Here is a 55,745-nt window from a genome sequence, read left to right on the forward strand (position 1 = left end):
CAAGAATGTCAAGGCGGATGCGCTCTCTCGGATGTATTCTGGTATTGCTCTTGCTCTGAAACCCCTACTAACATCCTGGCCCCATCCCTTGTGGTACCACCAGTTCGTTGAAATATCTTTAATAACATTTCTCAAGTTCAGCAGGCTGACCCCACCCCTCCCACTTGCCCAGAAGGACGTATTTATGTTCCTCAAGTTCTTCGCAACAGAGTCGTGCAGTGGATACATACTTCGCTTAGCTCTGGTCATCGAGAAGAGAGTCGCACTATCCAGCTGGTGAGAAACAAGTTTTGGTGGCCCTCCTTTGCATCTGATGTGACAACCTTTGTAAAGAACTGTGCCATATGTGCTCAAGTAAAGACTTCTTGTCTGCGTCAGGCAGGCTTACTTCATCCGTTACCCATTCCCCATCGTCCCTGGTCTCATTTGGGTGTGGACTTCCTCACTGATCTCCTTCCATCTCAGGGGAACACCACAATACTTATTGTCTGTCGATTTTCGAAAGCCTGTCGTCTAGTGCCTCTCAAAAAGCAACCCTCAGCCCTTGAGACTTCAGAGGCACTGTCTGCCTGAGGACATTGTTTCGGATCGGGGACCTCAGTTTACCTCTGTGGAGGTGTGGAGAGCCTACTGTCAGTTACTAAACATTAATGTGAGTCTCACTTCGGACTATCACCCGCAGGCCAATGTGGAGCGCCTCACCTTGGTTCCAACCACCTATCTTTCCTTGGTCTGGTGAGCCTTCTGAACTTCCGGCTGTCGACCATCATCGTCGTCCATTTCCCACCCTCCGCCCTGGACAGCAGGTCTGGCTGTCTACCCGAGACCTCCAACTCCGACTCCCATGCCGAAAGCTGAGTCCCAGTTATGTCGGCCCTTTCAAAATTGTCAAACAAGTTAATGCTGTTACTTATAAGCTATTGCTGCCATCTCATTATCGTATTTCACCCACCTTCCATGTTTCCTTGTTGAAACCGGTGGGAGGGCTTGGTTGACGGCCGTTGGAGGATCCTGTTCCTCCACCTCCTCTTGAGCTAGATGGCCAGACAGCATATCAGGTCCACTCTCTGCTGGATTCACGTTTAAGGAACTGACACATGTACTGCCTGGGAGACTGAGAGGGTTACGGACTAGAGGAGTGTTCTTGGGTAGCAGTCAATGACATCCTGGACCCTGCCCTCATCGCTGATTTCCACGCCTGCCATCCGGATCGCCCACGTCCCAGACCTCACAGCCGTCCATGACACAACTCTGAGCGTTTTACCATGTATTGGATTTCTCTGTGTTTTAAACTGTGTTTTCTGTGATTTAAACACTGGAACATGGATCCGCATGAGCTTTCTGAGTCTTCATCATTATGTGATGAAGGTTAAAGTCAGTTATGAAATGGTGTCTTGAGTAACACCCTCATTATTCTGATGAATAGCAAATAAAGGTGTCTTTTGTGTTTATGTTTATTGGGTTAAATGTGTGTTTTAAATGGAGCACAACCTCCCGTATCTCTGAAAAGAGACATAATGGTGCACAGATGCAGAGATAACTGTTGTCTGGCATAGTCCATTCATGAAAACAAGATACACTCTTAAAAATAAAAGTTCTAAAAATTGTTTTTTGCAGTGTAGAACCATTTTGGGTTCCCCCCCCAAAAAAGCAAAAAAGCGTAAACGTTTCTTAAAAGAATTACCCTTTTTTTTTCTCAACCTTTGTCCACTATAAAGAACCTTTTGTCCAATGAAAATTTTCTATAGATGTAAAAGATTCTTGGAAACATCAATGCCAAAAAAAGAAACTTTATATTTAAGGGAGTAGCTTAAAACTCACTCAAACTGCAAAATGTACAATTAGAGAAATATAGACAAAATAAGTAACTCTATAGCTCTAATGGATGCAGTTGATAAATGATTGAAACATTCATCAAGAATGTCAAGAACTAACATGGTAACTGAATGAGTTTATTAAAGATGCTATTCAGTAGCATTATTCAAGACATATAGGCAGAGAGAGGGATGCTTGCCATTAATTATCTGACTCAGTATCAGAGTAAGAGTAATTTATCACTTTTTTGAAAATGCTTTAAACTACAACAGTGTGAGATCAGATTCGATAAGAAACCTGTCTCAACGAATGCAGATCTAATGGGAAAAAAAACTTGTTCAGTTAAAAGATTAAACTGTCACTCTTAGAGAGAAAAGGTTCTATAAGAGTTCTTTCAGGTGCTTCATAGAACATTCTAGGGGACCTTTTTTTTTCATTAAACAGCTCGTAAACATACTTTATCACAAACAAACATAAACCCCATTAAACATCAAAGTATTTTGCCATCATTTAAGACATTTCTCCTTATAGAACCTTTTTTGGTATAAGGGTTCATTAAAATTGAGCATATGTGTGCGTGTGTGTGTGTGTGTGTGTGTGTGTGTGTGTGTGTGTGTGTGTGTGTGTGTTCATGTATGTCTGTGTCTTATGACAACATGTCAACCCACATCACACTTCACAATGGCACAAAGGTAAAGGAATGCTCAGCTGCCTGGGAAAATGTGTAGAAGCATGAAATTACCTTGATCCAAAGATTCCTGTTGCATGCCGGTTCTGCTGCCAGTAGACCACAGAGAGAGACAGACTGTTTGTCTCTTGTCTGAGACAGGTTAAATGTAATGTAGATCTTACTTTTATTATGGTCTTATTGCATCAGCAGTTGGCAAATTCGGACTGATGTGCTGTAAGTTGATGTTTTAAATGAAGATAAAGACAGAAACAATGCAGCAGCAGCCAGAAACAGTGAAATACACAGTTCAGTGAAGACATCTAGCTATTCTATTAACCTAATTCAATAGGCTGCAGTACTGATTGCAGTGTTGGGTATATTACTCTAAAAAAGTTATTAATTACTACTAATTACATCTTCAACAGTGTAATTACTAATTACTCTCTCTAAAAAGTGTTACTTATTACTAGTTACTTTCTAAATCTCATATCAACCTCGACCAGTTGAACAATACAAGGATAGACATGAAACTTTTAATTATTTCAAATAAATCATATAAAATTGCATAAATTATTCTTAAACTGACCAAAGTACTTAAAGGGAGAAGGTTACATTAAAACTTTAGACGTTAAATCCACTATTGTTTTATATAGAATCGTTCTATAGTCTTCTATATAGTATTCTATATGCTCTTAATGCAATTAAATGAGAAGTAACTGTATTAAATTACAGAAAAAAATAAAAGTAATCCCTTTCTTTAAGATTTCAAGGGAAAAGTAATGAAATTACAGTAGCTAATTAATTACTTAGTAATGCATTACAGGTACTGATTGATTGTGTATCGGGTTAAGTTATTAATCTTTTACATAAAACTCACCCTTCATTCAGATGTAGACCAGGCTTCCTACAAGAATATCTCAAACATGACATGACATGTAGCTGTGCAAAGCATGGACTGAATGCATTTTTATGCAATGCAACTGTAAGTATTTTTTATTTTTATTTTATTTAACCGATTATTTCAAATGCACAATCAGGTTCGAGACATGTGACTGCGGTTATGAGTGAGTGAGTCATTGAATAATTCACTCAACACGATTCGTTTAAAGACACTGATTAAATCAAGTTAGACTGTTATTTATACATCGTTCATGGTATGTTTTGTCAGAAACGTTTTAGTTGGACGTTCGTCTAATGTTATTTTTAAATGTTACTACTCGTACTACATTTTAACTTAATGGGAACGTTAGCAAAACGTTCTTAGAACATGTTTTTGTTTGCTGGGTAGCCTATCTTTTATTTAACATTATTTATTTTTGATTTGCAAAATAAAAATATAACCATAATATAAATACATTTTATTGACATTTGGTCTAAATGTGATATTGTGAAAATATTGTTACATCTGGTGTATGAATAAAATTATTAGTTTTAGGTGAACAATGAAAGCAATATACGCCTCTATTGGTTTCTCCTTCTTGATAAGAGAGAGAGAGAGAGAGAGAGAGAAAGAGAGAACAACAGGGTGGGGTGTCCATACAGTATAAAGGGAAGCCTGGCTTCAGTCATAAGCAAAGAGTCACATAGGCTGGATTTCTGGAGAATGAGATCACATCCTGAATCTCCAAACAGAGGAAGATCAGTAGAAACTCACACGTGTTTTGAGGAAACACTACAATGTGAACTAGATCGCACTTGTGTGTGTGTATTTTAACAGTTTGGCTTAAGCCTAGTCCCAGACTAAAATGCATGTTTGAGCTGTCTTAACTGAAAGTAACTTGCACTGACATATCTTAAAATATCTTAAAATATGTCAGTGCTTTTGTTTTGTCTCAAGATGCACACCAGTAATGTTTTCTTCTAAGGCACATTTATAAAAGCTACTTAAATGTCCTAATTGAACTAAGGCCTAATCCTAATAAGCCTTGTCTATGAAACTGGGCCATTATGTCTTTTAGACAATACAATAAGCGTTCAATCTCCATCCAGACCAAACCAATTTAAACCGAAGTAAACTAGAGTGTCTGGTTTGCACTCATGTAAAGTTCACTTTCTAAGCAGAGGCCCCACTCGTGTCTGGAACATGAAGGATACAGTACAGCTGGAAAGATTTGATTAGTCACAGACTTCTTTGTGGGTGTGGTCCCATTGTAGCAAGCAAGCTGATTGGTTATAAACACCACTTTGGAATTTAGTCTCACAATAAACAGCACTTGACTCAAGGACAAAAAGGAAATGACCAGGAAGAGACTGACATTCAAACACCAAGACAAAAATCACCAGTTGTTTTCTAAACTGCGCTCAGATCAAAGCAAACCTCTGATTAGTCACAGATATCTCAATGCAAAACAGCAGAGGTTGATACAGAGGGTACATGTTTCTCAGCCCAGCGCTGTGTGTGATGGTGAGGAGGTCCTCCAGCCTTCCTCCACATAAAGGGCCCTCTGTGAGCCCGCTAGAGCTTTAGCTTCTAATTCTCCTGATTGGCTTATTGCTTTATTGAATTCTACTGCAGAATCCTTGAACTTTGCTGACGGCATGCGGCCACAAACCAAGAGGCCTGTCACCACTCCCGGATTCAAGAGAGCATTTTACATGAAGGCATAGCAGAGCGAATTCTGACTTATGTGCTGTTTCATCCAAATAAGGAAGAAGACAGTGTTACTTTTGAACATCTCCACATTGACACTGACTGTATACACTCTTACAAATAAAGGCTTTTTATTGGCATTGATGGTGAACCATATGAAGAACCTTTAGAATCCATAGAAATTTTCCATTACACAAAAGGCTCTTTATACACTAGTGGGAAAAGGTTCTTTAGATCAACTTTTTAGACAATTATTTGTATTCATTTTTGTTATACAAAGAAACAACACAAATTAAAATTTTCTCCAATCAAACATATTTAATAAAGTTAAAATATTTACAATAGTACATTTATATACAGTATATATATATACAAAAAATATATTTTTGGGGTCTATTTTGCAGTATTTTTCCTTTAAAAAATGAGAGATAAATTGGGAAATTTGATGTGGGATTTGTCTTTCTTATGGATTGAGAACACTCACAATCACCTTTTGTTTATTTATAATACCTGTCCACATTCCAATTCATATCTCTGTATTGGGGTTTGTCATGATGATTACATAATCTCTCATTCTATTTAAACATTCCAGCGTTATCAGCAGGAAATGGCATTACAAGACCAAGATCAAGATATGAGAAGTTGATGACCATATCCTCAGCCTGTGATCTTCACAGGGAATTGATCTTTGTAAATGGCTGGAGGATTCATGTTTTTCCATGGTGAAGATTAAAAATGGACACGTATACACTAGTCCAGCCTGCAAGTCAAAACTAGAAAGTAAGTTTGTTGGGACAAACTTTTATGTTGGCTTGACAATTCCTTTTCTGAATGTTGTATAAGCTTCCTAGCATATTTTATCATGTTGTTAACAAATTTTAGCATTATTTTGCCTTTTGCTAACATGTTTGTAGCATGTTTTACTACATTGCTAGCATGAATTAACATGTTGCAAGCATTTTTATTGTGTTGCTAGCAAGAATTAGAATGCTAACATGTCTTACCAATTGTTAATGTGTTACTAGCATGTTTTAACACATTGTATGCTTTAACTGTTGCTGTTTTAACATGTTGGTAACATGATTTAGCATGTTTTAGCACATTACTAGCATGAATTAGCACATTGCTCTCATGATTTTGCATGTTTCTATAGCATGTTTTAGGACAAAAGTGTTGACCCCCTCAATGAAAGTCAATGGGATTCTTCGTGTTTTTGATCGTTTGTTTAACGAAAACCTTAAGTCCGATCCATTAGAAAAGATATAAGCTAGCAACTCGAGTCAGACCAGTCTGAAGGTCTGATCCAAGTTTGGTGGTTGTAGATTTAAAACTCTAGGATACTGACTAAATATTGTCTCATCAGAAGAAGAAAAAGAAGCTTAAATAGTAGGTCAGTATTTTGGCTTTGTAGAAAGCCAACATAAGAAATGAAAACAAGAAATCTTGTCCTTTAGTTAACTATAATAACCCTGTCTGGAACAAGGTCTCTGAGTGTGTGCAAAAACATCCAAAAGTCTCACTTCAAAAACTCATAAAACCAGAAAAATAATGTTATGTTCAAATTGGGTTCCACAGTGCCCATCCTACTCTCCAAGAATAGAATTCCCATTCCAGCATGGGCAGATCTGATTTTCCCATGATTCAGTGAAAATATACTGCAGTGTTTTTGGCATAGAGCTATGAGTTATTCTGCATGTGTCATTCCTCCACAACATATTCATATTACAGCACCACTCTCAGCAATTAATGGAGAGCTGATGAGAATGACTGTTTCCTAAGACTCAAATAATTCATTCCCACATAGATCGCTTGAGTTTATCTTCACAGATAGTCTAATAATAACTGATGCCCCTTGGAAAATCTCTTTTGACCTTCTCCGCAGGGTCAAGTCAGAGGAGGTTCTTGACCCTTCCCAGCAGCGACTGATTTTGTGAGGAGCAGCAGAGATGTTCTTCCATTGTTAATACTTGAATGTCTGTGAAAACTGGCCTGCATTGACCTACTCATACTGTATATGAGAGGGAGAGAGGGAAGAATAGCAAAGAAGAGAGATTTCCCTGATCTTGAGACGGCTCTTCCCAGGACTGTGGTGACCTCTCCTGGGATCAAATTCTCCAGCCGGTTCCGGACACAAGTTCCATATCTGGAAATATATAATTGCTTCCTCAACAGATATATTCATCGCTTTCTATAGTGATGATGCCACTTTGTAAAGAAACGCACCTATAGGCTGAACACATAATACGCATGACGTCACCATTTTCACAAATTTGCGTTTTTGTAGTTGAAACGGATAAGATAACGGTGTTGTTTTAAAAAAACGTGCTCTTTGAAACCTGTTTTAAAAAATTTGCATTTTCAGGCCCTCAAAACGCCATTTTCGTGTAAATGAGCGGTTAAACCACATTTTTAGTTCAAAACGGTGTAAACGGCCCCTTAGCTTCTGTTGTCTGGATTATCTTGTTCTTTGCCTGGATTTACTTCTGTTATTTTGTTTATATAAACTTTATTAAGCCCCGAGCACCGATGGTGTGAGGACCCTATTGGAATTGCTTAGTTTATACTGCATTTGGATCCCAAGTCCTGTATTTACTAAAACAGCCACGTCACTGTACAAAATCCTTTTTTGAAAGTAGAAGGTAATGTGTTTCATTATATTTGTTATGAAGAAGAGATGGAATTTTATTTCAGTAGTTTAAAAAATATTTAAACAAATTAAACTGAAAGTTATATGCATTACTTAAAAAAAAAAAGGAACGTGTACATTTAAATTTAAAAGTAATGCGTTACTTTATCGTTACATCAAAAAAGTAATCTAACGTATTGCACGTTACTTGTAATTCGTTACTCCCAACACTTATTAACAGGTAGATCTGACTTGCTTATTAGAAATCATTTAAACGTATAGGTTGGCTAGTTCTATGTGCCTTGTTATATCAATTAAGTTTGAACAATGATGATTCAGCATATTTTTAAAAAGGACTGTTATATCAATTAAGTTTGAACAATGATGATTCAGCATATTTTTAAAAAGGACTGTGTGAATCAGGTCAAGAAGTTTAATGTATAAACACATGTTCATTATTTAGCTGACAACCCTGCCACAGATATTTGGGTAAACAACACAATATGCATGTTTGCATTATATTTTAGACATGTCAGCATATTCAGTCCCATTCAGAATGTGTCAGTCAGACAACTTTTCATACGATAAGGGTTAATGGTATGCTCATTTAGATTAGAAATTTTGACTGCATATTCCACAATGGAATTGCATTCACCACATCATCAGTTTCACAGCCAGGATGCCCTGCATGGAATTCTGGTATATGGTTAAAGGGCAAGTTAGTAGCAAAGAACAAGAGTGTTTAGAATTTATGAGCAAATTTGCAAAGCTTGTTCTGCTCTTTCCCATGGTAAGCTGAATGACATCACAGGCCAATACATTGTCCATCTGCTGAACAAACCCACAGATGCAGATAAAGACACTGGCAAATGTTGCTACAGTGAGGTAATGTGGTGTTCTGCGATTGCACATTGATTCAGGACAGTGCTGCAGTCAAATCAACGTGAAACATTAACAGCTCTGTGTTACACACGACTCTTTTGGCACAAGTCAGCAATAGTTAGAGCTCCGCTGACTGGATTCATCACAGTGTTGGCATGCAAGACTAATCTTGAGGAAAAAGCACACAGATGCCTTTCAATTAGGCAGTGATGTAGCCAGCCATGGTTATTATAGTTAGAAAACTTAAACTAAACAAACATTACGGTCTACTTTAGACATTCTACTTACTATAAGTAACTTTGTAACTACATGCCAGCTAGCAGTCATAAAAGTATTATTAGACTGCCTGCTTAATATCTGCTAACACTTTATTCTGATGCTCCCCAACAGACATTCTACTAAGCAACTACATGTCAACTTATTCTACTAACCCTAACCTAACAGAAATAAAATAAAAACTAAAATAACACTGGTGACAGCTCTATAAAGACAAATGATCATTGAAACATAGTTTAGACCTCAGTGTTCCATCATGCAAATCATTATAGTCTGCAAAAGACGTCCCTTGAAAGGCTCCAGATTATCATGCCAAATATCTTAAGGGTGTACTATATATTAACTTAAAAAGGCACATTTTAAAAGCATTGGCTTCTGTTGAGAAATTAGCATTAGGCTGCTGATTAATTGGATCATCATGTCAGGAAGCGCCAGCAAGACCTTCGAAACACACACACACACACACACACACGTGCAAACAAAACAGAGCAGCTCTTAACATAATGTGAAAATAGTTCTGATAATGTCAGAACATGGAGATGGTGTAACGTTTGTTGTCTTGGCTGTTGGAGGTGGAATGTGAAGCAGATCAAACGGCTCCGCCCAGGGGCGCACTGGATCAGATTGCATTTTGGGTTGAGGCCCTTCATTCATTTGTGACATTTACAGTCGTTTTCAGCCCTAGCTCCACAGCATCCCTAAAACCGGGCCCCTCGTCTTTCTGGAAAATCCCTGTGAGCATGTGTCTGGCTCCACTTGTGTGTTCCACGCTGGTGGAGGAAACGGGCCAATTACGGAGGCAAGAACTCAGACGTATATGATGTCATCGCTCACACACACACACACACACACACACACACACACACACACACACCCTTCTAACTGTGCTGTAACAAATTGGTTTTTTATTGGCATGGTTCCATGAAAGAGCTTTAACATCCATAGAACCTTTCCTTTGCACAAAAGTTTCTTTAGAATGGAAAGAGTTATTTAGATTATTAAAATGTGCTTTACACTAAGAAAAACACACAAATGATAAAATGAGAGATGTCAGCTCTCCTTTACTCCAGGTAAAGCCTAATGGTCTCCATCTTTATCACAGCTGTGGTATGAAGCAAGACTGAAAGTTGTACCCATTTTCATAAGGGCAAAATGGTTTGCACAGTGTCTTGCTGACCTCTGGTGTTTAAAACCGGACTTGCAGGGAGTTTGTTGCATATATATCAAACAGATTTGCTTTTAAAGGGATAGTTCACCCAAAAATGTGTAAATGCTCTCAAATTGTTCCAAACTTATATGAGTTTATTTCTTCTGTTGAACACAAAAGAAGATATTTGAAATGTTGGTAACTAGACAGTTGCCTATTGACTTCCATAGTAGAAAAAAAAAAAAAAAAAAAACCATGGAAGTCAATGGGTGCCGTCAATTGTCTGGTTACTAACATTCTTTAAAATATCTTCTTATGTGTTCAACAGAGGAAAGAAACTCATACGGGTTTGGAACAACATGAGGGTGAGTAATTGATGACAACATTTTCATTTTGGGTGAACTATGCCTTTAACGTCTGAATTTATATAATCATATTGTAAATAATTAAAATAGATACACATACACTTTTATTATTTAGAACAGCATATGATTTTTTATAATTTATGTAAATAAAATCAGTTGCTCCTTTCTGACAAATAAATAATAATAAAATAAAATGTTTTTCAATCATCATATCAATTAACACGAAATTTAAGAAAATCCTCATGTAGATAATATATTAAAGATAATATATTCAAACCATTCTGAGCATATCTGGTTTATCTGATGTCCATATAAAATCCTGGAATTTACAAACTGGTTTTGAGCTGCAACAGCCTGAGTCCATTTTCTCACGTTAAGTGACTTTTATTTTGAAAGGTTATTCAAAAGTAATTTATTTGCTGCTGTTTTCACTCTTTCTACTTTACCGCGTTCATGCAGGACTGATTTAGAGGAAGTATGTATCAGACACATTTAAACAGAGTTTAGATGCAGTTTACCTATGAAACCTATATATTCTTTCGTGTTTTGTTTATTGTCGCCTGAGTTCTCCAGTGTAAAGTTTGCTAGGGAAGTATTTTACAAGTGCACATTGCCTAAAAGGCGCATAATGTAACTCAACATTACAGCTCGTTAACATGGACTATGGTGTCACATTCACAATTGTATAGTTTTATTTTCCTTCAGACACAAAACAGTGCAGTATTATTTGAGTCGTTCAAATGCCTTGATATTCATTATGTGCCTTTTGTTATAGTCTGTTTATATTTTCTGTTTTATAACAAGAACTTATGGTGTAGTGGAGGATCTGGTGCAGATATGACCCCATCAAAGGAAGGCATGATCTCCCTCATCGACAAGACCATAAAGCTTAGGAGGGAGGAACAGGCACGGCAGGTTGTCCTGGCATGGGCTGTGCTAAATATGTCTCTGGCTGGGATGATCTATACAGAGATGTGAGTTCATAGTCATACATGTTAAAAATTATTGTCCCTAATCTGATAAGTCTTCTGAACCACATGTAACCAAGTCACCTTGTCTTTTAGGTCTGGAAAGCTTCTTTGCAGATACTATAACATAACTTACTGGCCCATCTGGTATATTGGTAAGTGTATAATAATATCTCAAAGGGTGTCAGTGATCTAGTACAAGAGTTTTCAATCCTTTAGATGCCACAGACACCCAAATATGATCATCCTCATTGATGGACCATCATTTAGTATAATCTAACTATGTTTTTCTTGGACAGAACTTGCCATGGCTTCCCTGTTCAGTCTCAATGCGCTTTTTGACTTTTGGAAGTATTTCAAGTACACTATGGCCCCAACCACTATCGCCGTTAGTCCAGAACAGCATCAACTTCTTGGACTCCGGGGCTCAGGTGAGTTTTTTGGCATCTGTAAGAACGTGTTTTGGGTAAAAACAATCATGCATAATGCTTATTTCTCATATCAATGCAAAGACAACAGATATAGTTAATTCTTGCATACGTTTATAATGAATTGATTTAAAGTCGAGATTGAACGGAAGTTGGAATAGTCTTTTCTTTCCTATCGTGATGCATGTGACTGAGTTAAACGGCTTCTCGAAGAAGAATAAATGTTGGACGAGACTTGATTTTGTTCATCAGTAATTTATTGGATGGTTGTGGTTTGCTATTGGTCGATCTCATGTGAGTGACCGGTTGTCCCACCCTCATGCCAGTAAACACATCATCAAAGAAGAGATGTCGCTGCATAAGGGAGGGGGAAGTTATTTTGATTACAGACTATTGGAGCATATGGAAATTACAAAAAATGGGATTAATATAATAAATCAAAGATACAAATGACAATAACAGTGCTTTAAGTTTTTCAAGTACAGTAGGTCTATTTAACAGTATTATTCAAGTAAAAAATACAATGTTCAAATGCATAATGAAAATTATTTTAATAGGGATTCAAGCCTCTCCACCTCAGAAACAAGAGAAAAAAGAAGCTCCTGTATCAGTCCAGTCATCGCCCCTGCAGGGACAGAATGTACTCAGTTTTAGTCCTGCACGATCCTCAAGCACCAGCCCCAAGTTTTCCCCCAGCTGTGTCTCTGGGTTCAGTCCACCTCTGAGCAGCCCTTCTTCAGCAGGAGGACCCTTTTCACCCTCTATGGCATTTGGCAAGGTTGAGTACTCTGAAATGCTTCTTTAAAATTGTGTTGTCAATGTTTTATTCTATTCACGCACCCACTGCATTTCCCTTTTTACTTTTTATGTCTGTAGGTGCTGAACTATAGTCCGAGTTCTTCTCCGTACCCAAGCAACCTCGGACCGGCAGAAGGCACCAGTCTCCGTGCTCGTTACCGCACATCCCCATCCGTCTTTAATTCACCCGGAGGTAAGGAGGACTACATCGATGACCTAAAGACTTTGGAGAAGTTTTTGCGTACGGAGGAGGAGAAAAGCCACCGCAGTCAATTGGGTAAGAGGCCTGGATGCACATAAAGGTGTTGAATCAAACTTTGGCTGTGCTAAGACTTCGGCATTGCAATATTTTCTTATTTAGGAAGTCCAGAGTCAACATCTCCAAGACACAGTCCATCGTTCTGGAACTACAGTCGTTCAGTGGGGGATTACGCACAGAGCCTGAGGAAGTTTCAATACCAGCCGGCCTGCCGTTCACAGGCACCATCTGCCAATAAAGACGACACAGAGCTGGGCTCCAAACAAGCTGCTGAAGAGGTGAGGGTGAAAGACAATTTCAAAGCATCTTTGTTTAATGCTTTTTTTTATATTCATTTCAAAAACAATTTCTTTAGTGTTTAAAAGTAAAGAGATTTATTACAGGTCTGGGCAAGAATCACAACAAGTCGTGTGGTGACGGATAATATTGACAGCTGGACTGCTAAGCTGAGAAATGTGAGTCAGTCCATCCTAAATTGTCCAAAAATTTTCTTCCATCCATCCTAAATCATCCAAAATTTCCATTCATCTATCTATCCATCCAAAAATTTCCATCTGTCCAATCTGAATTGCCCAAAATGTTCATCAATCCGTCCATCATAAATGTTCCAAATTTCCATCCATCTGTCCATCATAAATTGTCTAAAATATCTATCCATCCTGAATTGTCCAAAATTTCTGTCTGTCCATCCTAAATTGTCCAAAATTTCCATCAATCAGTCCATCTTAAATTGTCCAAATTTCCATCCATCCATTCATCATAAATTGTCCAAAATATCCATTCATCATAAATTGTCCAAAATATCCATCCATCATAAATTGTCCAAAATTTCTATCCATCCATTCATCATAAATTGTCCAAAATTTCCATCCATCCATCCTGAATTGTCAAAAAATTCCATCAATCCATCCATCATAAATTGTCCAAATATCCGTCCATCATCAATTGTCCAAAATGTTCATCCATAAATTGTCAATCTTTTTCTCTATCGACATATTATTGCAGTGGATAAATGACACCATTCTAGTTCATCTGGTCAGAGAGATGGACTCTGTCAACAGTCAGCTCAGGAGGATAGGCTGCCCTGAGCTACAGATCGGAGGTAATCATCTTTTCTTCCAAAGATATTGAATTGTAAATGTTTGAGTTTACTTCATTATGTCTCACTTCTGTTTTCCTTGTTTCGTGAAGAGGCCAGTATCAGCAGTCTCAAACAAGCTGCTGTGGTCAAAGCCTCTGCAATTCCCACCCTCAATGCCATCGTACAGTATCTGGACGTCACACCAAACCAGGAGTATCTTGTGGAGAGAATCAAGGGTGAGCAGAATACACAATTCACTGATATTATCAATTGCGCTTAAACATTATAAATATTTCGACTTGACGTAGTCCAATATCATGAACAGGGATGATGCCCCTGTGTGTTCATTTGTATCACTGCTCTTGTCTTGCAGAACTAGCCCACAGTGGCTGCATGAGCTCTTTCCGCTGGAACGGAGGAGGAGATCTGAAAAACCGCAAATGGGACACGGACCTTCCGACAGACTCTGCTGTGTGTTCTTGCAAACATTTGCAGCATTTCATTGTTGCATTACCAATGTATTACAGTTTAGATGAGATCAATAATATTTGTAATGATGCAGTGCATTTATTTTCACTCTACACTTACACGAACACTTCTGTTCTCATCAGATCCTGATGCATGTGCTGTGTACGTACCTGGACTCACGGCTCCCGCCACATCCTAAGTATCCTGACGGAAAAACCTTTACGTCCCAGCATTTTATACAGACACCAGATAAACCAGGTATGCTCAGACAATGTGTTGCATTGAGTTTTATACAGCATTTTTATAGAGTTAAAGTTTTATTATACTTGCTTTAGTGTGTAATGTTGCTGTTTGAACATGAAAAGGTCTGCAAGTTCAAGGTCAAGCACAATGTCCCTCCAAAGGGAGTTCTTCTCTATATCAGTGTGCACTGAACTCCCTGAAACGCCTCTGTTGTAGTATATTAAATCATTCCTGCCCAAGGCCTACACAAAAAAAGGTGCTAGGCCAGGTTGAGTTAAGTTAGTTGGGAGTTGAAACTCGCAGTTATGGTGTGAGGTGGGACATTTCTCAAATATACTCAATCACAACTCATTGGTCCAGCCGACCAATCAGAGCACATTGCACTTTTCAGAAGGAGGGGCTTCACAGAGACAGAAACTAAACAGATCTGTACTGACAGACTGGGAAGAGGTGCTGCAACAATGTCAAATATGACATTTTATGTGTGAATTTCTAACAGACGTGTCCAATGAGAACCTGTTCTGCATCCATCAAAGTAGCACAAACCCTCCTCATTTTCAGCTTGTCTACCAGGGACACGTCTACAGCTTGCCCAAGGTGAGTTGATACCCTCCAACCATATTTACAGTGAATGAACTCTTCTGTTCTTGTGACTTATGCTTTCTTCCCCCCTCCTCTCACAGGGCAGAAATAACTTGTTCCATACCATCCTCATGTTCCTCTACATTATCAAAACCAAGGAGTCTGGCATGCTGGGGTGAGTTTAGATCCATCATGTTATTTGTGATCTGCTTGGTTTTAAGGAATTTTATGGCTAAAATAGCTGTTTTTACTTTGATGCTCTCCAATGTTGTTACATTGAAGTGCGAAATGAATGAAACCTTTTCCACACTTTTTTTGCAACAGGAGAGTGAATCTCGGTCTTTCAGGAGTGAATGTACTCTGGATCTTTGGGGACTGAGATGGTCATGTTTGCCGCTTGGAGGAAAACACTGCACAAGCCTTGAGATGTGATAGACTTTTTTACCTTTACATTCTTGTGATGTTGAATGTTTTTGAGATGCATTGTACTTGCAAACTTGATGCAAATACAGATTAAGCACAGAAAGTCGTTTTAGCTGAAGAAAGTGTTTTTTAACTTCAACGCTGAGATATTTATGGCTTGAAACAGAGTCAAAATACACCATTGTTCCACTGGATTTTGTATATATATTTTTTTTCTTTGTATTTTTTTTCATCATACAAGAAAAACAATGTAGTTATACATGAATGTAAATTCTTCCAGGCTAGTCAGTGGTTGGCCACTGCAGGAGTTTAAAAAATCAGTTACTGGTAGTTTTTCTTCACCCTTTCTTTTCTGTGTGAATGAACACCTGTTACAACCATGAACAAGCATAAGACAAATTTACTTTTGGTGTAATGATGTTCATTAACTTGCTCTCAATGAAGGGCTTTTCTTATTTCTCCTCACTATTACTTTTACAATGTACAGAAGAGCTTGGAGGATAGGTGATCCTGATCTTTAGTGCCAAATTACATAAACAAGAAGTGTTTATGTTGTTTGTATTTTGTATCGTGTCTGAAGTGAAATGAGCTTCCACTTTTGTCTTTGGTTTTCAATTTAATAAATGCCCAGCATTGTTCTTATATTTATCACTCCGTCGCCTTAAACTCTATTCCTTCGGTTAACCACTGGATGGTAGTGCTGCACTCCTATGGGTGATTACAAATGATAGGAACACAAGTATGTGCTATTTTTATAGTATTTGCAGCTTCACCAGTTCTATAACTGGAATTTCCTAGAATGCCAATGTGAAATTGCTTTATAATGTTCATGCATAAGGTGTAAGAGAATATAAAAAGTATTTTAAGAAGCCTCCCAACAGTGGTCGAACTGTTACAAACCTAGTACCATGCTATTCTTTGAAATTAGTATCATATGGTAATACCAAGGTGCTAAATAATTACCATGTAAATACCATGGTACATTAACATAGTAATTATTTAGTACCATGGTTTTACCATGTACTACTATACTTCTACAGTACTTTTGTATGTGCAAAGTAATGTTTGCCAGAGTTTGGAATAAATCTTATAGATGGTATAATAATAAAAATCTATAATAAAATAAAATGTTCATGGTAAAAAGCTATAATAAGTTTTAAAAGTCTAATAATAATAGTTATTTTATCATAAGATGATTGTATAGTGTCGTTTTTGAAAGACGTCTGTTACGAAGTTTTAAAAAGTATCTCCTGGAAAAATTCGTTATTATTACTACCACGACCATTCGTTCACTATTATTAACCATGCGTAAGATGATGCGTAGTAGACGCTATGGTAACGTGAACTGCATGTCCCATGGTGCTTAGCGCCGACGTCATCCCACCGTGCGTATCCGTTCGTGTGTCGCTTCTCTCTGTATTGGAAAAAGAAGCACCGTGCGGTTCGCAGCGATGTCAGTCCAGGCTGTGGCAGCGAAAATGGCCGAGGTCGAATTAAAAGACGTGGCCGGTAAAGACTCTCTCCCCACCATATCTCCACTGACACCCAAGGCAGAGGAGAAGAAGAGTGAAAATAACTCTACTTCGTCACCAGCAGCAGCGGCGGCCGCGGCGGGGGAGTCGAGCCCGATGACCGCCGCTCCGAACCCCGTGAAGATGCCGCAGGCGTCCGCGATGAAGCGGCCGGACCAGCAACAGAACGGCGGCGAGGCGTTTATAAACTGCGATGGAACCGTGGCTGAGGCACCGCGAATGAAAAAGGTAAGTTAACGTGAACGGTGATGGAGCTCGTTTTGTACCGTTCATCCGCTGCCGTGTGTCATTGTGCGGCGATAATTCTGGCCTATCAGACCTATACTAACACCGTAACAGCTGTAAATTCACGTCAATTTACTTCCCAGCTGTCAGCGGATGATCGATGACAGATCTACTGAGTACTTTCTCTTGGTTTTTGATCTGATCACGTTGATTTTGAGCGCGTGAGTGATTGTTTCCAGTGATTGAAAGAGACCCGCAGTGCGCGTGTCGTGGCGCTGCATGCGTTTTATCCGGGGCAAAACATTCAGCTCCCAAACATACTGTGTGTGCAACACTTTTATAACTTAAATAAAAATGAGGTCAATTCGCAAACGTCGCGTAATGCTTATGTAGCCATTTAATTTTCCATTGCACTTAAATTGTATTGTTTGATTGTACACGATTGTATGTATATTTAATTATTGTTATGAGTGATTATGAAGTGTTACCCAAGTTTCTTTATTTAAGTATACTGTAGTCCCATTTGTGCCATGATCATTTTCTTTGGATAAAAACACTGTGAGAAACCTACAGATTTATCTTGTGTTTGTAGGTTGTGATTAGCTATGAATTGATTTTGCTGTTGGTTATAATGATAAACTTTCTTTCGTTTCAGTTGCTTTGACATGTTTCTCTTATGCTACAATAGCCAGTGCTTTCTCTGTGGTGTTTGGCATGTAAACATATCTAGTTTTGCTTTTCACTTTCAAAGAGGAGAAAGGTATTGTTTGAGTATATCGAAGTCAGTTTTGTGGCATTTGTTGAAGTTAAGAATACTGGAGCAAGGCCATTCAAATGGTTGATGTTTGATTTTTCTGTTATGATTAGGTTGCTTTGTCCATGTGTCCTCATTGACGGTGTCATCATGCCCTGCCATTTGACTTTCTGAAATAAAAAATGCAAGTTTAAAAGCAATGTCATGTTATGTGAAGGATACAGACTTTCTCTCTTCAAACATGATGTACTTTTGCTTCTCTGTAATTGCATTTTGTTTTAGAAAAAAGTGTGGTATAACTTCAGAAATGTCAGTCTTCTATTTTGTGTCAGTGGGAATAACACCCTGCCAAGACTGTCTGTGACTTGTCTATCGTAAGCTTTGTGTTGCCAGGGATTGATTGTTATTAGGGGGATTTGCCGGTTCTCTTAGATTTGACTCTTATCTGCCTTGGCCGGTCCTTGGAAGGACTTAAAGCAGACTGTTCTCTCAATTAATCTCTTATCAATAAAATAATATTTTTATTATATTAGCTTAGCTGACAAACAGAAGATGGTGTACAGTTCAAGGATAAAAGGTTTTGATAAAAAAATTATTAGCCAAAGATTTGATGCAGAACGAGTCATAACATGACATAGTAATGGCAAAATCGGGAGTGTATATACACTGCCCGGCCAAAAGAAATCCCAAAACCTTTCAATGAATTTAAGGTGTAACGTTAGACTCCGTTCTTTTACAATTTGAGCCTGATGAATCTCGACATTGTCATCCTGGAATATGTCCATGATGTGTCTTCCTTCATGGTTGTTTGAGAAATGAAAAGCTACACACTCCAGAAGAAACAAAAATAATCACTGCAAATAATGATCCAGTTATAGACTCTTAAGGATTTGCCTTTTTAAATCCAAACAGCGACTTTTTGTTATTGGCCAGGCAGTGTATATAAAGTGCCCATGTCTGCTGAATATTCTTAGAAGTGTAACTCTTGGCCTTTTCTGTGGACAGTGACAGATGATGAACCATAGTGGATTTAGATGATCTGAAGAGAGACTCTTATGCCACTCATTTATCCTAAAGGCGCTTTCAATGTACTGATTTTATCTGCCCTGTTTCTAAGAAAAAAAAAAAAAACCGTCTAGTCAGTTTAACCACCCATAAAGCTTGCTACATGCACCACTGTAGCCTGTGTAAAGCGGCGAGAGGAGGGGGAGGGCAGTGACGTGTCTCTCTAATCCATGCCTGTCTGTCACCACATCATGTAGGTGCAAAATGCAAATGGCCTGTAGTTTGACTCAGGATTGTTGTGATCTCAGTATAAATTCACACGACTGGATTTGAGGGTGTAGCGGGGAAACGGGGTGCTAATAGCTGGTGTTATTCTGGCATCAGGCGTGAGCTTTGTGCATTCCTTGGCTTGCGCTGTTGTAACGTTATGTCACTAAGCTATAGTTCCCAGGATGCTTAGACCTAACAAGCTTTTGACGTGATGCAGATATGGGGGAAGCCCTGTACGTGACTTTAACGTGTGGTACAAACTGGGGGAATGTTCCAGTAAGTTATATATAGGTGATTTATTTATAGTAGAGGATTAGTTACAGTTAATGATATGCAATAGTGTAGCCTAAATAAGGTTTGTGATGAGCTTCAGACTGATGAGATCAGGAAAAGTTGTTTTTAGAGCAATATAAATGTGGGCTATTTCCCAATTGACCTGTGATTTTCACAGAAAGTAGGCCTCATGTGTATCTTATATAGCCTAGCGGTCAAGATGGGGCTTGTGGAGACCAGCTGCTGTTACTTTCTTCAGCTAAGCAGTGTTACTATTGTTAACCAAAACTATTCAAATAGTTTTTGTTCATTGAAATAAAGCTAAAATAAAAGATAAGGGTTATTCTTTATTTTTAGGTATCCTTGTAACATTTAAGTTCCGAGTAATATTTATTTACAACATGTACACTATAGCGTTTCGTGTCACAACAGACTGGGGCGTGTGACTAATCAGAGCAGAGTAGGCTCGTGGAAAGAGGGGTTTTAAAGAATCTTCAATTGAAGATTTCACTTTGAGAAATGAGGTGATGTGCAGTGTATATTATGAGAAAATTAAAGTGTTTTTTTACCTTGGATGCATGCAAACCAACTGCATTGGTGATATCTTGCTGATATTTGTGAAATAAACAGATGAAGGTCAGATCGACATGCAGACACCACTTGAACAAAATTAGTATTATTTTTAAACTATAATAGGGCTGGGCGATATGGCCAAAAATTCATATCTCTGTATTTTTTGGTTAAATGGATATATATATATATATATATATATATATATATATATATATATATATATATATATATATATATATATATATATATATTTATATTTATATTTATATTTATATTTATTTATTTTTGGTACTTTCTACATTTTTCTATTTGGATAAAGAAAATCTGTATTTATTTAAAAGAAAAAATTATTTCACATCCTGCCCAATGATATCCTACAAACAATGTTGATATTGAAGGATATGGAAACAAATATAGTGAATGTAATATATTGCAATATATGCAATATATTATGTGCAAAAAGGTGGTTAAAATCACATTACATTATAACATTATAACATTACAATCTAAAAACAAAAATAATGCTTTTGTTTTTAAATTGACTAAAGGCTAAACTAAAAGTAAAAACAAAAGCACAAACTAATTATATTAGCCTGCATTTGATTACCCCATTATAATGGTCACTTTCATAAAAATACACTTGTAGGTTTAAAATCCCACATATGGCACATTTATTGTGTCCAACAACAACATTTTCAGCAATATGTATATTTTAGTCAGAATTATTGCGACACTATTCTATTTGCAGAAGGCTCGTCCTCTCCTGACAGTGAAATGGACATATTTGTTTGACTTTCTAACATTTACAGATGGATAATATACCTGTGAAATGTAAGTTAAGCATTGAGGAAAGCACCTAATCTCAAACGCATTCAACAGCGCTAGTATGTATCTGTCGGTCAGCAACAGTATCTGTCAGAGCATCTGACAGGGAAAGCTGCTTTAAACTTGTTAACTATATCTTACCAGTTCTTTTGAAGCCCTTAATATAACATGTTTAGGACTATGTACTTTCGCTGCAGCAGCTCACACTGCATCCTCTGCTGTTTTTCAGATGTGCTTGTATCAAACTAATGCATCGATATAAACAGTATAGCCTCATTCCATATCGTTTAAAAAATATATATCGATATATCGCACAAACTCGATATACCGCCCAGCCCTAAACTATAATCATGTTTACTCCTCCACTTTTCTTTCAGAAGGGTTTGGAACATTTTGCTTCGAAATCAGGGTCAAGGAGTCCTGCAGCAGATACTGTGATTTGGTCCGTGTCTCTGTTCCAGTTTGCTCTGTACCAAGTTCCTCATCGCTCACATGGCGTGTGCTGAGATTTCAGCGAGCAGTTGACAGGAAAATATTTCTCACTATGGTGTGAAGTTTGGAGACTGATTAATGGTGGAATGGAACCAGGGAGACTGACCTATACGTTGAACCTGCTTGTGTTTATCTGCACTTGTAACTTGGATTCATGTGGGAATGATAGCATGCCTCCAGGAAGGCCTGTGTCACCTTATTCTGTTATGCTATTTATTGTCTTAAGAGCTTAAGAAAAAGCACAACACGTGTGATTAAACAGAACTAGACGCGTTCTTAGGTAAGTGGCGTTTACATTGTGGTCATTGAGGCTGAAGCTTTGCACGAGGGAGGGATATTGAACTGCATGTTTTGTACTAAAAACTGATAACAGTGTACTTACTGAATCATCTTCTCTTGCTCTCAAACACTCATCCGTGACTTGGTGTCCTTGGTGGCAACCCTAATGGTGCACTTCAACCGGGACCAGCTAACACTTTAAAGGGCACAGCTGAGAGTTCTTTCCCTCAGGCTGCCCTAACCACACCGCAGCAGGATTCGTTCACCTGAAATCACCCAGAGTCTTCTCAAGTGCCTTAATGACACTGTGTATTGCGGAGGCAACGGTGAAAGCGAGCCAGCCAAACAAACACAACTCTGCCAGCTCTCTGCTGTTTCTGTCAGGAGGATGTGTGACAGACTTCTCTCTCTCCCGCTCTTTACCTTCTCTGTCTCTCCTGGTCTTTTTTTGTGCATATGCTTGATATCTTCCTCTACATCTCATTAGCAATTTTGATTTTGGCACACTCTGCAGCAGCTGACCACTAAGGGGCGAATGTACAGTGACGTGACATAACTGCCAGATTCAAACTGTGCTTTCGCGCTATGGCTGGCGCTGAGCCAAAGACGGACGTGCTCAGTGCTTGTCATATATCACAACTATTCAGTGTTTTTAATCACGTTTATTTTAGGTTTCACCATGAAATCAAAGTTGACTTCCTATTTTTTGTAGAATATTGCCATATTTATTAGGCCTAAATTAGTTATCCATGCACATCATCATTATTTTTGTTTTAAAATAACTTCCCTCTTGCAGCAAAATCTCTTCTCTGATGAAGTGTTTACTGACTTGAGGGCAGGGGGAACCTGTCACTCACATGAGATCCACCAGTGGCAAACCACAACCATCCAATCAATTTCCCATGCACAAAATCCCACCCCACATTTTTTCTTGTTCAAGAATCCGTTTTACTCAAATATAGCCTACATCACAATATTACAATATAAACACCATATATTAAACATTGTCATAATTCATCAGCACATTCAGCAGTAGATCATAAGCAATCTATTGGCGTGAATGTGCAGTATTCATTGATTGTGAACCTTTTTTTCCATCCCCAAATTTAAAACCTCTTAAAATGAAAATTCAGACATTTGTTATACCATTTAAGATATTTAAAACTTTTAATGACCTTAAATTTCATACAAATTAAGCACATTTGCAGGACCCGTTGGGACTTTAAATTCACACGTGCTCCTAAAAACCTAACAAATTTACAATTTGCACACACATTTTTATTCACAAATGTGAGTGAAACACTGTCAAGCCCTGCATAAAAACATTTTGTTTTACTTCCTCAGATTGTGTATTTGGAGATATGCTGCCATATGTTGCTTCCATTTCCCAGCAAACCTGCGTAAGAGTGAACAGTTTCTGGCTTAAGCCGATGGAGTACAATCTGTGATGTTGATGTTACGAGTAAGCCAATAGCAGGGCTAGAAAAGTCAAAATAGGCATCATGGAAGCAAATCTGTTGGAGGCAGCCAGCTGTTGTCTGATTGTACGGCTGGCCGTATGAAGCAGGAACACCAGGTCCAAGCTGCGTGCATAGCAGTTGGTTATTTATTCTTGCTCTTTGCTCAACAGTATACGGTAAGCTTTATTTTAGAGAGATTGTGAAATAAAATCCTGTAAAAATGTTTTAATCCCACTGGTTTATACATTTGCTCACTGAATGAATTCAGATTTGTGACATTGTTGAACGAAGGAGTGAATTTGCATCAATTGTGCAAGTGAAACATTAAGCCACCAGTCAGGCGTTAGCCAGGAATGGGAAAGAATGAACAAAAGCTTCTCCTTTGACAAAATTGGCCTTCCGTTCATAAGTGACGAGGCGACTCAATTGATTTATACTGCTGAAAGTTAAGTAGATGATTTCTGATGGTGTCCGTATTGGCCTGCTGTGCAAAGGGCCTCAGGTTTTTCAATTAGTTGACCATGGAATGGACACACATGCAGGATCCACGGCTAAGGAATGCACCCTAGACCCTTGCACCAGCCCCTCACAAAGAACCTTCATTGTGTTCAAAAACTGCTGCATCACAAAAGACTCTCACAAAAGGGTAAGAAAGGCCACCCTCATCTCTCTTCCTTTTTCTTTCTACCAGCTCAAAAAATAATACAAACCTCAGACCACAGCTGTTGAAATGCATGGCTTGATTTTGACAGTTACCTTGATTTTAGTGGTCTGGTTTGCCTTACAACATTGTGTTGCGTTTTTGAGAAGATAACTTGTCAAGTTAACCATCACCACCTGTGCTGTTCTGACGTCAGTTTTTGAGTTTAAACATTGAGTTTATTCGTCCATTCGTCCACTAGAGCAGGGGTTCTCAACTAGCTCACCCCTAATCAAACACACCCGAACAAGCTAATCAAGGTCTTCAGGATTACTAGAAAGAGTAGGAGCTAGAAACTCTGCTGAAAAATGGACTTCAAGGGCCAGAGTTGAGAACCCCTGCTCTAGAGAATGCAAACGTTCTTTGGACCCATGCAAGTTTTACATTTTTGTGCATTCTTGAAATTGGCCAAGAGGTCAATCAGTGACGTTTGCATCCTCTGTTGGTCAAATGTTGTGCGCTGTGCAGGTCAGCATTTATTTGAATGTTGATATGCAGCTGAAAACTTCTTTCAGTAAACTTGAGTCTTCCACATTTGTGTGTATAAATTGAAGTTAATGGATTGCAAAGCCTTTGACAACTTTAGCACAGACAAATGGTTCCCTCTCTTAATATTTTAAAAGTGAGCCAGAAATGAGACAAACCTAAAAATGACCTTTATTGTGGAATAGCGTAGTGTTCTTAATTACATATTTGGTTGAGTGAAGTATCTATTTGCAGCAGTCTGTCCACACAAACCTACAATTTCAGCATACCCTAGACTTTCTTTGTAGTGGGTAAGTATTCCTAAATTGCAGTCCATCGTTTTTCTTTCGGACCACAGCCACCTCTGCAGATCAAAGCAGTGAAGGCCAGTTAATGCCTCTGATCTTGTACTGGGTTGAAAATTCTTTGTTGCTGTGGCTTGCTACTCCTCTTTAAGGAGGTTGCACATTTGTTACCGAACATCTCTGAACAGAAAGTTCTGGACGTTGCGGTCACTCTGATTGCACAGTGTTTTGAGCAGAGAGTTTCATTAATAGAAGAGTGTGTGGCTTCATTGACATGAATCAGCCAATGACCCAGAGCTGACATTACCTCTGAGCTGAATTTGTGGGTCGATTGAGTAGTTCATTGTTGATTTGCTTTCAATGAACGTCAAAGCACACAATGTCATCCTTTCCCATGCCTCCTCCCTATTTCCTAGGAAATGTGTCAGAGGTGCAGTGCATCATGGGAAAAACTGCAATTATATTTCCAGACTCAGCATACAGGTAACAAGCTTGACATTTGGTTCTCCTCATGCCAATAACTGCATCAGGCCCATTTGCTCTGCATGTTAAATGCTAGCAGTTACAGTTAGCCAAGACCCATAATTGTTGCATGTACTACTCATATGCCAGAGTCGATAAATCAGTGCAGCAGGACATCACTTTCCGAGTATTTCTGCTCGAGGGTCTTGTTGCGCTTTCACACTCGTCTTGGGCCCCAGTAGCTCCATTGGCCAACATAAAACTGTATGAGGTTCTTCCTCTTCTGCATCACTGCAGATTAGATGCTTTCTTTCTCTTCTAAGAGGATGAGATTAGATAATACCGTGGATAGATAGATCTGAATGAAATTCAGGCTTTTGTAAACATTTATGCCGAATCTAAGCACGCCTGTTGCATATGTCTGTGCTTTTTAGTGTTTTTTCTTTCGGTGTTGCTATATTTGGCTTGTCTTGCTGTCTTATGAATTATGAATCAGTAACTGGTTTGAGTAATTCATTTTGAGTAATTTCCTCATTTTCTTCTCTCGCTCTCTATGCTGAACTGCTGTTTGTTCCTAATGTGGAGCAGCAGGAATGATTGAGCTCCAGACACATTGATGATCCTAAAAAGGCCGCCACCATCTGCTCTCAAGCCAAAATTAGCGAGGCGGAGGCCCTGATACACTGAGAGCTTTAGCTGAATATATTTAATAGAGGCTGTAGCATTGGCTACTAGTCACCATTAGGCTGCAGTTATTACTTGTTTCATCCTAAAATGACTAGTGGATGTGATTTTAAAATGGACCCTAAATGTATCCTGATCATAAGTTTAGCCTTCGTACGTTCCCTTTTTTCTTGTACAGTTTTATCTCCATTATCATGTGTTATGCCTATTATTCCATTTCCTCATGGAAAAAGTTGCTCTGTGCAATTTGGCCCTAGCTATAACATTGTCCCTTTTGATAAAAGCAATTGCCATATAAGGGTTTCTTGTATCTTAAATTGCAGTGTTGGCGGCATAGATTCCATAAACCATTTTAGTTCCTTATAATATTGCTAAATAATGCATGGCAAGTAAGTCTTGAAACATTGTTTTTCCGGCAACTGCTGTAGTTAATGATGCACTCGTTTAAAGATAAGTTTAACAGGATAAGTGGAATATCTAACAAGCTCAGAATGGATTTGTGCATCTGTGTATGTGTTCACCAAACTCAAACTGAAGTCAGATGGGTGGTGTTGTTTGCTACTATTGCTAGGGGACCTTTATTTATTGAATTCATGGTTGTTGGTGAACAGTACAGACAGGCAGATGTTATCTCATCAGTAAATTGCTTGTTTCTTTGTCTTGCTCTTTATCAATGCATAACAGATGACAAGAAGATAATGATGTGTATGGTTAAATATCATGTTATACATTATCAGACCACTTCTGCAACATTATTAAATTCAGTGATAAAAGAAAAGTTTGTGCCATTGAAAACCCATTACTCAGCTTGTAGCAAGCAGGTCTACAATGGCTGGAGAAAGGTAGCATTCCCATTCATTTCAGTGGCAGCCGCTTGGCTAGTGCATGACCCTCCTGGAAATATTTGATTTGAAATCTGCCATTCTTGCTCTTGGGATCAGAAAACTTTTATATTATAGTATAGAGAATTATGTTGCTTTTAAACTATTTTATCAGAATACATAGTAACAGACTGTTTTATCTATTTATTATAAATTACCAGCTGAATCTAGACATCCAGTTTCCAGATGTTTTGAAGGACTCTTATAGAGCCTTGGAGGTGACATGATTTTCATTGCAGTAAATAACAGCTGCTCACCTTTTAGATTTTTTATAGGATTTAGATTTCTTCTACAGCTAAACATGATTTAAGGCTGGCTAATAAACTGGATGCAACAATTACTTTGTAAATGAAACTTAATTTTAGATCTGCCCCTTTCCTTGCCTCTAGAGCCTTATTTTTTTTTGGTTGTCATTTCAGAATATTATGCAGGATGACTTTCTATTTTCTTCTTTTGCCTCATCTTTTCAAAATAAGCACACTGTGAAAGAACATGTTGACGGTCTGCGTTTAACCCAAATACGAAGAGAACGGAGAGAACATCGCACTCACTCTCTCTGTTTGTGCTTGAGTCAGAACACCACCATCTGGCACATAAATAGAAGCCTTTTATCCAAGGACCTATAGACAATCATTGCCGCTCGTCACTACTCGTGAAACAGGGAAATTTCCAGAGTGGGCTTGCGGGAACAGGTTCATACTGGTGGGAGAACACTCGGAGAGAGCGACTGCTTCAATTAAAGTCCAAAGGATCATCTATGTCGGCTGTGCCTGAATACGAGCCCTTCAAGTGGACAACCTGTGCTTTTGATATGATCTCCTTTCATGATCTACTTTTGTGTTCCTGTAGACAGTCTAATTTACACATTAGTTTGTAATACCATAGCACATACATGCATACATGCATGCATACATACATACATACATACATACATACATACACATACACATACACATACATATACATATACATATACATATACATTTGGGTAATTATTAAATGTGCTGGAGACTTTCGAAATGCTTTATCCGTAGTTCATTATATTTATTTTATTGAAGTTCATTACGTTTATTTCATGGCTTAAATTATATTTAATCAGAGACGTACATGTTTGGTGTGTCAAAAATGTTTGGCCTACATTCAGCTGTCGAAAATCCGTTGACTTTTTTTCTTTTTTTACCAGGAAAGGAGTGGTTTTGATGCACAAAGTTGTTTTTATTGTCTCTTTTATGTGTGCCTACACCATCCCCAGTTCCCAAAAAAAAAATATATATATATATATATATATATATATATATATATATAGGCTATATATATTTTAAAGGAGTTGAAATAAAATAAACTGTTTTTGGTCCACACGTTATAGGGTTTTTATTACCCTAGCATGTCTGTGAGGGTGTGTTCACTGCAGTCACATTTTTGGGTTCACAATTACAACCACAACTTTCACTCTTGGTCTTTTAAGAACCTACTCTATAGTAGAGGGCATGAGAACAACACATCATGTAGGCTGGGATTGACATTTCTGCATTTCCTATTTTTCCTCCTCTAGTACAGTTGAATCTCCATATCCAGAGGCACTTGTCTCAGAAATCTTTTTTTAATAGCAGGACGTGGTATCGAATGGCTCCTCCAGAAAGCATCTGAATTTGGCCATGGGGTATCTGACCACCCCCTAACCCTTTGCAGCTGAGCTCCTTGCGTAGGTGGATTGCTTTTATGCATTCACAGAACAAGAGTATGGAGACATTTATTAGACCCCTCTTCATTGTTTTGATGTGATGAAACCATGTTTTTGTTTATTAGCCATTAACTTTACAGGAGGTAGAGAGCAAGAAACAACTTTATGAAGAGGTAGACCTATGTAGAGAAGTCAATTTCCATTGCAATCCTTTAGAATGACTTTTGTTTACCAATACTGGCAAAGTTCGAACAGACCCTCTCACTAAGGCTAACCTCTGTTCTTCAGAGTGGAAAAATACACAAAGTTTAGATGGTTTACACTGCTTGAGTGCTTTTCAACACTTCATTGTAAGAAAAGGTCAAACTCCTTGCCAAGCCCAGTGATATATTGCCCTTGTAAGAATACAATCCTATTATTTTGTGGCTGAAGGATACGAAGAAAAAAGGAAGGGCTGAATTTCAAGAAATGGTAATCAAATCTGTCAGGTACATTACGTGTTGGACGCCGAACACTTGAGTGCACATGTCCCACAATGTGGATCGTCATCCGAGCAGGAAGCAAATTACCTGTCACACCCTTCCAGTCTTCTTTGCCACACGATTGCTAGTGTTTGATCATCTCTTTGAAAAGTGTTCTCGAATTATGGAAAGTCTCTGTGTACCTTCTGTTAAGCCAATGCCATTAAATTAAAGCGGCCCTCTTGTGCCCTCTACTAGAATAGGTCTTCATGCTTGAATGTAAAAACAAACAAAAAACACCTTGTTTTTCAGGTTTTACATTGTTGCAGCACCTCTCTTCCCAGTCTGTGTTTCTCAAAAGCATCATAAGCTTAAATAGATCGTAGAACCATTTGCACCAATGGTCTGCTCTCTACAATCAACTTTGCTCACGATGCTTTTGAGAAATGCTGCCCTGTTTAGTTCCTGTCTCTATGAAGCCCCTCCTTCTGAAAAGCACAATGTGCTCTGATTGGTCAGCTGGACCAGTGTGTTGTGATTGGTCAAGTCCTTTGAGTGTTTGGGAAATGTCCCGTCCCTTACCATAACCGTGAGTTTTTCAACACACTACTAACTAAGGGGCCGTTAACACAGAACGGAATTTTTCCATTCTAATGCGTTTTTCAATTTAAACACATGCTAGACGGACGTATTTAACTGTTGCGCTTGCATCCCACGTCTTTTGCAGAGTCTAGCGCATGACACGGCATTCTATAAACGCTGCACTCAAGTTAAAAGTTCAACTTTAAAAAAAACACAATTCTAGACCTGCTCTTTTTTCGTTCCACTGACCGGCATCTCGAGTTTTTAACAGAAAAAACAAGCTCTGTGTGAACCGGCCCTAACTTAATCAGGCACCAAGACATTTGTATGTATCTTGGGCAGGAATTATTTAAATAAAGAATAATGTGACATGTTCATTCCTGGACAGTGCAGTTCAGAAACAGTGTGCACTGCACTGATATAGAGAATAACTCTCTTTGGAGTGACTTTGTGCTTTGTAACTTTACAGACCTTTTTCATGCTCAAACAGTAACATTACACACTAAAGAAAGTTGAACATGTAAACGATGCATAATAGGTCCTCTTTACATTAAAACATTTAGTTGGAAGAACATTCCCAAGTGGCCGTACTTATCAATTTAGACTTTTGCCTGAAACTAATTTGTCTGATTTACTATTTGATTCATGTGAATGGTCGTCGCAAAAGCTCTTCTCAGGTTAAGTGCCCTGAGATGATCCTCGGTGTCTGTTGCATCAGGCTCTCTCATTTCTGGTGGCGTCATTACTCAGAGCGGGCTGCTGTGTTGTATCACATTACCCACGATATCCTTCATACTCCAATCCCTGTCTGTTATGACTGTGAAGTGTAGTTGCCATGGGAGTCACTTAAATGGCTTGTAAAGTTTGTGGCTTAGGAGTGAACGTGAGGATGAAGACTGTATGAAGTGAGAAAGCACAGTCGCAGATCAGTGTTTGTCACAGCAAAGGTATTCAACTTTAAACAATTGAAGCATATGCAAAGAACTTAAGTGACTTAAGTTCTTAAGATCTTAGTTTTTATGATGCAGTAGTGCATGACAGCAACAAATGTTAGTTAACAACACATATTTATCGACACATGTTTGTACTTTTTGAATCTTTTTTTTTTTTTTAAGGTACAATATGAATGAATTTTGTAATAAAATATCCAAAAATCACTTGTACAGTGTGATATATTTCCTGCAGTTGTGTACTTACAATATCCCAAAAGTTCCCAAAGATTAATTTCAGAGAAATTCCAATTTTAAATAATGGCTCGTCCCTGTCGTCCTGTCCCACTTGTCGCCTGTCAATATCTGCGTTATCCCTGGTTTTCGCTCGTACTGCCATAGTAACCATGGCGACAGATAGACGTGGACAACTGCGTCCCGTCTAGCGGCAGGCTCGCGCTGTTGTTGTTTCGTTCAAACATTATGGACCATGGCAAGCAGACTTTGGGACAAAAGGAGAAATAAAACGAGGATCAATATCAGCGTGGCGTTTTTGAGATGCCGAGAGCTCCACGTCCGCGACAAACTTCGACTTGACAGAGACGCCGCCCTTGCTTGCACTTTATTAGACAGGTGAGCAAATGTACATAAAACTAATCAATGTTATATAGCTCAACATGATGAAATGTTAGATTATGATCTGTATGTTATTCTAATGTTGATCTAGCTTACTGCTAGTCTCATACAGCCAACAAACTAACGCATAGAATAACATTATAACTTTCAAGTCACTCAAATGCTGTTTAGTGTGATAGTGTAGACCAAGTGAAACAGCGCTGCGTTACCTCACAAGTTTCATTCGTCTAATAAACTATATCCAAGGGACTCACGTGTGGCGCTGATATCTGTCTCTCATTAGCAATCGCACCCTGTTAAAAACCTCAATGTAGTCACTCATCCATAAACATTATTAGATCAATCGGCATGACAAGTTCTGCTTATGCGTCGTCAACCTATGCCTTTGTTATTGTAAGTAGAGTTCTCAACGGGTCGGGTCGGCCCGACAAACCCGACGGGACCCGCGGGTTCGGGCCGGGTTCGGGTCGAAAATATAATCAAATGACTCGGGTCGGGTCGGACCTCGGGCTTAATCTTTTCCAGTCAGTGAAAAAAAAAAAAAAACATTTATTAATCATCGCTGCTGTTCACCGTAAAGAAAGTCTGGCTGCTGCGTGCAAGCGCATCACGGAGAGGGGCGGGGGCAGACCTGACGCCGCTGCGTGCACGCCTTTAGCCTGGAGAAGAAGATGGAGTTGGTGAAAAGTAAACTTGCCTCAGGTGAATTCACCGTCGCTACTACAGCCTATTTATATATTTAAAGTTTATTGTTTCAGTTGTTTGTATTGTTAAAAGGCGTGAACATTAAAGGTTGATTTGAATTTCCGTCTGCTGGTCATGATAATACGTGTATGAGAAAAAAAAAATCCGACGCGGCGTCGGGCCGCGGGCCGGGTTCGGACAGATAATTCATGTTGATGTGTCGGGTTACATCGGGTCCGGGCTTTAAAAGCCACGGGCCGGGTCGGGTCGGGTTGTTATTTTCAGGCCCGTTGAGAACTCTAATTGTAAGAGGTTAGCGACCCCTAGCGGCGAAAAATAAATAAAAAAACAATTTTTTTAGCTTTAACCAAACAGAAATGCAATTTTTGCTACTCGTCTAAATCAGAGATGCTGTAGTAGACCTATATAATGTTGCCAAAATAAATGTTGCTGATATAAAATTATAAAAAAACATTCTTTTTATTATTGCATTTATGCATTTGGCAGACTTTAAAATGCATTCAGCCAGGTACACATCTTTCAGTTCATGCATGTTATGTTATGTTTTAAAATGTATATTGTTACATTTTCCAGTTCATGCATGTTAAATTATGTTAACTATTATGTTATTATTATCTATTATGTTCTGTTTTGTTATGAGTTCTATTCTTCAGGCTGCAGCACTCAACAAATCAAATGACAAAAAAAATTACTTGTGAATGTCTTTACGCACATCTTTCCACAGAGAACAAAGTTAATGATTCTCCAGAGATGTTCCAGACCACAGGCTGACGTTGCTGTCGCCCTGTAATTAATGAAAAGCTCAGGGGGTGGGAAAAAAAGACGAGATTTTTTTCCCCTCCAGAGAGCTATAACTCATTGCTCTCTTCTGCAGGAAAAGCTTTCAATCAAGTTTCGATTTTTGACACTCAAGTGACACCATTATTGTGTGCTCAGGAGCAAAGTATGTCTGGTTGGCTACAAGTATGTGTTACATTTTTCTGCCGTTTGGCCTAGTCAGAGAGCACTACAGTTTTGGATGGTTCATGTGTTAGGGTTTTGGATGGTTCATCAGTTGTCTTCTTTATTCTTTATTATAAAATTATTCTCCACTCAGCAGGAATACTGGTTTCTTCTCTCCTGTTAGAATGCGAGTCCATCGGTTCTGACATCCCTGGTGATAAACGTCCTTGTTCTGTACTGTGATTATATAAGAATGTGTGTGCATGTGCAACCTTTTGTCCTGGAGTGAATTCTAGACTATCATATCTCATGAAATTTCCATTACAAGTGTCCTTGTTTATTGTCTCTGAACTCGGCATGACTATAGGGTTTTTTGAACCGTTGTTTGCAGCTCTACCCTGCAGAGAGTTCTGTGTTCAAAGTCTAGGAGATCTACTACACTAATGTAGGCCTAAACTCAAGTCTTATTCTCCTCTCAATAGTTGTGCCTGTAACAATACCGTCTATGTTACTAAGTAAATGAAAGCATTGCAAAATTATTCTTTTCAGTGCCAAGTGCCACCATTATGCCAGTGCAATTACCAACTTGTACCACAACAGTCTAAATAAACAATTGCCCTGGCACACCAGCCATGACTTTCATCATTGAGACGAATCTAAAAGAGTCACTGCAGGGTCATGGATGAGCCGGCTTCTATTTTGGCTCCTTTTCTGCGTCCACACTTATTCAAGGACTGGAACTGAAAATTTAAGCCGTGACTGCATATCACATTGCATTCATTATTCAGTTTTTATTTGCTTCAAAGTTAGCACACATCTATAATGTATAGAGCAGTAAGATAAAGCGGATGTTGGGGAGGCGATTAGACCGTTAGTGTTTGGTATCTGCTACATGCTGTAGATTTTTTACTTTGTGACGCATAGTAAATTTTAATTTATATAGTGCCACAGAGTCAGTTAATTTGGGGTCAGTAAGTATATATGTATTTATTTATTTATTTATTTGAAAGAATTTAATAGTTTTATTCATCAAGGGTGCATTAAATCAATTGATCAAACATGACAGTAGTCATTTATAATGTCATTTATTTAAAATAATTCCATTACAATTAAATGCTGTTCTTTTGAACTTTGTATTCATCATATACATATTTGTTTTCACAAAAATACTAAGCAGCACAACTGTCAGCATTGATGATAAGAAGAAATTATTATTGAGCAGCAAATCAGCATATTAGAATGATTTCTGAAGGATCATGTGACACTGAAGACTGGAGTAATGATGCTGAAAATTCAGCTTTGCATCACAATTAAAATTAATTATATTAAAAAAAGAAAACAGTTCTTTTAAGTTGTACACAATAATTCACAATGTTTTTATTGTAATATAAGAGAGCATTTTAAAGTCCTACTGGCCACACACGTATTCAGTAGTGTACCAAACTTTCGACAGTAATGAAATAGTCTAGATTGTAATGTTAGCATTAAAAAGTTAATTAGGCTCTGTTTACACCTGGTATTAAGGTGCGTCTTATACCCCGCGTTTTGTCGGCTGAAGACCTAAGTATGGTTTGAAGACGAAAAGCATACCAAGCACAATGTTCTCACCATTCCTGATTTCTAACACATAAACACAGCGTTCGGCGTAGTCTTACGGCTATCAGAGCAGAAAGGAAAGCTGATGCTCTCCTTATGTTTTTCTGTCATCTCTGGTCGCGTTCATATGTAAATTGTGCCAGCTTACATTTACCCGTCCATAGACCTTCCCCAATCAGGACAGAAGTGTCGGAAAAAGAGATGGATTAAAACACCAGGTGTAAATGGGAATCTGTCTCCCTCATGAGCCTGAGTCTAAAGTCTTTTTTAGTAATGTTTACTTTTTCTTCTGATGGATGCCAGGCAACTTACTGGGGTTTAGAACAAAGCCACAGCCTAATGATTATCTTTGAGTAAGTAATTCAGCATTTTAATAAATGAGCGATGAAGTCATCAGCACTCTGCAGCAGCACGGCTGTGTTTGTGTTCATTGCGGAAGCTCTCACCGTGAAAAGCCATGCTAGAGCTGGACTGTGAACACTTGGACATCCATTCACAGGAAACATGACCGTTTCCCCCCCACCCTGATCTTTAATCATCAGCTCTCAGCACTGTCACTGAAATGTACTGTTAACGTGATGCGAATGTCTCTCTTTTTCCTCTAGTTCTTTCTCTTTCTTACGTAAGTGATCTTTTTTTCATGGAAGTGCTGCTCATGTGGCCTGAATCTCTCCTCCGGTAACATACAACCTTTGTGTCATTCTCAGAAATTGAGCTTTTTGCCTCCTGTTTATTACATAAACCCATTCATATTACCTCTGAAAGATTAAAATACCTATTTTTTTGGCAAAATATTCAGCATCATTTTAAAAGAGGACATAATGGCACAAAATGCTTTGTTTCAGGATATGATTATCCTAGTGTCTTTTTTTTGGGGGGGGGGGGGGGGGGATAACAACCTTTTTCTATGTCATAAATTTTGCTTTTGCTTTTCTTAGATATTCATGAAACCCTTACCCAAGGACTTTTTATTTATTTTTATTTGTTCTCTAAATAAACTAGCTGCCCTTACAGTGAACTTAAACCACAGACAGTGTCATATTAGGAACAAGCCTAATCCAAAAGCACAGATCCTTCTCTGCACCCAGTAAGTTTATTTGTGCACTTGCAACGTCTTAAACTGTGTCTGCTAAGACGGCAGTATAATGCAATGCAAGTTGTGACATGAGGCACTGCATAAACATAAACCAACGCATCTTCTATGGACACCTTTTCTTTCAGGTCAACTACATTACTAATCTTTTTAGGTTAGTTAACATTGACAGGTTTATAGCAAGCCGCTTGAATTTTTTAACATTTGGTTTAATGCCACAAATACTTAAGTTTGTACAACAGGACTGCACATTTGCAACACATTGACCAAGCATTTGCATCTGTATTTGCTTACCTGTAGTATGTTTCTGGACTTAAAATAATGTACAGTATGGACATTTACATTTATGCATTTGGTATGCTCTTTCATCAAAAGCGTCTTAAAGCGACTCTCCTCTGTTCTGTGTTTTTCCCAAAGGTTCGAGAATTAGCGGCTCCATGTCTACCTTTCTGGCTCATTGTGACAACTAACCTATGCCACTCCCACACCATACGCGCGTAAAACTGGCCGGAGCAACAAGTGACAATTTCTCGTGAAAGCCATCCCGCTAGGTCTAAAATATAAACGCTTATAATAGGCTTAGCATATTAAATCAGGGTAAGATAAAAATGTGTTTTGGAAGTAGGATTGATGTATTGACTCGTTTAAATTTTAATTTTGAACATCATAAATTACATTGTGTACTATTAAATTGCATTCAAGGTACACATTTGATCACCTCTTTCTTTCCCTGGGAATCGAACCCATGACCTTGCTAGTGTCAAACACTACAGTTTAAGCTTGATTAAGGCTTTAAGTGTATTTAGTCCATTCTGTTGTGCAACTTTTTTCATTGCCAGGGTGCACCAACCCACAAAAGACTGATAATTGTTCTCAAATATTTGACTTTCTAAACTCCCTAGATAAAGCAATGTGTGATCCAGGTCTGTGGGAAAGGTATGAAGTCATACTGGGAAGATGTTTTCAAACCACACTTCTAATACTTCAGTTCACAAAGGAAGAGTGAGGCAAGTGTCATGGTGAGGACATTTTCTTGAGACTGAAAGATGCAAGCGTCTGTTGTCCAACTAAACTAATTGGTTTTTATTTCTATATAAATGCTAAATGACAGTCTGAGCGTTGCTGTGGTGGGCAATAATGTATTTGGTCTATGGTCGAACACACCAGATTACAGAACGACCTTCAGCTCATCTAAGCCTTCTATTGCCTCCGTTTTCATGAATGGATCATCATAAAACATCTATCAGCAATTTGTCTGCTTTACAATGTTGAAGTGTAAAGTCTTGGCATATTTTACTTGTTAGAGGCCGAGAGTTGATAATCAACGAGCTAAACTTTCGACCATGACGCTGATGTTAGCCATAAAGTTGAAGTTAAAGAACTCAAGAACATGCCAGAGTAATTGTTCCTTCAGTACATCCAATCTGTTTCCTCCTGGTCATATATTTTGTGACCAGGAAAACACAAAGAGCCCTTTGTCAAGGCCAGTGGTGCTGGTGTGCGAGTATGTGTCCTTGGCATTTTTCATTATCTTGAGCATTAGACGCATTAATCACCTCCTAAACCACCAACCCTAGTCTCCACAAACACACACATGCACATTTTGCCAACTCTGACCAGAATCGTTCCAGCCTCTAAACAAATAACAATTAAAAGAGAGATGCACAAAACCCCCCAAAGGGAAACAGTCTCGCATTGTGCTGCACAGGCCATGGAATCAGTTTAGACTGGCCACGCGTAAAGCTGGTATTAAAGTCCACTTCCTCTGTGCCAGTCCCTTCCTTTTAGCACTCAATTTCTTCCTGTCACTCTTCGCTTCCCTCACTGTCATGCTGAAGAAAAAGAAGGATGGTGAGATCTTTGAGGCCTCAGTTAGAAAGGTAAGAGGGGAGAAAGTCAGGCTGGTCTTCAGGCTTTTCTGGGGGCTGTAAGCTTAACCTTCTGGAATGAAAATAGTCCGAGCCATCTGTGTGCTCAGCGTGGATTAGCAGGGGGGGCAGTGTTTGTCTTCTTTTGAAAGTGACGGGTGGTCCCAACCAATCTCTTCTCAGCATCGTTGAACCTTGTTAGACTTTCCAGTGCAAATGCAAGTTCAGGCCACTTTCACACCTGGCTCGTTTGCTGCAGAACATGGTGCATTTTCTCTCTTAGTTGGGTTTTTTTAGGCCAGGGGTGTCCAATCCTGCTACTGGAGGGCCACTTTCCTGCTGAGTTCAGCTCCAACACACGTGCCTGGAAGTTTCTAATGATCACGAAGACCTTGATTAGCTGATTCGTGTGTGTTTAATTGGGGCTAGAATTAAATTTTGGTGGAAGATGGCCCTCCATGTGTAGGTTTAGAGACCCCTGGTTTAAGCATATATGAACACTGCAATCAAGCTCCCATCTGTACCAAAATTTAATTGCTGTCTTTTGTAGACTGTTCCAAGTCAGATATGATGCTCATCAAGTTTTGGAACCGAGGTGTGGCTTAGGATGCGTGTATCCTGGAAATGTGGTTTTGCCACATATTTCTCACTGAATTCGAGCATCCTGAGCTTTTTCTTATCAGATTAGCATCATGTTTTTCCTATGAGTAAGTGATTTGTGAGAGTCCTTCCAGTACAGCCCTTTGTGCCAAGTGATAAGAGATAAACAGGTGCCAAATTGAACTTCACAGAGTCTGTGGGTGTTTGTTTCTCTGTAGGGCTATTGTTGCTGAACCCCTGCGAGTGCCAATTGCGTTGAAGTGCTTTCGGGCACAACGATGTGTTTGTGTGAATCAAGGTTTGTGAGTCACACTTGTCTGCATAACTGTGTTTTAATCATGGTCTAAAAGACATCCACCCATCCTGAAAACGGCACTTCCTATAGCTTCAACCTAAAGCCTGAAGATTAATCACTGCGATCACTCGCAGTGGTTGATTGGACATGGTTGATTGGACACCGATATGGCACAGGGTTATGTAATAGTCATGCTTTTAAAAATCTCTTGATGGAGCGGGGGGGGATTTGAGGCTTGCTGTTGAATCAGATAATAAAGTCAACATGAGATGACTGCACCACGCCGTAATCCTCTCACGGTTCATGCAGTGCTTTTCTCTCTGCAGGCAACAGCTGCCGGCCCATTAATAGTAGTGCAGTTTATCTACATGTGTACGATGAGCTCTCAATGGTTTCCGCTGCCTTTCCAGACTTTCATTGAGAGTAGCTTAGTGGTGGCAGACTACACTGATGAAGGATGCAGGTGCAGTTGTCGAGGTTATGATAATGAAATGATCACTGCCTAACTGGGGGGTAAAAGGAAGTACCTACCTGGCAGGTCAAATTGTGTTAAAGATTAGGACTGGATCTTGATTTATGTGATTTACTTCTCACTTTGCGAGGAAAGGCTAATTCCCTGTGTTCCGCTTAATATGTGAATTGTAGCATTGTGTTCAGACTGGCCATTGTTTACATAATAATTTGACACTTCCTGTGGTAATGGGCACACTGTTAAGCATTATCCAGACAGAGTATTACAGCTCAGAAAACAGTTCAAAGATCAATCGGGGGGTGAAATCCAACCTCCGCAAGTGCACTAGTTAAAGTTGTTGTTCTTGTTGTTAAAGTATATTTTAATATTTTTTTGTTTAAAAAAAAATAGACTCTACCGTTTTTTTTATTTGTTTTTTATTTATTTAGCAAGCATGCATTAAATAGTTCAAAAGTGACAGTAAGGACAAAAATATTAAACAGCACAACTGTTTTGGACATTGATAATCAGAAATGTTTCTTGAGCAACAAAGCAAATCAACATATTAGAATGATTTCTGAAGGATCATGTGAGGCTGAAGACTGGAGTAATGATGCACAGAATATGTGTGTGTATGTGTGTATGTATGTATGTACAATTCAGTAGCTTTTAGATATCTCACCCTGAACTTGTCTCTATTTCTTGTCCTGACCTCCACCCTTTTTTGTTGACAGATCCAGTTCGCAGACCAGAAGCAGGAGTTCAACAAACGTCCCACCAAGATCGGCCGCAGGTCTTTGTCTCGCTCCATCTCACAGTCTTCTACAGACAGTTACAGCTCAGGTATGACATTGTACAAGCACCAAAACGCACTGTAGACTCACATTATAGACTCAGGCTAGTGTACGTAAAATTTGTTTTTACCACACGTTCGGGGTCGAATGTAGTGAGTCCTGTGAACAAAGGCATTCCTGTGTGGCTTCTCAGGCAGGGCTCTTTAGAAGGATTACATTGATAACGCAGAGTAGAGTTTAGTAAAATCTACATTCCTTTACATACGTATTCCCTTCTTCAGCCGCCTCGTACACGGACAGCTCCGATGACGAGACCTCTCCCCGCGACAAGCAGCAGAAGAACTCCAAGGGCAATGGAGACTTCTGCATAAAGAACATCAAACAGGCCGACTTCGGACGCAGGGAGATCGAGATCGCAGAGCAAGGTGAGAGGGGCCCTGTGTGCATTAATATTTACATGTGCCGACAAGCTATAACTGTTTTTACGAGCATGACGGCTGATTGTGCAATGCCGTTGTCCGCAGGCCAGTCAGCATATTAAGCTGTTGGTATTTGTTTATGTGTGAAGTCAAAGTGTGTGTTTGTGTGAGATCAAGCGAAGCATGTTTTGATGTTCTTCCTGTGATGGTGAGAGGCCATATGTTCACAGCAGGGCGCCTCTTTCAGCCCCTGTAACCACATGGCCAAATACTCCATTGTGCACTCACACACAGCCTGTCTTCGAGGTTTAAAACTCTTTCTATATGATCAAGGATGTTAGCATGTTTATTTTGATATTATAGGCATGTGTTGTTAATGACTTTTGTGGGTATTTTTGTACTGTAGAGATGCCTGCTCTCATGGCTTTGAGGAAGAGAGCTCAGGGAGAGAAGCCATTGGCTGGAGCAAAAATTGTGGGTTGTACCCACATCACTGCACAGACTGCTGTGAGTGTCTGTACACACACACACACACACACACACACACACACACACACACGATTATACACCAAATACTTGAGGACCTCATGTTGACTTAATTTGTTCTTAAATTAAACTAATTATATTTAATTACACTATAATTCCAACACCCTAATCCTAACTCTACCACCTTTTGGGACATTATTTTCCCAATTTAGGAACCTTTTTATTGTCTATAAGAGTACATTTTGAGAGGTGTTACTGTATTTGTGAAAACGGTTTCAAAATTAATGCTGTTTTTTTTTTTTTTTTATAGCAAACTGACATTTGTATTTCATAGTTTCAGTTTTTTAATTTGTTCAAATTCTGTTTTATTTACCCCAATTTTTTTTCCTTTTTTTCTTTTCTGGATATGTAACTTAATAAATTTATCAAAAAATGGTGGTAATTATATTAGTTTTAATGTAATTAAATTAAATTATATTATATTATATTAGTAATATATTTCTGAAGCAGTCGCAAGTAAATTATTTCATAATGCTTTGTCTGTAAATGGTGGTTCTATATGGATGTTTTCAAAACATTTACTTGCGTGCAATAGCGAGTGGGCATTGATACGGTTTCCTATGCAATGACATTAGCCAATCATAACAGTGGCTGTTTACCGACAAGCCTTAAAGGAGCCGTGCCTTTTCAGACAGAGGGTGATAATGAGGGTTACAAATGATAGTTTTTCCACAAATGTATTTGTTTTGTTTGTTTTTTGTGGAGAAAACTTTATTTGCATTATAAGTTAACCTCAAGAAACATATAAAAAAAAAAAAAAAAAAATCCATGTCATGACTACTTTAAGTTAAACAAAAATTGTATCATGTCGGGTTATAGTGAAGACCTTTGCGTTTCTGTGTGTCTGACTATCTGACATTCCACTTTATACTGTAAAAAAAATAACTGGATTCCGTCTGCGTTTTCCACATCACAGAAATCTTCCTGAGGCTCTAATTTCAATAATGCGTTGTCGTGTGTGTGTTTGCAGGTGCTGATGGAGACCCTCTCTGCTCTGGGTGCTCAGTGCAGGTGGGCCGCCTGTAACATCTACTCCACTCAAAATGAGGTAGCAGCCGCTCTGGCTGAGGGAGGTAAATCTTTTTCCTTTCTTATTCCCTTTCCGTTATTCTGTTATATACTTTTCTGTCCTGATCAACTCCTGTGTGTTGCGTCTGGCAGGTTTCTCAGTGTTTGCCTGGAAGGGCGAATCAGAAGATGACTTCTGGTGGTGTATCGATCGCTGTGTTAACGTGGAGGGTTGGCAGCCCAACATGGTAAGTGGTAACTGGACTATATACACCTACAACTGGACTATGAAACATTATGACTGTTCAGTGTCTCAACAGCTTATGCCTTGTAGATTTTAGATGATGGAGGAGATTTGACCCACTGGATTTATAAGAAATATCCCAACATGTTCAAAAAGATCAAAGGCATCGTAGAGGAGAGTGTGACTGGCGTTCACAGGTGATTTACATTTGTGAAAAGACTTTGATTTGTTAAATACATTAAAATAGTGTTACATTTTTTACATTTGGTGTGGACTAAGTCAAAACTTCATTTAAAATGTAATATAATGAACAATGTGGGGACCTCAATTGTTTTTCCCATATCAAATAGCGATGTCTCCATCTAGTGGCAAGTAGTGGAACTGGCAGATGTAATGTTGATTGAAGTATAATATTTTAGAGAGGCCAGATATTAACTATTAATTTATTCCAAAAGACTCTTAAGCACACTAAAGCTGCATTTATTTAATTAATAAAGAAACTGTAGTATTGCTATAGTTTTCTATCTTAATATATTTGAAAATTCAATTTATTCCTGTGATTTAATGTATGCTGATTTGCTGCTCAATTATTATTTTTATTATTAGTGATCAATTATTAATAATAGTTATTATAATTATCAGTGGTAAATACTTTATTTCTGGGTGGAAACGTAATACTTTTTTCACGATTCTTTGATCCTAAATATATTAAAATAAAATAAAAAAACTGTTATTTTACATTCTAGTAATATTTCTTAATATATCTGAAAATATTCATATTAAATATGAAAATATTAAAAATCATAATTTATTCCAGACTTTTGAACGGCAGTGTTATATATTGATTATATAATTATTATATCTTACCTTCAGAATTTTCCTTCAGAATTTCTGTGTTGTTTTCTTGCTAAGCTGTTCTCATATTAATTTGTTTTTCCCAGGCTATACCAGCTGTCAAAAGCGGGCAAGTTGTGTGTTCCTGCGATGAATGTTAACGATTCAGTCACCAAGCAGAAATTTGACAACCTGTACTGCTGCCGGGAGTCTATCTTGGATGGGTATGTCTCTTGGTGACTTTTCATAACCCTAATCCTTAACTAGTCTAACTCAAAATAGTTTTCCCAGTCAATATGGTTAAAGAGGTCCTATTATGCTTTTTTCACATTTTCAACTAACTTTTGTGTGTAATGTTGAGCCTGTAAAGGTCTGCAAAGTTCTGAACTCCCTTAAACTTCTACATTGTAGTCTTGAGTTTTCTTCCAGGAACGAACACTCACAATATTCCTCTTTTAAATAATTCCCGCCCAAGGCATACATAAAATAAAGGGACGGGGTCTGTTGAGTTAGTTAGTAGTGTGTTAAAACTTGCGGTCATGGCGTGATATTTCCCAGGCACGCTTGAGCAATCACAACACACTGGTCCAGCCGACCAATCAGAGCACATTGCACACATTGCACTTATTATGCCCTTTTGCAGACTAAATGTGCAGAGTATCAGTTCTGCAGGTTCTGAATTATGTGGTTTATAGTGCTGTATGTTTTTACTGAGCATGTTTGTGTTTTGTGTTCAAGTCTAAAGAGGACCACAGATGTGATGTTTGGAGGGAAGCAGGTGGTGATTTGTGGATATGGAGAGGTGAGATAAATAAACAGCAATTGTTTCCAGCTAATAACCGTTTCCTATTAGAACCTCTGGAGAGCTGCATTCAGAATTTTCTTGGCATTATACGAAAATAATTTAAATCTGTTTATTCCAATGACTGGTATCCGACATGTCCAGCCCTGCAAAATCTATCAAATTATTAGCGATTTGCCCAATTATTTAAGCCCCAACCATTTTAAAACCATTCTGCAGCTCTGCCTGCTTATTCAGTTCCTTCTGTCAATCATTTTTGGTGGCCACACCTCCACTGCACTGCTGCATTGCTGCATTATTAAACAGATACCAGATATGGCCACTAGAGGACAATACCTCTAAATAAATGTGTTTCTTTTGATTTCTAATAGGAAAGTCAACCTGATTGCTTAAAGCAGAACTCGGCAACTCTAGCGAACTCTAGTCACTTCTTCGCTGATTTTCCCTTTTGTTGTCGCATGTTTTCCCCACGAGCTCCCCCTACAGCTGTGGGGCGTAAATGGGGCGTGTGTGTTTATGTCGAATTGCCGTAAAGCAATTTGTGTTTCGCGCTCGTTCTCGTTCTCGCTTCTCACGAGACTTCCAATTTCTATCTTGCCGGGACGGTAGTCCCCAAGTTGCAAGGTTGGTTTTCCGCCTGGGAACGCTGGGGGGAGCTGGGAAAGTCACCAATATCACCAGAACAGGTTGTTTAACCATCCAAATGATTTCTAGACAGTTTTATTAAGTTAAAAAAGTTACCAAGTTCTGCTTTAATTCAAGGTGCAAGGTTTTTCCAGGTGCAACAAAAGATGTTGATCATGTCCTGTTTGTGTCAATCACATTGGGTCCATGTGTGCTTTATAAATATTTTCTTTGAACCTTTTTGTTCTGAAAAATTACTTTGTGTGTGTGTAAGGTGGGAAAAGGCTGCTGTGCTGCTCTCAAAGCAATGGGCTCCATCGTCTACGTCACTGAGATTGACCCCATCTGTGCTCTACAGGCCTGGTGAGTCTGAAGTCACTTTCACTGAATCATGTCCTTTACTAGATGCCATTGAATTACACTTAATGTCATACTAATGTGTTAATGTGTAAATGCTTGTGAACCAGCAACCAGAATGGCTCTCCAGGACTGTGTGTTCAGCTTTATTGCGCACCTGTTTCATATTATCGTAGTACAGTACTTTCCTAAACATTGTAAACGTTTCTTTAATCACTGTTGCCACACCGGTCAGTTTTCTGTGTTGAATAACAGCAAAGTTCTTATTCAGCATTCAGTCTCATGGTTAGTCTTTATTGTTTTACTTTTTAGAAAGACTGCATTCTCTAATTTATATTTGTCACCACACAGCATGGACGGCTTCAGGCTGGTAAAACTCACCGAAGTCATCCGACAAGTCGACATCGTCATCACCTGCACAGGTATTTTTAGATCCGGTTTTGATTGTTGTAATCTTTAAATGTTTACATGGTGATTATTATTCTGTTTGACAGATTTTTTTAAAGAAACAAATTATGAAAAGTTACCCAAAAATGAAAAGTATGGTCTACTTTTTGCATCCTTGCATTCTTTGTAATTGCATGTAAAAATGGACATACCTTACAGATACACTCCTTTCGTGTCCCAAAATAGTTTTTATTTTATTTTACATTATAGACCGGATTCAAGCCTTACCTGTAAGATGTACTGTAGTATGAACAGGACCATTCAAGAGTCAAACCTGAATCACAGTTTAATCTGTAGGCAGCGTGTTGCACTTGTGGATGAAATTACTTTTAATAATTGCATTTTGACTTAGTTCAACTTGATTCTTGGTCCATTTACTTGTACTATGGAGGAAAGACAGGTGAAGAACAAGACTCCCAGGATTATGTGGCGCTTTGAGTCATTTCAGATCATTTCCCAAAGCTTTCAGATCATTCCCAAAGCTCCCTTCATCAACTAAATAAGTTTCTCATTTACATTCATCTCGTTCTTATTGTGTGTGATGTCCATAGGCAATAAAAATGTGGTAGTAAGAGAGTACATGGACCGCATGAAGAACGGCTGTATCGTCTGCAACATGGGCCACTCCAATACTGAGATTGATGTGGTGAGAAAACTGCTCTAAATCAGAGATTTCACATGTTTATTTGATAATGTCTGAGAGTGCACATGGTTACTGAGTAAGTGTATTTGTATTGTGCACCTTACTCTTTAACACATTTCCTTCAACTTTTCAGGCCAGTCTGCGGACCCCTGAATTGACCTGGGAGCGGGTGAGATCGCAGGTGGACCATGTCATCTGGCCAGATGGAAAGAGAATAGTGTTGCTGGCGGAGGTTTGAGATTGGAATTTTTTATTTAAAGTCCCCCTATTATGTTTTTTCAGGTTTTGCCTTTCATGTAGTGTGTTATGAAGCAGAGTAGGCTCTCGGAAAGGAGAGGTTTAGAGAGACTGAATACTTTACCAAACCGTACCGCACTATTCCATTACCAGTACCAGCTCAACTCGACTCGATTCGACTCGCCTCGTCTCGGCTCGCTTTTCGCTCCGTTTTCCATTGCAGATAGTACCTCCACAATAGAACCTGGTCATAGCGACGCCGCAGGAAACAGCCGTGACGTAATCTTCTACGTGACACACTCCCGCTACCCACACACACAGGACAATGGATGAAATCGCGTCTGGCGAGTGCAATGATGACGCAGTGAATAGTGACGATTCTCTCTGACCAATCAGCAGTCTGCCGTGTTTTCACGTCACATTTTAGTATCGCCTCAGCTCGCTCAGAACCTCGCCAGAGGTGATACGAAAAAAAGTACCTGGAAGCAGGTACAGGTACAACTCTTACACAGTGGAAAACCAAACAAAGGCGAGTCGAGTCGAGCTGGTACTGTGTAGTGGAAAAGCGCCATAATTGTATTGTATGAGACTGTGGGGCGTGTACATAGGAGACTTTAGGAACCTTTAACATAATAGGAGCACTTTAAGTACATCTTCATAATGTCTTAAAATCGCAACTACTTTCATTGTAGTAAATGTCTCTACATATAGTAAGTGTTGCTAAATATCTGGGATGTACGCCTGTGTAGGCAAGTTTATTTATTTTATCAGTGGTAATTCAGAGTGCTTTACACAGGCATTATAAAGAAGAAAAAAGATACGATTAAAATGTTACTGAAAACAAAGTTTGTTAGCATTTTAATGTCTTAAATGGTCCAAATATATATGTATATTTCCAGGGTCGCCTCCTAAACCTGAGCTGCTCCACTGTTCCTACATTTGTGCTGTCCATCACGGCTACTACCCAGGTGAGAAGAGAGAAAAAGAGTGAAAATTTACACAAATGACTTCATTAAATGCATAATGTGCTTTTGTGTCCGTGAAAAGAGAATTTGACTCTGATTTCAATCAGAGAATGGGTTTCTCAGTCTGTGTGCAGTGTGAGAGTATGAACCCCAGGCACTTAAAATGTGTGTGTGTCACAGTCTTGCTGTTGTCATGGTGACTGATTTCTTGCTCCTTTTCTCCCAGGCTCTGGCTCTGATAGAGCTGTACAATGCTCCTGAAGGCCGCTACAAACAGGACGTCTACCTGCTGCCTAAGAAAATGGGTATGAAGTATAGACGTGCATGGAAAAAAATGCCATTTCTAAACCCTTCTAAATGGTTATGCATGACCTAAAACAAACTATTTGAGAGTTCTGCGCTGCTTATCTTCCATTTAAGACGAGTGTCGCATGCAGTAAACCCAGTAATTGAGTGAAATCCTCAAGTGTTGTGTTAATATTATGGCTGTCTAGGCTTGTAATCACTGTAATTGGTTTGGTCTGTGCTGTGCACGGATGTTTTCAGCCTGTTGAAAGATTCAGTGTTTTCTGCGGCACACGGTGTAGAGAGTTAAGCGATTGTAGGATCCTGCATAGACCCCGAGGAGCAGGAGACAGCTGAAAATAGGTCATGCTGTCACAAACGGCTGCTACTTATCACTGCAAACTGCACTGCTCTGTCATTTCCCATCCTTTCTGTTGCTCTTCATTCAAACCTGCAGCTCATCCTCACAGAAACACAAATATCTGAGATTGAATTCCAAACTGCTTCTTTAACTCTTGTGTTGTGTTCAAAACCCTATAACACTTGTTGTGTTCCCGGTCAAAAATGACCTGAACACAACATGAGGGTTAAGAGGAGGTGGAAAGATATTATATTCAGTTAAATTCGCTTTTCTGAGATTTCCTTGATTCTCTGAGGCTACGACTACATTAATCCGGATACATTTGAAAACTTTTACTTGTCCACACCAAGCGTGCCGCACATGTCCTTAGTTTGTTATTTGATGCTATAAAAAGGGAATGTGACGTCATGATTGACAGATTCTCTAAACGAAGTAGTCAGCAAGGCACCAACAGACTTTTATTTGGATTTTCGGGAGGAGATTGGAGCTTCAACTTTAATTTCTACATGTCCATAACTGTTTATTTCAACCAATAAACTTTGTACTGACCGTTTCTGACGCGTTCACTACTGCGCAGAAGTAGTGAATTACTTTGCATGTGTGAAACGTAATAAAAGCACCCTGAGATGATACAGAGACCAAGCATATTAAAGTTCTCACGCTCTGGCACAACTATTTTATTAACAAAATATCTCACCGCTTACATGCGTCCAGGTCGCCCTCAACCACCACTCTATGTATTGTCTAAACACAACTGTCCTCATGTTTTGCCGCAGGACAGCAATTGCGAGTACATTTTCTATCATCTTTGCAGGAATGTAATATGAAGAATGTACGAAGAAACATTTATCTTTAGCAACACTGAAAGTGAATGGCACATAAGACATAGCAGTATAAACATAGATGTCTGTCAGTGCAGTATTTGTCACATGACTAAACATGCGTCATCATTTTGAAATACCTCCGTTTTCACTGTCCACACTACAATGCAGAAATGGCTTTATCAAATGTTTCCACGTCTTCAAAAAGATTAGTTTTCGCAAGACTAAAATGCTGTATTGGCCAGATTAGTGTAGGTGTAGACTCAATCTTTGCATTGGAAGTAAAAAACTGTTTAAATAGCATTTTGTTTTCTGAATGTGATTTTTATTTTTATGTTTTTTATGAATAACATAATAGTGAGCATGAAGTGCAAGTTATATTGATGTGTCTTTTCTTGATGCACAATTTTAAATACTAAACTGCTGTTTTTGCAGATGAGTATGTGGCCAGCCTTCATCTCCCTACGTTTGATGCACACTTGACTGAACTGTCTGATGAACAGGCCAAATACCTTGGCCTGAACAAGAACGGACCCTTTAAGCCAAACTACTACAGGTCAGCGGCTGCTTGTTAAAATAGTTTGATTTAAAGTGCCCCTATTATGCTTTTTCAAATATTACCTTTCATGCAGATTTAAAGATCAAAGTGCATGACAAATTAAGTTATTGTCTCCTAAAAGAACGAACCAATTCTGAACTGCCTGAAACGAGTCGTCAGCAATTCCAGTCTCACTTCCTGTTACATACCTACGCATATTTCTCATTGGCTGCCAGTGAACAAAGTCTACTACGTATACGAAAGCAAAACCACTTTGCATGCACTTCAAAAGGATGAGATTGATGCAGTAAAACTGATGCCATCATTACTGTGTATCAATTGCTGAGGAAGATCTGGAGCTGAAATTAAGATGTAGGATGGGAGATTTGTTTCCAAGACGTGCTGTAAGCAGTAGACCAATCAAAACAGACTGGGCCATCTGACCAATCACAACAGAGTAGACCAATCAAAACAGACTGGGCCGTTTGACCAATCAGAGCAGAGTAGGCTCTCGGAAAGGAGGGGTTTAGAGAGACCCAATCCTTTATCGAGTGGTTTCAAACGCTGAGAAAAGAGCTGAAGCTGTAATGTATATTATGAGAGTGTGTTTCCACCTTGGATGCATGTAAACCTATTGTAGGAGACTCCAAAACAAAATTAGGAACCTTTAAAATAACATAATAGGGGTACTTTAAAAACTCCTCAACCTGTCTGTTATTAACCATTTGTAATGTTTTATTTTTAGGTACTAGATCCATTTACAGATGGGAAACGAAGACTAAAGAAATTACCAAGACTCCATAAATTCATAAAGACGAAGGCGAGACAGAGCTGTGTGTCACAGCCTGCCTTTGAAGGGGAGGGAGAAGCCCTGATCTGATTGGTTGAGGGTGAAGGGCGTGGCTAATTAGTGCTACGGCAGTATTTATTTATTTTACGCTAGAATAACATGGCTAACCTTTTATGAGCTGCTACTGCCAGTGGTGCAACCTAGCGACGTTTTCATGGAGATTTCACCATTTCTTCTTTTCTTCGCTTCATGTGTTAGTTGTACGTAATCCATTTAGAGATCTTTTATTGTTTAACTATAAGTTCAGGTAAAGAAAAAAAAAAAAAAGAGAAAAAAAAAATTTGTTCAATCATACCTGATGATTTAGGCATGGACATGCCCACCTGCATGTGCCCTGTTCTCTTGTTTTCTACATGATGATTTTTTTCTTTATATAAAATAGGGGGTGGGACAAAATACAGTCAGGCTGGGTTTGAAATCGTTTATTTTAGTTGATCACACTATTCTTTTGTTGTTGTTTATTTTTTTAAACTTGTATTACCGTAATTTTTACAGCAGATTTTAAAATTTTGCGCTCTCTTGGTTCTAAATAAAATCTGTTGAAATTTAACTGGATTGTGAACGATTCGGGGGCGGGGCTTATCCCCACCGTTCATATAGACTGGAAGCTCATTGGCTGACGCATTAGCGTTTCAAATTTCGCTCCCAAAAGCAACACACTCTTTCCACACAGTTTTTAAGAATGTCAGTATTGATGTTTGAGATGGAAATGCTCAAACTGCGCATTCACAAATCTATCCATATTATTGCTGAAACTCATCAGGCTGTGTAATCACAGGGGTGTATATTAGGATATTTATACTTTTTTTTTTGAACTTTTCCTTCTTCCATCATCTTGTTCCTATGAACTCATCCTCTGTCTATCATTATAAAAATAAGCAATTAAATGTTATAAGATACTCTAGTGTAATATGAAATTTAATGAAACCCTTGTTTTATATACTGTGAAGTAGAGCCTATATCAATGAGATACCAAATGTACAGTAAATCCGGTACTGAGTTTCTTTCCAGGTCCTCAATGGGAGAGAGAGATGTGTGTGTGTTAAATGAAGCCAAGACCAACTGTGTACTCATTTCAGAGGATTGAAGGAAAGCTTTGCTGTTTGCAGGCCTGTAGAGCAAAAGCTGCCTTTGTGACTGGGATATTCAAATCTAATAAAATTGGGACCTATATTTTACTATACTTCTGAAAATCTTTATGGCAGATATTTATCTCTTTTTTGCCATCCGTGTTTGTCATAAAGGGAATCAAAATGACTTTTTACCTGTTTCCTGTTTAATGTGGCGTCACTTTCTTTTACTCTGTCACATGTGTAGGTGTCAATTAGCTGGTACTTTTGTCCTACTTATGTTCCTTGTTATATGATAAAACACTGTTACTGTTCCTGGGGCATTTCATAAATTAGGCTGCTTATATCATACTGCAAAAAATGATTTTCTTACTCGGGATTTTTGAAAATGGGATTTTCAACAAATATTGAAACATTCTGAAATCAAGATATATTTACTTGAGAAGCAAAGTGACCTAAGATATTAAGGGCCAGGTTTACTAACAGCTTGTGCCAGCGCAAACCCTCTTTTGGCGTTAAAAAATACTGTCAGGATTTACTAAAGGCATGCAGCGAAAGGGTTATTTTTGCGGCTGACCTTATTGCATAATGCATTAGTTTCAGACGCAAATTTTTTGGGTGGGAAGTAACAGGTATTTAAATGAATAATGCAAGGTGACATCAGTAGGTGGCAGCAGAGTGAAATGTGGACTTTTAAATTTGGACTATTTGGTCTGAACTTCTGATCTAAAACAGACATTAATTTATTTTATTTTAATTTCAGAATTATTTTCAGAAAATCTGAAAAATAAAATGAATGTGTACTTTAAAAGACATCCAATTTTCGTACTAAACACTAAAAATAGTTTTCTATGTACTTCCCTCTTCTGGGTCAAAACGGACCCGAATCCATTGTATGTAAATATGGTAATTTGTTTTAATCAGTTTTTCAGGAAAACAAATGTTTCATTTTGCTTCTCAATAAAATGTATTTTGATTTAAGAATGATGAGATATTTTACTGGTAAGACAAAAATACTGAATAAGATCATTTTTGCAGTGCAACTTTACAAAACCCTAAAGGCATATAACAGTGCTACGTTTTCTCCCAAACTTTTGCTTTCTCTACAAACACAAGACGGGTTAAATGATTGTTCATATGTTGTTAGTATGTGCTGCTCTTCGGTAGTTTGTGTTCAGAGCGTCGTATTAAATCTGTAAATGTATCGACACACCCCATCTTTTCAATATCCATCCTATCACGTTCGTTATCTGGTTAACACACAAACTATGTACTAAAGCAAATCAAGTAGTGTACGTCTTGTTAAAATGTGTTCAACCCATTGTCTTAATTTTTTTTTTTTTTTGAGGTTACATGTTTGTGTGTGTGTGTGTGCATTACAATGTTTAAGAGGCTCGTGTGCACAAACCGGGGTCTTTGCTGCAGTGTGGCAGTAGACGGTGGTTCCAGGCCTGGGCTTTGCCAAGGATTTTTCGGGATGGTTTTAAAATCACGTGGAGCGCATGGGATCAACACCAGCACCTCTTATGGAGAACGAGCGTTGACATAAAGACGTTCAAACATCTGTATATTTATTGTTAAATCTTCACTACAAACAAGAAAGTATTTAATGATGAGTTGTCAACAATGTTTAAATATGGCAAGTGATGGTAGATGAGCAATAATCTGTAATCCTGAGGATCAAAAATAAAAATCTAAAAAGTAAAAAATTAACTATTATTTTATTTTTTATTTTATTTTTTTGCAGGTAGCTTATACCGACTGCGGTATTTTTTTTCCACATTACACTGCTTAGCAAAATCCTAATCAGTATTCTTGTCTTGGTTAACAGTATAAATAATCAGTTTTATAATTATAATTTGCAAATAATTATTTATAACATAAAATAATCTAAATATCTGCCAATAGGGTAAGAAATATAATCTTGGTTTCTCTTTGAATTGAGTTGGCTATTTATACACGACTGGTAATTTTTTTTAAGCATAAACTCGCTTCATTTTTATCCATTAATCAGAAAATAAGACTTTATATTTAGTCATTTTGCTTCTCAAGTCTAAATCTATCTTGATTCAAGAATGTTTAGATATTTGTACTGGAAGACAACAATATTTTTTTCTACTTGTTCATATATATTTTTTAATACCAGAACTGATTCACAAAGAGCACAAACAAGTCCCTATTTTGTGGGGGTGTTTAAAAAAAGTTACGCAAATCAGGCACGGCGCCAGGATTCCAGTTTTGGATGGGCCAGACCAATTGTGGGTGGGCCTTAAATTAAAAACGTTAAATAAAAAAAATTAAAAAACGTTATCCAATCACTGCTTGGATATACTGCAAAAATATTGACTAATATAGCCTACTGTTATATTATCTGTGCGTATACATAATATAGATTTTAATAGCTTGATGCTCTTTAAATATTTTGTTGCATTGTTAAAAGTTTCGGTACATAGGACGGATCTATCCGCGATCGCTCTCCATGGTTCTGACCAAAGAAGAGCGCTTTGGAATCTCCATTACGCATCATACGCATCATACTGGGCTGCATTTTCCGATAACATTGTCTCATAGCGCGCTACGAAGACGATTAAGGTATAACTTAACTAAAGGTATACTACCACTAAAGGTATATCATTGCTAGGCGTCTTCAGGGCTATCATCCATTATTAGTATTATTGTTATTATTATTTGTTGTTTAACTGTAGATTGGTTAGAAGTAATCTGTTCTGTTTAATGTGGTGTTGTTTTGTTTTGTTGGTTTTTTTTTTTTTTTTTTTTTTTTTTTTTTGAGTGTTAAAGCTGCCGTGACAATATAATTTCCTGCAAAGGATCAATAAAGTATCAACAACAACAACAACACTCGCGAGGCAGAGGCGCTGGCGCCCTCCTAGCAACAGCGCTGTTTTTGGTAAAAAAAGATTTTGACGACTTCATTAAGTTTTGTTTTATAGAAAACTCTTTTTAAAAGATTTTCGTTTTGTATAAATTGTATCTTAATTTTGATCAATGTTTTATCAATCAATTTTCCGTATTTAATAAATAAGAAGCATATACAGCAGACAATGTAATAAGGCGCAGGCACGATCACTTGCATTGCACGTGAACTGGAGGGCGCCGAAACTCAGCTTGTGCCTCACAGATTTGAGAAATATGGGTTATCTATTACAGAAAGCTTGAAATGTCTACTTTTAAACGAAAATATTCAAACCAAAATAAATAGGCTACTCTCTGATTATGTAGCCTAATCCATATGAAATATGCATTACTCTCTGGCGTTCATGGAGAGTCCGCATTGTCAACTTCATCTTTGCAGCGACACAGAAAACACCAGTTTATTACTAAACAATTAAATGTCTCCTTGCTAATTTAGACACATTCATAATTACTTTAACCGGTTCTTTGTGGCAAGCTTTATGCGTCCGGTCATAACGCTTATTATCCTGTGGGATAGCCTAAGTAATTAAATTAATATAAAGGGGTGATTTGCCCACGAATGGCTTAAATTAACAACTACTAGTCGACTAAAAAAAAAAAATTAGTCGGAGGCAGCCCTTATTCCACATATTTTCGAACCAGCAGGTCATTCTGGGTTGAGCGAACGACGCTACGGAATGAGTGAGCGGAGCGGAATATTCAGAAATGCGCTCTCCACTCACGAGCTCTGATCGGAACAAACCCGAACCCCACTGTCTGCTGAACTTGCGCAGAAACATCCAAATAGACATAGCCAGCTTTTTAAAATTGTTTTAAAACTAAACATTTAGACTTTTTTAGTACAAATTATGAGCTTATTGACGATTTTTTATAATTCTTGACAAAATTTGAATATATTACTTTTTTTTTTTGGGTGGGCCTGTTGAAAAGTGGGTGGGCCCAGGCCCGTCAGGCCCACCCATGACGCCGTGCCTGACGCAAATGCTGACAGCAGTAAAGAATGACCCATTGAGGAAATACTTTTGCACACATATTTTAGTCTTTGATCTAATTCCTGACATGTTATTATTGAAAAACCTTTTTTGATATGCTTATGATTAATTTCAAATGGATTATTTGATTATTGCACACCTCTGAATTCCTTCCCAATGTAAGCTAGTACATAGCTGTATGTACTTGATTCCTTCCCAATCAAGCTAACGGATGAGTATCCGTTAATTTCTGTGAAGAGGAGACTGCTTGTTTGTAGACATAAATAAGCGTTCCGCTTCTGCTTTCTTTAATTTCCTGAAAGTGTTCAAGATGTATGGGAGTACTGCTCTGTGCCAGGCCTAAAGAAGGACTATCATTTAGGGGATTTTAAATGCTGAGGGCATCCCAGTGAAAAGTGGGAAAGCTGTTATGATGCCTATAGGCTCAAATTTTGACTTAGCTGATACCTAAAAATAAGGTATTTTAAAGCTGTTGTTATTCTTGGTGAGATTATTCACTTTGTATATTTCTGGACATTGAGCTCATGGATCGGAGTTATAATTGGACAGTGTAAACAGTGGGTGTTTATTCTGGACACATGATGGTTTGGGGGGTAGGCCTACTATGTAGGCTATGAATACAAAAACGAGAACAGCTGCTGTTGCCACTCACACCTTCAGGCTACATGAACAAACACATTGGCTATTAAACTTGCAAATTTTACCTTAAAGAGCTTTCTATCTGATTTAAGACATACAAATACGTTTTGATGGAATAAATCAACGATTTAGGTGGTTTCAGTGATGTTAAATTATATTTTTGACTTGATCAAAACGAGTTAATTTATTAGGCTACCCTTTTAGTTTTAGTTTTAGTTTTTTCAGTGCACATTCAAAGGCTGCTGCTGTTGGTTATCTTCATTCTGGCCTGTTGTATGACAGAGGGGGTGTTTACAGGACACCATGAAAATAAAATGGAACTAAAACGGAAACGGGTTTGACCCCTCATTTACACGACAACGGCGTTTTGGGGGCCTGAAAATGCAAACTTTTGAAAACGAATTTTAAAGTGCAATTAAAAAAAAAAAGATAGCTAATATTATCGTCTCTGTGTAAACTACAAAAATGTGATGTCATACGCATATTAAGTGTAGGTGAGCGTTTCTTTACAAAGTGACATCGCCAACTACTGGCCTGGCAGCAAAATATATAGGCTACTATCCGTGTGAATGGGGATCGTTTCGACAATGTTGTCAAAAGAATGCAAAAAAAAAAAAAAAAACCACACTAATTTTTAGTATAGCCAGAGCCCGTCTACGGAGAGCCTGTCCACTCCCTATTAAGCCCTAT

The 55,745-nt window shown here is 38.4% G+C and overlaps 2 protein-coding genes across 3 annotated transcripts; both read left to right on the top strand.

The window, feature by feature from the left end:
* Nucleotides 1-10,773: 10,773 nt before the first annotated feature.
* tmem209 (transmembrane protein 209) lies at nt 10,774-16,265 on the top strand. Its single transcript, XM_084406520.1, has 15 exons — nt 10,774-10,846; nt 11,176-11,345; nt 11,436-11,494; nt 11,639-11,770; nt 12,325-12,545; nt 12,644-12,842; nt 12,927-13,102; nt 13,208-13,279; nt 13,830-13,926; nt 14,016-14,141; nt 14,279-14,376; nt 14,517-14,631; nt 15,116-15,213; nt 15,300-15,373; nt 15,523-16,265. Exons 2-15 carry the CDS (start codon nt 11,209-11,211, stop codon nt 15,575-15,577), a joined length of 1,659 nt encoding a protein of 552 aa, XP_084262646.1. The 5' UTR covers nt 10,774-10,846; nt 11,176-11,208; the 3' UTR covers nt 15,578-16,265.
* Nucleotides 16,266-16,946: 681 nt separating this feature from the next.
* Nucleotides 16,947-50,677, top strand: ahcyl2b (adenosylhomocysteinase like 2b). 2 transcript variants are annotated; one of them, XM_084406519.1, is made up of 18 exons: nt 17,045-17,130; nt 17,218-17,381; nt 39,380-39,488; nt 39,721-39,864; nt 40,265-40,365; nt 41,375-41,477; nt 41,566-41,660; nt 41,747-41,853; nt 42,598-42,714; nt 43,229-43,292; nt 44,191-44,279; nt 44,625-44,695; nt 45,272-45,366; nt 45,497-45,595; nt 46,500-46,568; nt 46,792-46,870; nt 48,468-48,588; nt 49,316-50,677. In XM_084406519.1, the coding sequence occupies exons 1-18, from the start codon at nt 17,073-17,075 to the stop codon at nt 49,320-49,322; spliced, it is 1,692 nt and encodes a 563-aa protein (XP_084262645.1). In that variant the 5' UTR covers nt 17,045-17,072; the 3' UTR covers nt 49,323-50,677. The 2 variants fall into 2 exon arrangements, with proteins under 2 accessions (XP_084262644.1, XP_084262645.1); XM_084406518.1 differs by having other exon boundaries at nt 16,947-17,381.
* Nucleotides 50,678-55,745: the final 5,068 nt, after the last annotated feature.

The sequence above is a fragment of the Rutilus rutilus genome, assembly GCF_951802725.1.
Source record: "Rutilus rutilus genome assembly, chromosome: 4".
Classification (NCBI taxonomy): Eukaryota; Metazoa; Chordata; class Actinopteri; order Cypriniformes; family Leuciscidae; genus Rutilus; species Rutilus rutilus.

Coding starts and splice junctions, on each gene's coding strand:
- tmem209 (XM_084406520.1), top strand. CDS start 11,209: ATGACCCCATCAAAGGAAGGCATGATCTCCCTCATCGACAAGACCATA. Junction 12,546..12,643: donor CCTCTATGGCATTTGGCAAG/GTTGAGTACTCT, acceptor TTATGTCTGTAG/GTGCTGAACTATAGTCCGAG. Junction 15,374..15,522: donor AAGGAGTCTGGCATGCTGGG/GTGAGTTTAGAT, acceptor TTTTTGCAACAG/GAGAGTGAATCTCGGTCTTT.
- ahcyl2b (XM_084406518.1), top strand. CDS start 17,073: ATGTCAGTCCAGGCTGTGGCAGCGAAAATGGCCGAGGTCGAATTAAAA. Junction 41,478..41,565: donor AGCCGCTCTGGCTGAGGGAG/GTAAATCTTTTT, acceptor TGCGTCTGGCAG/GTTTCTCAGTGTTTGCCTGG. Junction 45,367..45,496: donor CCAATACTGAGATTGATGTG/GTGAGAAAACTG, acceptor TCAACTTTTCAG/GCCAGTCTGCGGACCCCTGA.